The 72089-nt window shown below is 36.9% G+C and overlaps 4 protein-coding genes and 1 long non-coding RNA gene across 6 annotated transcripts; 2 read left to right on the top strand and 3 right to left on the bottom strand.

Moving 5' to 3' along the window:
- Positions 1-18667: 18667 nt before the first annotated feature.
- On the top strand, positions 18668-23134 carry LOC142161618 (phosphate transporter PHO1 homolog 9-like). Its single transcript, XM_016593499.2, has 13 exons — positions 18668-19595; positions 19823-20117; positions 20207-20255; positions 20334-20405; positions 20494-20623; positions 20744-20864; positions 20982-21240; positions 21348-21452; positions 21549-21593; positions 21690-21839; positions 21962-22240; positions 22321-22460; positions 22647-23134. The coding sequence occupies exons 1-13, from the start codon at positions 19040-19042 to the stop codon at positions 22738-22740; spliced, it is 2295 nt and encodes a 764-aa protein (XP_016448985.1). The 5' UTR covers positions 18668-19039; the 3' UTR covers positions 22741-23134.
- LOC107774063 (uncharacterized) lies at positions 21096-24270 on the bottom strand. The gene is made up of 5 exons (XR_001645430.2): positions 24136-24270; positions 23698-24061; positions 22595-22715; positions 22305-22490; positions 21096-21231 (listed from the first exon to the last, which is right to left on the bottom strand). It is a non-coding gene; the product is annotated as an uncharacterized LOC107774063 (long non-coding RNA).
- A 2636-nt stretch (positions 24271-26906) lies between these two features.
- Positions 26907-31404, top strand: LOC107774037 (phosphate transporter PHO1 homolog 9). Its single transcript, XM_075234708.1, has 13 exons — positions 26907-27699; positions 28081-28393; positions 28484-28532; positions 28614-28685; positions 28781-28910; positions 29229-29349; positions 29471-29729; positions 29818-29922; positions 30018-30062; positions 30194-30343; positions 30449-30727; positions 30806-30945; positions 31163-31404. The coding sequence occupies exons 1-13, from the start codon at positions 27150-27152 to the stop codon at positions 31254-31256; spliced, it is 2307 nt and encodes a 768-aa protein (XP_075090809.1). The 5' UTR covers positions 26907-27149; the 3' UTR covers positions 31257-31404.
- Positions 31405-31588: 184 nt separating this feature from the next.
- On the bottom strand, positions 31589-37647 carry LOC107774053 (SPX domain-containing protein 4). 2 transcript variants are annotated; one of them, XM_016593517.2, is made up of 3 exons: positions 37218-37647; positions 32507-32672; positions 31589-32318 (listed from the first exon to the last, which is right to left on the bottom strand). In XM_016593517.2, exons 1-3 carry the CDS (start codon positions 37500-37502, stop codon positions 31837-31839), a joined length of 933 nt encoding a protein of 310 aa, XP_016449003.2. In that variant the 5' UTR covers positions 37503-37647; the 3' UTR covers positions 31589-31836. The 2 variants fall into 2 exon arrangements, with proteins under 2 accessions (XP_016449003.2, XP_016449012.2); XM_016593526.2 differs by having other exon boundaries at positions 31589-32219.
- Positions 37648-40440: 2793 nt separating this feature from the next.
- On the bottom strand, positions 40441-45535 carry LOC107774020 (cystathionine gamma-synthase 1, chloroplastic-like). The gene is given in 11 exon segments (NM_001325175.1): positions 40441-40645; positions 40926-41044; positions 41144-41239; positions 42190-42297; positions 42512-42598; positions 42689-42892; positions 42984-43043; positions 44239-44407; positions 44518-44591; positions 44853-44956; positions 45067-45535. Coding segments are annotated over 11 exon segments (1614 nt in total). The 3' UTR covers positions 40441-40521.
- Positions 45536-72089: the final 26554 nt, after the last annotated feature.

Raw genomic sequence — 72089 nt, 5'->3', positions numbered from 1 at the left:
CCGGTATACGTTAATGATTTCGCCTACAGAGGTCGAGATGATATGATGGGATGCCCTCAGAGGCTTGATGAAGTTATGTACGCATATACTTATGCATGATATGACATTTATACGAATATGCATGATATTATAAATGTTTCATGATTTACAGAGTTATTCAGACTTAAAGGTTGAGTTCTTTACTCTATGTTTCTCTCATGTCTTTTATATACTACTTTTTACTCCTTACATACTCGGTACTTTATTTGTACTGACGTCCCTTTTACTTAGGAACGCTATGTTTCATGCCCGCAGGTCCCGATAGACAGGTTGACAGTCCTCCTAATAGGCTATCAGCTCAGCGGAAGGTGTTGGTGCACTCCACTTACTCCGGAGTTGCCTATTTGGTCGGTATGATTTGGACATGTATTGATTGGTATGACGGGGCCCTGTCCCGGCCTTTATGACGTTTATGTACTCTTAGAGGCTTGTAGATAGAGGTCATGTATATGGATACTTGTATGGCCTTGTCGGCCTATGGTTTGTGTGTACAAATGATCATGTCAGCCTTATAGGCCTGTATGTCACATGTATAAGTTTGTATATCATGTTGGGTCGTTTTATGTCGAGTATTCCCTTATATTTTATTTTGTTTATCTCATGACGGCCTTTCTGGCTCACTTACCCATGATAGTATGATAAGAAAGATACGTTACGTTGGTACTCGGTTGAGTAAGGCACTGGGTGCCCGTCATGGCCCATTGGTTTGGGCCGTGACAGAAAGGATAAGCGTAGAGGGCACAGTACCCGGGACGGTGAACCTGTACCCCATCTCCCACAACGAGAATCAACTCGACATGAGCGGCAAGACCGAATTTGGCCTTAAGCTCCGCTAACTCCTGTATCGTCATCACTGATTGAAAATCACCAGGTACGGCCTCAGGGGCTTTGGTGAAATTGGATCTGGAATCAGGGTTGCGTGGTACTATTTCCTCCACCGACGAGAAATTTTTATCCTCAACGGTGGTAGAAATACTCTCCCCACGAGAAGGGAACACCATTGCTAAGGGGGCAACGTGATTCCCCTTGCCGTCCTCAGAAGGTACGTAGACATGATCCAAAATAGTGAAAGAAAGTAACAAGCAAGAGGGAATGAGGAATAAGGTGAATCGCAGAAATAAAGAGTAGAGAGGACTCTGCAAAGAGGATGAAGGGGAAGCTAGTGCTTAAAGATGAGAAAAGGTTTGGAAAAGTCTCAAAATCAACAAACCCTCTCCTATTTATAAGGTTTGGGAGGCATCAAGATCGAAACGACGGGTCATGATTAGCACGGGAAACGAAACGACATAGCCAACCAGGGGTCACACCTGAATCGATGCAATACATCGGGAAACGATGTCATTATGACGCATGATGTTATGACGTCACCTTCACTCTTGGATCAGATGGCTTCAACAGACTTCCCGAGTAATTCAAGGAATTCAAAATATGCGGACCTCAAAAGGCCACGTAGCCTTATCTCGATGACCACGACCCCAAACAACTCCATAAAGTTGTATCACAAACGACATTACTCGCTCATCGACTTCGTTAGCAGGAACGACCTCGATAAGCGGAGGGACTAACTGTATGGGCCAAAATTCATCTTTAGTCGAAATGATATCGGTAAAGTATTCTTGGGGCACCACGCCGAAGTAATATGATTATCAGGAAAGGTCGTGGTCGATGAGTCAGCAAGACTGAAGTCGAGGAGACGTCATCAAGGACGAAGTCGAGCATGTTTGACAGAGTTATAACGGCTAGTGTTAAGATAGAACTTAATGGAGAATATTCTAATGGATATTCTCTACACTTGTACTATTAGGGTTTCTAGGAACATGTTCCCTATAAATAGAAAGAGACATAGTTATATGGGACATGTGATATTCATTTGTAAAAATACACTTTGACTTGAGAAAGAGAATCTGATCTCATTGCTAAGATACAAACATCACATTTTTCACTGAGATTCTTGTCTACACTTTTTCACTAGATCCGAGAATAATTCAAATATTCAAGGGATTGTCCATCATTCATCATTGTCAGAAAAAATATTCACTTATTCCATCTTTTTTTGGGTAACTCATTCATTCTACTTACTTAAATGTCATTTATTGCTATTCCTTGTTATTGAATGCTACATTATTGCCTTTGATTTCTGAAATATTTATTTCATGCTACCGCCACTATCCGACTATATCTACATAGTATTTGTTGCTTTTTAAGAACTCCATCTTAGGGATATTATTGTTAGCTAAGATTAACCTCATTTATATAAATTTAATTATTTGAACCAAAATCTATATTTTTGGTCAAATAGTAATATGCTGAAACTTCATATATAAAAATTCGAATTCCGGCATATTATGCTAAAAATTTTCTCGATTTTATTTTGATATGAAAAAGTAACTAAATTTTGATTAATTTTAAAATTATAACTAATTTTTAATTAACAATTATAAATCAAGTTAATTCTGAATTTTTATCGGTTTAGACAAATATTTGGCCGCAACGTCGGATTTTCAATCAAACTCGATTGATTGGGTCAGTGCTGACCTGTTTTCATTTTCCATCGTATTAAAGAGAAATTTAGACACGCTTCCGACTCAGGAGCCGCAACTTTGTGGTCCTTAAATTTAATTTTTGTCATAATCATCATTGTTCGTAGATCTAGTTGACCGTCCATCATTTACAATAATAACCCAATAAAATCTGACAAGTGAGTCTGGGGAGGAAAGTGTATATGCAGATCTTACCTTTATCTATGAAAATATAGAGGCTATTTTCAAAATATCATCGGCTCAGTTTAATAATATGTGACGTTTTGATTGGTTAGGAAAATCCACTTGATGAAGAATTGATTAATAATATGTGAATTTTCTCGCCAAACAAACAATTAAAATAAAGTTTATATAAACTTTGCCTTTTACCGTTTAGGAAGACCAAAATTATCTCTTCTGCTTTTCTTTTAGTCGTACCAATAGATACAAACTCTTTAACTTGAGTAGCCATAAGTTCGCACGTCACTGTTTCCACGTTTATTAGGTACGACCGTATAATATTTAATGTGAACGAACAACACACGAAAAATAGAAAAGGAAATTAAAGTTACTACATACTAGAAACTTTTTTTTTTTTTTTAAAGTAGTGTAGTTTTTTAGCTGTATAATGTAAACACAAATAAATAAAATAAAGTATGAACGACGCAAGCTCTTCACTTTATACAATTTTCTGCAAGAACACAAGATTTGAATTGAATATTCTTTTCTCTCTATAAATACATTTAAACCAAATCAAACGACAAATTACGCGCTTGGTTTGTTGCTTTGTTCTTTTCTTCAGTATCATTCTTTTGTAAAGTAGGCCACCAAAACCATGGACCCAAGGAAGGAAATTATTTGTTTATGACCCCCCCTCTCTCTCTCTCTCTCGTATGAAAGATTAGAAGGAGTAGTTCTCAAGGGCGGCCATAGTTCTTTCAATCCAGCTGATTTTTTTTTACTGATATTGAATTATTCAGAAAAGAGAGGGCTATTTGGGTTAATTCTTCGAAAGAAAAAGGAAAATGGGAATTAGATCTTCGGTCACTATGACAATAGAGGCATGATGTCAGTGGCGCTTTTGCGCCGGAGTTTTACCGGAACCTACTCCCTCCGTTTCAATTTATGTGAGTCTATTTCCTTTTTAGTCCGTGTCAAAAAGAATGACTCCTTTCCTTATTTGGAAACAATTTACCTTTATGCAATGATTTAGCAACACAAAATATATGTGTATTATTTTACACCACAAGTTCAAAAGTCTTCTCTCTTTTCTTAAATTTCGTGCCCAGTCAAATAATTTCACATAAAATGAAACGGAGGGAATAATATTTTTGACACAACTTCCGATGTATATATGAAAAATTACCAAATAAATATAAAATTTTAAAAGTATAATAAATTCAATACTAATAATTTGAGCGTTGAACTGATTAGATTTTAAATCCTTTATCAGTATAAAGAAATGACAAATGGGGGGAGGGGGAGGTCGTGGTCTATGCCAGAGTTTTTTTATTTTTTATTTTTAAATAGAATAAATGAAAAAGGGGTGTTGCATGAGTTAGCAACGAAATGTGGTGGGAGAAAAGGTCAACTGGCGTGACCGTACCTAATGAATAGTATAATGTATTCTTGAATATAGTTAAGAGAAAAGTATATGTTGGTAAAGCATGGATTTTACAAAAACAAGGAGGGTTTAGAAGAGATATAAAGGTATAATTATATTCCCTAAGTTTCTCATACCAATTAGATTAGGTGAATGGAAAGAAAATAAAGAAAGTGAACAAGAAAAGTAAATATATATCACACTATATTAAAAGCACGAAGATCCTTAACAAAATGTCGTTTGCCTTTTTTACCCTTTAAAAACAGATTTCACATTGGACAAAATTATCATTTAATTATTCTTCCTACAATTTAGGAGTTTAAAATTAACTAAAATTATGGCCATTAAATATTTTCCTATTTGAAATGTGTAGGACTTCCTAATATTTAGGAGTTCAAAATCAATTATATTTTTCCTATATAAATTCTTCCTTATTTGAACTATATAATATAATTATATTTTTATATTGTTTAAAACTTTGACATCAAATAAAATTTTAATTAATAAAAAAGATGCATTTACAAAATTACAAAACTTTGAAGAAGTCCGTAATTTAATTTACCTGTTAGAATACAATTCCTTCAATATATTCTGTTATTAGAATACATTTAGTTGGCGCCGAGGAAAAAATTGTTTATCTTTTTTGGTTAATTTTGGATGCTCTTCTTTTAATTTTTTGTTACCTTTGTAGTGTGTGTATATATATATATATCACATGTTTACTCTATATTGAAGTCATAGATATGTAAATATTTTAATACTAAGCTCAGCAATTAGAATAATAAAGAAAATATTTGACAATATAAATGAGAAAGAGAGTGAGAGAAAAGTGGTCCACGAACCTTAAATAGCACTAATATTCAACAAGCATGAAGATACAAAAATAAAATAGTCATTGATTCTTTACTATTTTAAAATAAACTTTTATTTAAAAATAAAATTTTGTAATGCATTTGATAAAAGTGTAACTACAATTAAAATTTCAAATTTGGGACGAGCTATATATCTTAAACTTTTTATTTTATATCTCACACTTAGATTATATCAAAGTAAAACATTCGCCAGTTAAAAATTCGTAATCTATTTATCTACATTAACATATCTTACACTTTTATTTTATAACTCAAGCACAATTTTTGATATAATATTAATGCGATCTTATTTCTTAAAAAATAATCATTGTGACAGGATACACGCGCAACGCGCGTACACTAAACCTAGTTCCGATAAAAGTTTTGGGTAGTAATTGGGTGAGGTGAAGTGAAAGAAAGAAGAAGAGTGAAGAAGAAAGGTAAATGTACAAGTCTCTTAGAAATAAGTATCAATTGAGAAAGGTGAATGCATAAGAAAAAAGAGAAGTGAAAAAGAAAAGAAAAAGATTCAAAATTCTCTAAGTTGACGTACCAATTCGGTGAAGGTGAATAGAACGAAAGTAAAGAAAATATGTAAGGGGTAGTTTGGTACACGTGATAAGGTGGTATAAAGTGTAATACTAAATTTACATCATATTTGGTTAACAATATATATTTATTTGGATAAATTTGTACCGTCAACCAAATATGGTATAAACTTAGTCTCATACTTATTCTTGAATATTTATCATATCCCACCTTACCTCATAAAACTTGATATTATATTATCTCATCTCTCAGATGGAATAAATTAGTTTAGGTATTATAATCAGTGTTTTAAAAGGCATTTTTGGGGCTCGTCCCAAGGCGGGGCACTTGCAAAACGCCCTGGGGCTCATGTATGGGACTTAGTTCTGTGAGGCTTACGTCCCAAGCGCCCGACCGTGCGCCCTAAACACGCTTAACGCCCAACGCTCGGGGCTCACCTAACAGTTCTAACACAAATCACGTGTCGAATTTCCTAATTAATATCGTTGACCTTCAAAATTCTTTAACAAATTAATGATAAAAGTTCTATTCATCGATAGAAATATGAAGATTGAGCATAACTCTAATAATGAGACATAGTATTGCGAATTTATATCTTCGCTTGTTATTGGTCGTGTCTTAGTTCCTTTGTCCCTCCTTATTATACACTTTTATTAATTTGATATCTTAAACTAATTTGTATTTATTCATGAAGGAGTAATATTTTAATTATCGTACTAATAAGAGTTTATTAATTATTTACTTTTAGGAGTGAAATTTGATCATTTTTTTAAAAAAATGTAAGTTTTTAATTATTTGAAAGTTAAAAACGTTATACGTTATTTGTATGCATTAGTTATACTTAAGAATCATGTTTAGATATTTTTTTTTTCTATGAGTCCCTTTAATTTTCTTTTAATTTTTAACTTTTAATTTATATTTTATATTTTTTTGTGTTATTATGTTATTTTATTAATTTATAAATTAAAATTTTTAAAGATCCATGGGGCTTACGCTCCCCCCCTCCCCCCGCCTCTAGGCTTAGGCATCGCCCCATATCAAGTAAAACGCCCCGCCTCATGCCCCCGCCTTTTAAAACATCTTGTAAGTAGCGTATAATAGATTGTTTGACTAGTTTTTTGTGGGGATGGATCTCTCTCTCTCTCTCACACACACACACACGTATAATAGATTGTTTGACTAGTTTTTTGTGGGGATGGAGCATATATATTTCACATATTTATAGTTTTCTTCAATTTTTATGTAATTTTACCTGTTTATAAATATTTATTGTCATTATATTATTTTATAAAATATTAAAAATTCAAATTCTATGGGGCTTACGCCCCGTGCCTCGGGGCTTACGCCTCGCTGAGGCATATGTAAAACGCCTCATCTTACGCTCACGCCTTTTAAAACACTGATTATAATCTCATGACTATAATCCAGGATAAGTGTACATCAAATGTTAATAAGAAGGTTTCTATGCGACGGATGGTTAAAAAGAAAGAAGAAATACTGAAATTTGACAAGGTGGGTTGCTCTGATGGTAAGCACCCTTCACTTCCAACTAAGAGGTTGTGAGTTCGAGTTACCCCAAGAGCAAGGTGGGGAGTTCTTGGAGGGAAGGATGCCGAGGATCTATTGGAAACAGCCTCTCTACCCCAGGGTAGGGGTAAGGTCTGCGTACGTACTACCCTCCCCACACCCTACTAGTGAGATTATACTGGGTTGTTGTTGTTGTTGTTGTTGCCAAGGAAGACAGTCTAAAGTAAGTTTCATTGATGACCGTGCAACAAATGTACTCATTTAAAAGCCAAAGTTGACCGATGGTCTTTGCCTCGAACTTGTAGCTTATGATATGTCACGACCCAAAACTAACCCCTGTCGTGATGGTGCCTATCATGGAACTAGGCAAGCCGACTTATTTCCAAAACAAAACGATATTTTCATTTCAAAGATAATTTCAAAGTTATTTAACATAAAACCTCCAATAAAAGAGTTCAAATCAAAGAAAAATAGAAGTGCGGAAAAGAAAAAGCCCGATATCGGGGTGTCACTAGTCATGAGCATCTACTATAATCTATCGAACAATATCAAGGCTAACTCAGCCTAGAAAAATAGCTAAATACTACTAGAGGAAGATAAGAGGGAGAAGAGCAGGGGCTGCGATCGCCAAACAGCTACCTTGCCATCTCCAAGAAAATCTACAACCAGAACACTCAATAACCGCTACCGGGTCCAGCTACACCTGAATCTGCACACAAGGTGCAGGGAGTAACATGAGTACGCCAACTCAGTAAGTAACAACAATAAATAAAGACTGAGCAGTAGTGACGAGAAATAAAGCATATAACGTTCATATCAGAAAAATCTCAATAAAATACCACATGCTTTTAAAAATCAAGATTTGAATCAAACATCTCGTTTAAACCCAGTTCCAGTAAAAATCATTCAAAGACATTTTTCCAACAGTTTTTCAAACAAAGGCTCAATGCAAAGGTGAGCAAAAATGATGAAATCATAAACAGCCCCTCGGACAAACCTCACAGTCACTCGTATCACTCGGGCATACCTCACAATCACTCTTGCCACTCGGGCATACCTCACAATCACTCTTGCCTCCCAGTCACTCAGCACTCGGCACTCGGCACTCGGCACTCGCACTCAGTAGGTACCTGCGCTCACTGGGGGTGTGTACAGACTCCGGAGGGGCTCCTTCAGCCCAAGCACTATAATCTGCACGGACAATCACGTGCGATAATAATAAAGTATGCTGCAGGCGGGCAGCCCCGATCCACACTCATCCTCACCAATCAGGCCCTCGGCCTCACTCAATCACAAGTATGCTGCATGCGGGCAGCCCCGATCCACACTCATCCTCACCAATCAGGCCCTCGGCCTCACTCAGTCATAAGTATGCTGCAGGCGGGCAGCCCTGATCCACACTCACCCTCACAAATCAAGCCACTCGGGCATTTCAGTAAAATAGAGCATTCGGCCCAAAATATTTATATGCATCAAAATAGAGTAATAAAACTGAGTTATGCAGTAACCAAGTATAAATATGACTGAGTATAGATTTTCAATCGAAAACAATGAAAGGATGATACGAAATAGCCCCTAAGGGTCCAAACAGCATTGGCGCAAGACCCAAACATGGCATTCAGCCCAATTTACATAAAAATCTTTCTAAATCATAAAAGTATCAATGGTTTCAACAAAGTATGCAACTTTACAGTTGCTACGGGGCGGACCAAGTCACAAATTCCCAACAGTGCACGCCCACACGCCCGTCACCTAGCATGTGCGTCACTTCAAAATAATAGAAAGATACGAAATCCTAGATTTACAATCGTTACTTACCTTAACAACGCTAAAATCCTACTCTGGGATGCCCTCGTCTATGGACTCGGTCTCCAAAAGCCCCGAATCTATCCATAATCAGTATAATAGTATCAACATAGGCTAAAGAATCGAATTCCAACGGAAAAACTACATAAATAGGCCAAAAATTTAAAATCGGCCAAAATCCGGCCCCTGGGCCCACATCTCGAAGCTAGTCAAAAATGGCAGAATAATAATCCTCGTTCTCTCCCGAGTCTAACCATATAAAATTCATCAAATCCCGATATCAACTCGACCCACAAATCTTCAATTAAAGTCTTGAAGATTTCTACCATTTTCAACCCAATCTATACCCATTTGAACTCAACAATCTTTCCATAAACCTTATTGATATGTATAAATGATACTATTACACCCAAGAATCATACTCTTAATCACCCATCTTTACCCAAACTCGAAATTGAAGACTAGGGGTTAGAACCTTACCTCTTGGGTGAAGATCTTGTGATATTTCCTTGTTGGACTTCAAAGCTTGAACAAGATCTTGATGAATAAAGTACTTGAGCTTCTTCCTCTCTCTAGAACACTCTCCCTTCTCACTAAAAATATCAGATTTTTGCTCCAAAATGAGCTTCAAGGCTTATTTATCGAAGTTGGGTCGGGTTGTAACAATAAAAAAATGGATACTCCAAATATTCCGGACCAGGCGACAGGCCTGGCCTCGCCAGGCTAAAGCCTTGTATTACACTTGGCCTCGCCAGGCTAAAGCCTGGTATTACACCTGGCCTCGCCAGGCTAAAGCCTGGTCTTAAACCCGGCCTCGCGAGCTCTGTAGCGAGCTACAGGACAGCCTTTGTGTGTTTGATCATAACTTCTTGTAGGAATATCCGAATGACGAACGGGTTGAAACGTTAGAAACTAGACTCAAGGGGATTTAATTTGATAGGTAGATCACCTCATAAGTCATTATAGTTTGGTAGCAGCATACGTTTTAAGTAGGATCTTGTGCGAACTCACTTGAAACTTTAGCCTTATGAAATTTCCAACTTCCAAACTTCTCGATACCCATCAGAAATCATCCCGAGCCCCTCGGGACCTCAACCAATAATTCAAACAAGTCATATATCAACATACAAACTTAGTTGAACCTTCGAATCACTCAAAATAACATCCAAACACCAAATCATCCTCAGATTCAAGCCTAAGAACTTCTAAATTTCCAATTTCGTCAATTCAAGCCTAATTCTACCACGGACCTCCAAATCATATTCCGGACACGTTCCTAATTCCAAAATCACCATACGGAGCTATTGAAATCATCAAAATTCAAATCCAAGGTCGTTTACATATAGGTCCATATCCGGTCCACTTTTCTAACTTAAAATTTTCAATTATGAGACTAAGTGTCTCATTTCACCTCGAGTCCCTTCCGGACTCGAACCAACTAACCCGATATAAAATAATATAGCTGAATAACACAAAAAGAAGTAGGAATGGGGAAAACAGGGTTATAACTCTCGAAACGACTGGTCGGGTCGTTACATCCTCCCCCTCTTAAACATCCGTTCGTCCTTGAACGGGTCTAGAAATATACCTGGAGTCTCGAATAGGCTTGGATATCTGCTCCGCATCTCCCGCTCGGTCTCCCAAGTGGCCTCCTCCATAGGCTGACCTCTCTATTGCACCTTCACTGAAGCTATATCCTTTGACCTCAACCTTCGAAGCTGCCGATCCAAAATAGCCACCGGCTCCATATCATAAGTCATATCACCCTCTAACTGAACCGTGCTGAAATCCAAAACATGGGACGGATCTCCAATATACTTCCGGAGTATGGAAACATGAAACACTGGATGCACACTCGACAAGCTGGGTGGCAAGGCAAGCTTATAAGCCACCCCTCCTATCCTCTGAAGCACCTCAAAAGGCCCAATGAACCGGGGGCTCAACTTGCCCCTCTTCCCAAACCTCATAACACCCTTCATGGGTGATACCTTCAGTAAAACCTTCTCCCCAACCATAAAAGACACATCACGGACCTTCCTATCCGCGTAGCTCTTGTGCCTAGACTGCGCCGTGCGAAGCCGCTGCTGAATCAATTTTACCTTATCTAATGCGTCCTGGACCAAGTCTGTACCTAAGAGCCTAGCATCATCCGGTTCAAACCATCCAATCGGAGATCTACACCTCCTCCCAATTATACCACAATCAAATCTGATAGCATCCATTCTAGGCCCAATGACCTCGTCTCATCCAACACGACCACTCTAATGACATGACACATCAATACAATCTAAAGCCACAACCCGTGCAATCTGTGCACCAGATAGCAACATTCCAAATGTACCCAATCGTAACAATGACCCAAACAGGAGAACCGTTCTGCAAGCTCGACGAGTACCACCCCGACGCAATGCTAAGAACCCAGCACACACCGCAGGACCATAACATACGAATCTTACACGAGGGATCATATTTCCACATAATTCTGCTGCAATACGCGACCCTATCCAAATATTGGTCCATATAAAACACCTCAAGTCACCCTACTAAAAATCAATAACCATGCGCAATTCGACATCAAGTACCCAAAGTGCATTACCATAACCACAGAGAAGCAAACGACAACATGCCACATAAAACCCGAAAGAACACAACTAATACGTCATCAACTAAGAAATATCCAATGCTATTCTCGCTCAAATTCCGCTATAAGGCCATAATAGAATCGCACCATATGTGCATATAACCACGAATCCCAACTCCTCGTAGCCTAGAAGAGTAACTCACCGATCATTTCAGAGCACGAATAAGCTTCACATCAATCGAATGGCACATCCTTCAACAATAGTAGTATGGAACCAATCAATCCAGTTCGGTGTAGAATACACATCCTAATTGGGCCTACCAATGGGCCCCGAATCAACTATGGTCAGCCACCAATAGATAAACAACCTCTGAAAGTCCACAATGACGGAATCATAACACCTTCTATCATCTGGCTAGCTCCGGCCACAACTTCACAGTCCACCACCATGAAACAATCTGCTCATGAGAACTCCCAATCTTCAATTCCATAGAACACATGAATCACCCAATTTGATTCCACCTCCACCGCCCGAATGCCTAACACCTCTCTCATACACAATCCTCCCACGAGAAATACTTTGAAACTTCTTCCGTGCCACCTGGAAAAAATTTGAATATCAACAATCGATCAACCAGGAGAGTGCCGCAATACCAGCGAAGTACCCATAAATCAAAACACACTGCCCCTTCTGAAATGTACACTCTCATCAAGCTATACCAGATAGTATTATCATTTACCTAGTCATCGGAAATCGTTCATGCTGCCTAAGAATTTATGTCCTTCCCTTCAGAACTGAACTGTGACCTGGTACATGTAAATTCTATTCCCGCACAACACACCACATCTATTATGCCATCATATGACAAACATAAGTATTCCATTATCAACTCTGAGTCACTAGCAATTACATACCTTATTAGTCAGAAACCTCTTTCTTGCTTCTTTCTAGGAGAAAATCATAACACACAACCCGCTCCATACATCGGTAGAAATTATCCGGTTTAAACCATGGTAGAACCCATCATGGACACTTTAAAATCCATTTGCACATAATCAAGCTATCTGAACCGAATTCCTCTAACTTCACCAAGCCACACAGGTTGCCAAATCCGGGAGCATTGCCACGAAGCACCTGTAGATACTAGCCACGTCATAAGTACACAAATAACCGATCATACCCATTACTGTGCTAACCCAACCTACTACCAAGTTGTCCTATTTCTCCAAGTTCTTGCTAAATTGCCTTCAAATTGCTACTTTTTCCTTGTTAGAACACTACTATCCTTAACTAAAACTCACCCCACGAACTCTAGCATAGAATCACGCTGCCCTAAAGCTTATAAGCCGCCGAATTCCCTTTTTATGTATTCCAAAGGCTCCACAACCAAAAATGCTTACTCCGAAGAGATTTTATGTGAACCTAAAACTGTTTCCTTCACCTTCTTGATACTGAAATGCATAATTCACAATGATATAAGATGCCACGAGTCTCAACATCGTTCAATGCAACTCCCAGTTTTCTAGTCATATTTATAAATCTTGAATCCATTATACCCATTCTTGAGAGTCATCCACTCTACTCAAATCTCGAATTAACCGACCAAACGGACCGAAATGACCCGTGCCCCGTTAGCACACCAACATCCAAGGGAAATAAAGAGTAACCCACATTCCTACGCAACCGAGCAAATTCCCGCTCCATGTACACTACATTCTTCGTGAATAACCATTCAATTATTTTATGGTCCTTCTATAACCATAGAGTGTAATACAACTTGTGTCCAAAAATTCTTTTACCTGAGTCATCCTCGATCTCGACCTCTGCAAGTCATAACTGATTCACCGGTATACCCCGAACCGAAACTAATACGACCCATAATCCTACAATCAACTCGTCGATAGCAGACTCCCCCACTTAACCTTAAGCTGCAATTATATAAATTAGAACCTGTAAGGATTTCTCCTTCTCAATTACCAAGATCTCGCACCGTTAACCCACCAGACTTCTCGAAGTCTTTTATTAAGCCTTTCATGAACATTCTGAATCTCCAGCCAAAATCACACACGCGACCTCCTACCGGGTAACAAGTAATATTCCTCGCAAAGCTTCATCAACATCACGCTACCGCTAGCTGCACACAGGAGATAACCCACATATGGAATTCCTTACCGACATCTACCAATGACACTGCACTGAGTGCAACGACCACTAAATCCGTAAATTCTCCTGAGTTCATCCTTGCCCACCATTTGTATAAGTCTGCACTTTCCCTATTGACTTCAACTATACGTCAACAATACCTTCCGAACTCAAGTCATATTGCACCTAACACGATAATCAGATCTCCACGCCTATATTCATTTCAAACACACTCCTTTCTGCCGTATTAAATTTTTCCTTTGTACACTAACCATCACTCCAAATAGAGTCTGCAGGCCGATTCACATACTAACATGATTCCAAACCATTCTACACTTTCTCAAGGCACACGACTACCCTACTAGTGAATTCATATGCTAATATGTCACTCTTACTTCGGTTAAATCATCTCCTTTAAGAAACTTCTCAACCTCTACTTCTCCTACTTGACCTGCTAGTACTTCAACCACCGCGAAACACTTCCCGTCATGTCTTCCCTCATACTTTTCTACCCAACCGCTGCATCAAATCGAAATGTATCTCTGTCGCACCTGAACCAATAAAATGTTACCGACTCTAAGTCTCTTCAAAGATTATCTTTCCCGAGCCATCAACATCAAAATACCCATTCGCAACCACCATTACTACACAACCATTTACTCTTCTTGAGTTCAAACTCATTGACAGACATGAGAATTTAATTTGCCCCAAAATTTAACAACGTGAAAGATCCTTCAAAACATTCACACTCGAGATGGTACGTCGCATCAAAATGAAAATCCAAGCACCCAATGGCCTTCCTTTACATTCAAAGAAAACACTTCTCGTCACATTCACATAGTCTTAACACTTCCAGCAGTTACGTCATACTCACCACAAAGCCATTCCACTGCTCATCGAGCCACAATTCAACTCGTAGGGACATTATCGGACATATGAGTCCAAATGTATAGGTTACAACTGAAGCTACCGAGCCTAAGCTGCGGTTTAACCATGGCCTCAAGTCCTCCAGACTGGCTCACCACCATAACACAGAATACACAACTCAACCTTGTTTATAGAATCACAAGTCGGTGATGCACATCTGATACCGAGCGCTCATGTGCGCATACGAGATGCGTGGAAGGATTTCAAAGAGTTATGTCTCAAGCTGAATCAATTTCGCACGACAAGAATTCAAGAATATGGAGTTTCCTAAAGGTTCTGCAGCCTCCTGAAGATAAGTACAGACGCCTCTGTACCGATCTGCAAGACTGTACTAAACCGCTCATGACTCGTGAGACCTATGTAACCTAGGCTCTGATACCAATCTGTCACGACCCAAAACTAACCCCTGTGGCGCCTATCATGGAACTAGGCAAGCCGACTCATTTCCAAAACAAAATGATATTTTCATTTCAAAGATAATTTCAAGGTTATTTAACATAAAACCTCCACTAAAAGAGTTCAAATCAAAGAAAAATAGAAGTGCGGAAAAGAAAAACCCCGATATCGGGGTATCACTAGTCATGAGCATCTACTATAATCTGTCTAACAATATCAAGGCTAACTCAGCCTGGAAAAATAGCTAAATACTACTAGAGGAAGATAAGAGGGAGAAGAGCAGGGGCTACGATCGCCAAACAACTACCTTGCCATCTCCAAGAAAATCTGCAACCAGAACACTCAATAACCGCTACCGGGTCCAACTACATCTGAATTTGCACACAAGGTGCAGGGAGTAACATAAGTACGCCAACTCAGTAAGTAACAACAATAAATAAAGACTGAGCAGTAGTGACGAGAAATAAAGCATATAACGTTCATATCAAAAAAATCTCAGTAAAATACCACATGTTTTTAAAAATCAGGATTTGAATCAAACATCTCGTTTAAACCCAGTTCCAGTAAAAATCATTCAAAGACATTTTTCCAACAGTTTTTCAAACAAAGGCTCAATGCAAAGGTGAGCAAAAATGATGAAATCATAAACAGCCCCTCGGGCAAACCTCACAGTCACTCGTGCCACTCGGGCATACCTCACAATCACTCTTGCCACTCGGACATACCTCACAATCACTCTTGCCACTCGGGCATACCTCACAATCACTCTTGCCTCCCAGTCACTCAGCACTCGGCACTTGGCACTCGCACTCAGTAGGTACCTGCGCTCACTGGGGGTGTGTACAGACTCTGGAGGGGCTCCTTCAGCCCAAGCGCTATAATCTGCACGGACAACTCACATGCGATAATAATAAAGTATGCTGCAGGCGGGCAGCCCCGATCCACACTCATCCTCACCAATCAGGCCCTCGGCCTCACTCAGTCACAAGTATGCTGCAGGCGGGCAGCCCCGATCCACACTCATCCTCACCAATCAGGCCCTCGGCCTCACTCAGTCATAAGTATGCTGCAGGGGGCAGCCCCGATCCACACTCATCCTCACAAATCAAGCCACTCGGGCATTTCAGTAAAATAGGGCATTCGGCCCAAAACATTTATATGCATCAAAATAGAGTCATAAAACTGAGTTATGCAGTAACCAAGTATAAACATGACTGAGTATAGATTTTCAATCGAAAACAATGAGAGGATGATACGAAATACCCCCTAAGGGTCCAAACAGCATTGGCGCAAGGCCCAAATATGGTATTCAGCCCAATTTAAATAAAAATCTTTCTAAATCATATAAGTATCAATGGTTTCAACAAAGTATGCAACTTTACAGTTGCTACGGGACGGACCAAGTCACAAATTCCCAACAGTACACGCCCACACGCCCGTCACCTAGCATGTGCGTCACTTCAAAATAATAGAATGATACGAAATCCGGGGTTTCATACCCTCAGGACTAGATTTACAATCGTTACTTACCTTAACAACGCTAAAATCCTACTCCGGGATGCCCTCGTCTATGGACTCGGTCTCCAAAAGCTCCGAATCTATCCATAATCAGAATAATACTATCAACATAGGCTAAAGAATCGAATTCCAACGGAAAAACTACATAAATAGGCCAAAAATCCGAAATCGGCCAAAATCCGGCCCCTGGGCCCACATCTCGAAGGCAGTCAAAAATGGCAGAATAATAATCCTCGTTCTCTCCCGAGTCTAACCATATAAAATTCATCAAATTTCGACATCAACTCGAACCTCAAATCTTCAATTAAAGTCTTGAAGATTTCTACCATTTTCAATCCAATCTACCCATTTGAACTCAACAATCTTTCCATAAACCTTATTGATATGTATAAATGATACTATTACACCCAAAAATCATACTCTTAATCATCCATCTTTACCCAAACTCGAAATTGAAGACTAGGGGTTAGAACCTTACCTCTTAGGTGAAGATCTTGTGATATTTCCTTGTTGGCCTTCAAAGCTTGAACAAGATCTTGATGAACAAAGTGCTTGAGCTTCTTCCTCTCTCTAGAACACTCTCCCTTCTCACTAAAAATATCAGATTTTTGCTCCAAAATGAGCTTCAAGGCTTATTTATCGAAGTTGGGTCGGGTTATAACAATAAAAGAATGGATACTCCAAAACTTCCGGACCAAGCGACAGGCCTGGCCTCGCCAGGATAAAGCCTGGTTATACCTGGCTTTTGGCTGGCCTCGCGAGGCTAAAGCCTGGTATTACACCTGGCCTCACCAGGCTAAAGCCTGGTATTACACCTGGCCTCGCCAGGCTAAAGCCTGGTCTTAGACCCGGCCTCGCGAGCTCTGTAGCGAGCCACAGGACAGCCTTTGTGTATTTGATCATAACTTCTTGTAGGAATATCCGAATGACGAACGGTTTGAAGCGTTAGAAACTAGACTCAATGGGATTTAATTTGATAGGTAGATTACCTCATAAGTCGTTATACTTTGGTAGAAGCATACGTTTTAAGTAGGATCTTGTGCGAACTCACTTGAAACTTTAGCCTTATGAAATTTCCAACTTCCAAACTTCTCGATACCCATCAGAAATCATCCCGAGCCCCTCGGGACCTCAACCAATAATTCAAACAAGTCATATATCAACATACAAACTTAGTTGAACCTTCGAATCACTCAAAACAACATCCAAACACCAAATCATCCTCAGATTCAAGCCTAAGAACTTCTAAATTTCCAATTTCGCCAATTCAAGCCTAATTCTACCACGGACCTCCAAATCATATTCCGGACACGCTCCTAATTTCAAAATCACCATACGGAGCTATTGGAATCATCAAAATTCAAATCCGAGGTCGTTTACATATAGGTCCATATCCGATCCACTTTTCTAACTTAAAATTTTCAAATATGAGACTAAGTGTCTCATTTCACCCCGAGTCCCTTCCGGACTCGAACCAACTAACCTGATATAACATAATATAACTGAATAACACAAAAAGAAGTAGGAATGGAGAAAACATGGTTATAACTCTCGAAACGACTGGCCGGGTCGTTACATGATAGTATTAACATTAAGATGGCAGAGAAAAAAAAAAGGTCAAGATTAAGAAGCAAATTAGATCATGGATTTTATTGTATGTATTTATTAGTAATATTTTAAATATATTTCTGAAAGGACTTCTAGAAAATAAAAGGTTAAAAGGTTAATTGAACACATTATTGCATTTCTTGACACAGATTTATTTTAATCGAGCATTTTGCTTAATCAATAAGTATTTTACAATGAAACACAATCTTTTTTTTTTGGGTTCAATACACAATCTTTCGGCAGTCGATACGCTTTTGTTTTCAACGATAATGACGGTTTATGTCATCATTTGGTGCTACCACTAAACTCCAAGATGATTAACAATTTAAAAACTAGACTTTTTATGTTCAACTGTGTGGCCTGACAGTCAAGTTGTAAAAAAAATCACGAAAGCATAAATTTTATATTCTTGCAGAGATTTTAAAATAAATATAATATAATCTCTTATTATCTGTCTAAGTCTTTAGCGATAAAACATAAACACAAATAAGTACCATTGAATAGTCAAGTGCGCGGGCCCAAACACCACAATTATAAAAGAAGAAATCGCTATTTGATGCTGCCATATTCCTTTAACTGCCACAGCCCCACTTATCTTACATGCAATTTATTAGTATTAAGAGAGGTAGTTGAAATATTGATTGAAGGAACAGTGATATTTCTGGGTTGGTCCTGCCATTTTTATTAGGGGGAAGAAATTTTCCTTGAGTCCTAAACTATCTGGAGAAAATAGAACACGTTGATTTTATCAAGACGTTCAAAAAGTTTGTACTTTTTCTTAGACATTCTAGGAAACTAAAAAGTTTTGGCTACCCTTTTAACAACTTCTTGTTGACCATTTCTCCAATCACGACTAGAAGCCAAAACCAACTTTCTTATTTAAAGACCAATCTTTTCATTCTGGATTTGGTAAAACAAATAAAGTCCATTTTTTCATCAAGAAAAAGCATAGAGTAACCAGCATTGATAAAGATGAAATTTGGGAAAGAATTTGCATCTCAAATGGTCCAAGAATGGCAAGAAGCTTATATGGATTACAATTATTTAAAAGGTGTATTGAAAGATATCTTGAATTTCAAGAAGAGGAATGCACCTATAGCAGAAGTTGCAGCCACCCCAAAAGGTTCTTTAAAAAGAAGGTTATCTATGTACAGAGCATTTAGTGGATTACAAAGTAGATACAACAGTTTCAAAAGTTCACCTTTGAGTAATAATAATGACAAAGATGATGAAGTTATATTAGTGAATTCAGTACAACAAGAAGGATCAGAAGGCCATTATCAAACTGTGTTTCTTATGTCATCTGAACATGGTGGAGAATATGAAATGGTTTTCTTTAGAAGATTGGATGATGAATTTAATAAAGTGTTAACTTTTTACAAGAAAAAAGTAGGGGAAGTTAAGGCTGAAGCTGATGAGTTGAGTAAACAAATGGATGCACTTATTGCTCTAAGAATTATGGTTGATAAACCTTCAATTGAAATGGAAAGTGCCCAAGTCAATGATCCTATTCATTTTAGAAGTCCAAGTAAGTCCAATCTCAGCTGCTGCTGGCACTTGCTTTGTTTCTACATTCCATGATTTGCCATTTTATTTGTTTGAATTCTTGATTTTACACTACCGGAAACATCATCTCTGCCTTTTTAAAGGTAGGGATAAAGTATTCATACACACTACCCCAGACCCCACTTGTTGGAATACACTGTGTTTTTTTTTGTTGTTGTTGTTGTAATTCTTGATTTTACACAAATATAGGTAGGTTACATATGGAGGCAATTCAAGAAGTAGAGCTGACAAGTGAAGAAAGTCTGGAAAAGGAAGCAACAGCAAAGATGAATCCAACAGAATTTAGGCCTGCTCCACTAGAGATTTTGGACCATGTAAAAATCAATGTGGAACCCGAAACACCTGTTTCGACTTTAAGAAATGTTATCAGGAGTTCAAACTCGAACTTATCATTCAGCAAAGAGGAGCTCAGAAAAGCTGAAGAACAAATAAGAAAGGCTTTTGTTGAGTTTTATCAAAAGCTTCGACTTCTAAAAAGCTACTGGTAATGGAACATTTTTTTCCCTCAAATGAAGAATTATAGTATTGTTTTTGTCTTCAGCTCAACTCATACTTAACTACTTAATGTGCCAGTTTCTTAAATATGTTGGCATTTTCCAAGATCATGAAGAAGTATGATAAGGTATTATATTGAAGATTTGGCAATAGAAAGTACTCATATAAAGTTTGGCCTTTTTAACCTTGCAATTAATTTATACAGGTAACCTCAAGGAAAGCTTCTAAATCATACTTAGAGATGGTTGATAAATCTTATCTTGGTAGCTCAGATGAGGTATATTTTCCTTCAGTTTCAGAAACTGCATATTTTCCTCTCAGTTGCAACTATAGTTTGAACTTCGCGTTGATCTTTGCTATCGTAGGTTTCTAAGCTCATAGAAAGAGTGGAGGCCACGTTCATAAAGCATTTTGTCAATGGAAATCGAAGGAAAGGAATGAAAACTTTAAGACCACAAGCTAAAAGAGAAACACATAGAGTAACATTTTTCATGGGTAAGCATGCATCCTAACTATTAGCATTAACTGAATCCATTGCATTCAGTTCGAACTATGTAATACATATGCAAAACAACAATGTTCAGTTTTAGTAACTGATATACTCTTCACCTATAGGTTTGTTCTCTGGCTGCTCAATAGCATTAGTGGCAGCTATTGTTGTATCGATACGTGCAGGAAACCTTCTAGAGCACAAGGGTCGTGGGCAGTATATGGATAACATATTTCCACTCTACAGGTGAACTAACCATCAGTTTTTTACAAAGTCGTATTGATTCTTGCTCCTTGTCTTTCTACATTAAGCGAAACCATGTTTTGAGCAATACATATGAGTAATAAAGCTGTATCGTTGCAGCCTATTCGGATTCATTGTCCTGCATATGCTCATGTACGCGGGGAACATATACTACTGGAGGCGTTTTCGGGTCAATTATCCCTTCATATTTGGCTTTAAGCAAGGAACAGAACTAGGTTACAGACAAGTTCTTCTCCTTGCTTCTGGTCTTGCAGTACTTGCATTGTCTGCAGCATTGGCCAACCTGGATATGGAGATGGATCCAAAAACACGAAGTTTTGGGACAGTGACTGAGCTAATCCCACTTGCCCTGGTGATTGTAAGTCTAGAAAAATATTAGTTCTTCTTCTACTTCATTCTACAACTGATCTACAAAAAGGTTTTCAAAAATTTTCATACCCCCTAATGATCTTAAAAATATTTCAGGTTCTGCTTCTAATAACATTTTGTCCTCTGAACATAATATATCGTTCAAGTCGTTTCTTCCTTATAAGATGTGCCTGGCACTGTCTATGTGCTCCTCTTTATAAGGTAACAGCAGCTTATTTGATGGATATACAAATTTACGCACATTAGTAATATCACAGGAATTACATAGATACTAAAATATCTCACATCATTTTGTAGGTTACTCTACCAGATTTCATCTTGGCAGATCAAATTACCAGCCAGGTTTGACACTAAGCCTTTTCTTTTTAAATGGATAATTCAGCCAATGCAGTGTGCAATACTTATCAGAAAGAACTATAATGTGCTCTTGCATTTCAGGTTCAGGCAATTAGAAGTTTGCAATTCTATGTTTGCTACTATGTGTGGGGCAACTTCAGAACAAGATCAAATAAATGTCAAGAAAGCAGTGTTTACCAAATCTTATACATAGTCGTCGCAATTATTCCCTTTTGGTCTCGGTTTATTCAGGTGAAGATTTTTGCACACAAATAATTTTTGCACACAACAAATCATCATATTCCCATTTCCCACTATATATATCTTGACAATTATTTAATATGGTGCATTGTATGATTTCATGATATATACAGTGCCTTCGCCGCTTATTTGAAGAGAAAGATTCGATGCAGGGGCTTAATAGCCTCAAATATTTCTCAACCATTGTTGCTCTTGTAATGAGGACACTTTATGATCAGAAGAGAGGAACTTTTTGGAAAGTAATGGCTGCATCAACTTCAGGAATTACTACAGTTGCAAACACTTATTGGGATATTGTCATAGATTGGGGTCTACTGCAAAGGAACTCAAAAAACCGTTGGTTGAGAGACAAACTACTTGTTCCACACAAGATTGTCTACTTTGTTGCCATTGTAAGTGCAGACACAGGTTTGAAAAATAAATTACAAAACACTTGCAGTGAAAGTTTTTGATTACCTGAGTGTAAATGCAGGTTCTTGACATTATTCTGAGACTAGTATGGATGCAGTTGGTTCTTGATATTCAAGAACTTCCATTTCTGCACAAGAAAGCATTTGTTGCAGTTGTTGCTAGTTTGGAAATCCTTCGCCGAGGCATGTGGAACTTTTTCAGGTCAGATGCATTATTTATCAAGTTTTACTTCTATGCACCAACAATATGATAGATTACATTTTCAGGTCACCTAAAAAGATAACTACCGTCTAAAAAAAAGTGGGATTAATAACCTGAAAAATAATACATGTTACCTGTTACAACATATTTGTATCTGACAGTAGTTGTGCTGTTTTCATTGTTCAGGTTGGAAAATGAGCACTTGAATAACGTTGGGAAATACCGTGCCTTCAAGTCCGTACCGCTGCCTTTTAACTACGATGAAGACAAGAGTCTATAAGTATGTTTAGTTAGCTGATAAAAGGAAGTCAAAGGAATCCAGAGAACTCAAGACTCAAAATGATTTTCTTTTTTCTTGTACAATTTCTTTGAATCATTCGTCAATGGTGTTTATATATAGTTTTGTTCATGAAATTAAACGGTGAAGGTATATATAGGACAAAAAGAAAGCTGATTCTAGCCTCTTGATTAAGGATTCCATACGTATTAAAACTGAAAAATGACAACAGTACAGATCTACTGCGATACTCTAGAAGAAAAATCCTTAATCAAGAGGCTGAAATGTTCTTTACGTTTTTTTGCTTCAGATTTATACGTTCTACAAATTGTTGTCTCTGAACTTAATGCACCAAAAACTGGTTTAGATCCAAAAGATACATTCTTTAAGTCTTAAATACACTTGCTCATGAATAGTCTCAATGGATAATTGGTTGACTCTCTCCACCAAGACATGCTACAACCAATGCAGCTTTTCATGAAAATTCTTATCGTTTTCATAGGCTCATGATTGATGCATGAAATTAACATAACCACGCGAAAGCAATAGCTGAAGAATACAGCTGACAATATACACGAGTCCAAGTTTCTTTAACAAAGCAATGAATGTGTGAGGTCCCATATCTTTTCAAAATACACATTAATCAGTAAAGACGGCCAACATAATACCCTTGTTCTATACGGATAAAGTTTTTACTTGTCCCATCTACTTTCAATAGATGTATTGGATTATATATAAACCTACTGTTACACATTTGAACATATTTACTCATCATTGTTAAGAGACTCGGACCCACGGATAAAAAGGACATGAGGAGGGCCAATACGCATTTTAAAATATATCTCTGCATTTTATATAAACATATGAACAATTTTTCAGAAGGAAGATGGAGTTGAAAGAGTGAGGGAGATAATGCAATCAGAGACAATGACTCTTTGGGATGGTTTGAAGTTGCCATACCAAATTAGAACCTTTGCGGTATTGCAAGACCTGATTTTGTGGTTCTTTGATTAAAGTAGTGAGCTTTCTCGAAGCAAACCAAACATTAAAGAAAGAGTTTCAAGATTATATGGGTCGATTGGAACTGAGAGAAGCAGCCAGTAAATTCTGCCACTCCTCAACCCAATTTCTCACCATCTTCTCCAAATCATACCATCTTGGTAATTGCGTCAAACACCTAATATGCACTCTTTTCCTACCCACAAAATCCTCACTTTTCACCACCCTTTTTCCATCACAGAAGTAGCTAAATCCTCCCTCATTTAACCAACTCCAACCCGAAAGCCTCAAAACCATCAGAATCATTAAAATCCATTTGAGGAATCTGAAATTAATAAGAAAATTCAGGTAAAGAAACTGAACGTATAATCATGAGAAAAACCCAAAACAAATTTGAACCTTTTGATAACAGAAAAAGGAAGTCTTTTAGCTCTTGTGAGCCTCAGTAGCTTCACTTATCTTTCCGCTAACTCTTTACAGTAATGTGAAAAGATTAAGAATAAGGGTCTCATCCGTTGGTTTTTTAAAAGATGGGCAGCAAAAATATTTAAAAATATGAAAATATACACCATATTTATTATAAATCAAAATTATTTTAAAATATTATTTTCTATAACTACATTTTATATTTTATAGCAAAATAAGTATTGTATGTTATATACTATCATTGAGGCATGAAATAAGGCATGAAATACGCTATTTATGTTTTTCCTCTCTTAGACAGCTAAACATACATAATTTTAAGGGATTGTCGTTACTGTATTCATGAATACATGACGCGAATATATGTGAATACATGCGCGTACAACTATATTCATGAATACAGCAGCGAGAATACATGTGAATACATGCGCGTACAGCTGGACTGCCCTGATTTTAGGCATTTTTTGTTGTTGTATTCATGAATACATGGCGCGAATACATGTGAATACATGCGCGTACAGCTGGACAGCCCTGATTTTAGGCACTTTTTGTTATTGTATTCATGAATACAAAGCGCGAATACATATGAATACACTATCGTAACAATTGAATAGCAGTTATAGAACGTAATTATGTATATGGTAGCTATACGAAGTTAATAGCCACTAAACAATAGTAGTTTCTGAAAATTTCTCTAAAAATATTGATTGAAAATGTCTCTCCTTTTTTATTAAATATAGAGGGTTTTAAATAGCCAACTTGAGAATATAATCTGTAGAAAAATATTCATAAGAAGAATTTAAAATTTTCAAAATATCTCAACAAACCCAAAAAATCTAACAGAAATTTAAATTTTAAAAAGTAGATTTATCCTAAAACCAAGCAAACTTATTATGCTAAAAAGATGCAACAGTATATGAAGCAAATCATCAACACTACTCCTTTGATTCGGTTGCTCTAAAACAATTGCTCCTCCTCAATTACTTTCTGTTGTTTGTGCTTGAGGACTGTGTTGAGCGTCTTTGAATTTACACACTTTTGTAACATGGCCTGTTTATTTGCAAATACTACATATTGCATTATGTCTCCACCAACAAAAATTTTCTAGATGTGTTTTTTTTTTGTGTAGTATTTGCAAAGAGGATAATTGACCTTTTCTTTTTTGTTTTGTGCATAAAAAGCACCTTCAGTAACCATTTCTTGTCTAAATACTCTTCTTTGTTCTTGTACTTGAAGAGCACTTATTAATTCTGCAACAGAGATGGTAGATAGATCTTTAGACTCTTCTAGAGAAGAAATTTTGGACTCGAATCTCTCTAGAACCGTCACAAGAATTTTTTTAACTATTCTGTCATCTTTGAAATCCTCGCCAAGCAACCTGATTCTATTAACAATAGAAGAAATCATGTCAGATACCTAGTGATAGTTACGTCTTCCTGCATTTTAAGAGATTCAAAATTCCTTTTCAAATTTAAAATATGCATTTGTGTGACTCGATCACTTCCTCGATACTCCTTTTTAAGCTTTTTCCAAACTTCTTTTGTTGTCTCACATTCAATGATTTTAGAAAAAATTGAATCTTCAACTGAATTTTGAATCACAGTATTGACTTTGTATTTTTTGGTTTTCTATTCTGAATGGTTTTTAATTTGGGCAAGAGTAGGATTTGCAGGGAGTGGTTGTAATGGTCTATCTTCCATTAGAATTTTCAATAAATCATAAGCTTCAAGATATGATTTCATTTTCACTGACCAAATATAATAGTTTTCACTAGAGTGAAAGCATGTGGGGCATTCAAAGAGAATCTGTTGCTTGCCATATTTGAAAATGGGTTTTAAAAATTGATGTTAGTTAAAAATAATTTGAAAATGGCTATTTGAAAGAACTCACAAATCCCGTAAGACCAATGAAGCTTTTGATACCATTGTTGGTTTTTTAAAAGATGGGACAACAAAAATATTAAAAATATTGATTGAAAATGTCTCTACTATTTTATTAAACATAGAGGGCTTTAAATAGCCAACTTGAGAACATAATCTGCAGAAAAATCTGCATAATAAGAATTTAAAAATTTCAAAATATCTCAACAAACCTAAAAAAATCTAACAGAAATTTAAATTTAAAAAAGTAGATTTATCCTAAAACTAAGCTAACTTATTATGTTAAAAAAATGCAACAGTAATTGAAGCAAATCATCAACATCATTAATATAAAGATGGTGCAAATTTGGAGTGAGCTTTCCCGAAATGTTCTGAAAACAAGAGGGGTAATTTTGAATGAATTTGAGGGCGGTAGATTGAGTTGGGCTTAGAGAGGGGAAATGGTGGGAATATTTATTTAAACGTGCATTTTGCTTAATCAATATTTTACAATGAAACACAAACTTTCTACAGTTGGTATGCTCTTTTTTTCAACGATAAAAGACGGTTTATGTCATCATTGGTGTTACCACTAAACTCCACAAAGATTATCAAGGTAAAATCTAGAGAGCTTTCCTGTTAAGTGGCGTGGCTTAACTGTAAGTGAAGTCGGCCCTGCATTCAATAAAGTAGGTAAAAATCATGAAAGCTCAAAGTTTAAATCTTTGCACAGACGAAAAAAACTAATGTGATTTTTTCTCATATTGTCTAAATCTTGATAGATAGAATTATCCGATATTTTTGATAGTAAGAGATAAGCATGTACCCACTGAATAGTCGCTGGGACCAAACATCAGCATATAAAACAAGTTGTCATTTGTTGGAACGTTGGGTGCCTTTAAGTGCAGTTCAAAGTAGGCCACCTTTGTAGTTCTGTGCATGAGAGAACAAAACCAGCTAAGACATAGTGCCTTTTAACAACTTGATTGCTGACCATATTCTCTAATGATGGCTAGAAGCCAAATCCAATTTAAAAGACCAATCTTTTCATTTTTGGATTTGGTAAAACAAATAAAGTCCCATTTTTTCTCTCAAGAAAAGGCATAGAGTAATGAATCAGCTTTGATAGAGATGAAATTTGGGAAAGAATATGCATCCCAAATGGTCCATGAATGGCAAGAAGCTTACATGGATTATAATTCTCTTAAGAATGAGTTGAAAAAAATCTTGAAATTCAAAAAGAAGAATGCACCATTACCACAAGTTGCAGTCACCCCAAAAGGATCCTTAAGGAAAAGGCTATCTATGTACAGAGCATTTAGTGGACTACAAAACAGTTTCAAAGGTTCTCCTGGGAAAAATAATGAAGATGAAGTGACAGTAGTAGTGAATTCAGAAGGTGACTTTGAAACCACTTTCGTTGCGTCTTGTGAAGAAGGTGGAGAATGTGAGCTGGTTTTCTTTAGGAGATTGGATGATGAATTCAATAAAGTGCTAACCTTTTACCAGGAAAAAGTAAGAGAAGTGAAGGTTGAGGCTGATAAGTTGAGTATACAAATGGAAGCACTTATTGCTCTAAGAATCAAGGTTGATAAGCCTTCAATTGGAATGCAAACTGCCCAAGTGATGGATCCTTCAACCAATGATAATAGTACCTTGTCTCCAGCATCAGTGGATCCAAGTAAGTGTAGATACTATGGCTATTATGTTCCTCTTCCATCTTTTTGGAAAATAATGGTTGTGGGGATTTTGGGGGTTACCCATTTGCTATATTGAGTATCTTAATTTTTACCCCTCGTTATATTTGGGGTCATTCATACCTTTGTCGTAACAAAATCATTCCGCATTTGCTTTTGAAAATAATGGAGCTTCAACCTTTAAGTATAATGTAGAGTGACTTTAAACCGTAGATATGTAAAATCCACTCTTTTTATGCTGGAACTTTGTTAAAGTCAAGAGCAAATACGAGAAGTTTGACGTACCAGCTGTTGGCACTTGCTTTATTTCTCCATCCAATGATTGCCCTATAAATTGTTCGAATTCTTGTTTAACCCCAATGTAGATAGGCCAGAAATGGAGGCAATTCAAGAAGTTGAGATGAACAGTGAAGAAATTCTGGAAGAGGAAGCAACAACAAGGGAAAGAAATAAAACAAAGATGAATCCCATTGGTTTTAGGCCTGCTCCACTAGAGATTTTGGACTATGTAAAAATCAATGTTGAACCCGAAACACCTGTTTCGACTTTAAGAAATTGCTGCATGACTTCAAACTCAAAATTATCATTCAGCAAAGAAGAGCTCAGAAAAGCTGAAGAGCAAATGAGAAAGGCTTTTGTTGAGTTTTATCAAAAGCTTCGACTTCTAAAAAGCTACCGGTAATGGTGCAATTTTTTCTCCCAAATGAGGACTTATAGTTTAGTTTTTGTCTTCAACTCAACTCACACTTTACTACTTAATGTTCCCAGTTTCTTAAATATGTTGGCATTTTCCAAGATCATGAAGAAGTATGATAAGGTACTACTACTACACTGAAGTTATAACTATTTCACAATAGAAAGTACTTTTGCCTTTTAACCTTGCAATTTATTGATACAGATCACCTCAAGGAAAGCTTCTAAATCATACTCAGATATGATTGAAAAATCTTATCTTGGTAGCTCAGATGAGGTAAATTTTCTTTCGGTTTCAAAAGCTGTTTCCCTCTCAGCATTATTCCACTTGCAACTATAGTTTTAACTTCGCATTGATCTTCGCTTTTTTAGGTTTCTAAGCTCACTGAAAGAGTGGAGGTCACGTTCATAAATCATTTTGTCAATGGAAATCGAAGGAAAGGAATGAAAGTATTAAGACCACAAGCTAAAAGAGAAACGCATAGAGTAACATATTTCATGGGTAATTATGCATCATTATTAGCATCAACTTCCTCTTCCTATGTAATCAGAGGTCAAAAGGCAGATTTAGGGTGGATTCTGCCGGTTCAACTACTATGTAACCATATGCAAAATAAATTTGTAAATGTATATATATAATAAGATCATACTCATTTGAATCAACTAACACTAGATCCTTGATCGCCTCTATCAGAGGTTACAAAAAGTTGGCTTAGTGCATCATAACCATAGTTTTTAGAGGCATCTGGATTGACCTGTCATCTCACTTTCATCAGAACCATATGTTCATTTTAGTAGCTGATATACATTTTACCTATAGGTTTGTTCTCTGGCTGCTCAATAGCATTAGTGGCAGCTATTGCTGTATCAATACATGCAAGAAACCTTCTAGAGCACAAGGGTCGTGGGCAGTATATGGAAAACATATTTCCACTGTACAGGTGAACTAATTAACCATCTGTCTTTTAAAAAGTCGTATTGATTCTTTCCCCTTGTGTTTCTACATTAAGCGAAACCATGTTCTAAGCAATACGTACGAGTCATGAAGCCCTATTTTTGCAGTCTATTTGGATTCATTGTCCTGCATATGCTCATGTATGCGGGGAACATATACTACTGGAGGCATTTTCGGGTCAATTATCCCTTCATATTTGGCTTCAAGCAAGGAACAGAGCTCAATTACAGACAAGTCCTCCTCCTTGCTTCTGGTGTTTCAGTACTTGCATTGGCTGCTGGACTCTTCCACCTGGATATGGACATGGACCCAAAAAAACGAAGTTTTGAGACAGTGACTGAGCTGATCCCACTTGTCCTGGTGTTTGTAAGTTTTGAAAAACATTCTACAACTGATCTATACACAATGTTTCAAGTTACAAACCCCTAATGATTGTAAATCTTTTTTTTTCCAGATTCTGCTTCTAATAACTTTTTGTCCTCTGAACATCATATATCGTTCAAGCCGTTTCTTCCTTATAAGATGTTCCTGGCACTGTCTATGCGCTCCCCTTTATAAGGTACCAGCAGTTTGTTTATGAGATATACAGACGCGCATTAATATCACTTGAAGTACATACATATATACAGTAAAATGTCTCACATCATTTTGTAGGTTACTCTACCAGATTTTTTCTTGGCAGATCAACTTACCAGCCAGGTTTGACTCAAAGTTTTTTTTTTAAAATGTGAAACTTCTATATTATACCAAAAGAGGATTCAAGAAGCTGATAATTCAGTAAGTGTAATGTGCAAATTTTGCAAGAACTATAATGTGATCTTGTATTTCAGGTTCAAGCAATTAGGAGTTTGCAATTCTATGTTTGCTACTATGTGTGGGGCAACTTCAGAACAAGATCAAATAAATGTCAAGAAAGCAGTGTTTATCAAATCTTATACATAGTCGTTGCAATTATTCCCTTTTGGTCTCGGTTCATTCAGGTGTTATAATTTTTGCACACACCAAATCATCATTCCCATTTCCTATTATATATATCTTGACAATTATTTAATGTGGCGCATTGTATGATTTCATGATATTTACAGTGTCTTCGCCGCTTATTTGAAGAGAAAGATTCGATGCAGGGGCTTAATAGCCTCAAATATCTCTCAACCATTGTTGCTCTTGTAATGAGGACACTTTATGATCAGAAGAGAGGAACCTTTTGGAGAGTAATGGCAGCATCAAGTTCAGGAATTACTACAGTTGCAAACACTTACTGGGACATTGTCATAGATTGGGGTCTATTGCAAAGGAATTCAAGAAACCATTGGTTGAGAGACAAACTACTTGTGCCACACAAGATTGTCTACTTTGTTGCCATTGTAAGTGCAGAAGCAGGTTATATTATAAAGCTCTTCCGGTGAAAATCAAAGTTTTTGATGATTGAAGTCTAAATGCAGGTTCTTAACATAATTCTGAGACTAGTATGGATGCAGTTGGTTCTAGATTTTCAAGAACTACCATTTCTGCACAAGAAAGCAATGATTGCAATAGTTGCCTGTCTAGAGATCCTTCGCCGAGGCATGTGGAACTTTTTCAGGTCGGAAGCATTATCTATTTGAGTTTAACATTTACCCATGATAGTGTAAAAGAACTTTTACATTATCAAGTCATCTAAAAGATAACAATAACTAACTGTCCATAATAGTGTAGCAGATATTTGATAGAGTTAGCCAGCTACTTGTGTATTTATTTGACATCTCGTAAAAGATAGTGTGCTTCTATCTAACAATAGTTCTGCTGTTTTCATTGTTCAGGTTGGAAAATGAGCACTTGAATAACGTTGGGAAATATCGTGCCTCCAAATCCGTACCACTGCCTTTCAACTACGACGAAGACAAGAGTCTATAGCTATGTTTAGCTGATACAAGTCAAAGGAACCCAGAGTACTCGAGATAAAATTATTTTCTTTTCTTGATTTCCCTTTTCTCGTACAGTTCTTTGATCCATTCATCAATGGTGCTTATAATATAATATAGTTTAGTTTTGTTCATGAAAATGTTCTTTACGTTCTATATAAAAAACATGAAAACACACCAGATGATCCACACTTCACATCTATTGATAAAAAATTATGACACAAAGTCAGATTTACACGTAATAAAAACACAATTAATAGAAATGGTAGCACAGATAACTAGAGTGCTCGAGATGTGAAAAGACCAACTTCGATGCTAAACATCTTCCGCTGAATGTATATCTTTAAAGGTTTTGCCCTCTAAAAGTTCCAAACAAGTAAGAAGTCTAGATAATCAACAAGCTTTTGTAAATCCAAGAACTAGCAAAGTCGCGTTAGTGCTAAAGGTTACAGATGGAGCGAGCAATTTATTCCAGAACAGTCGTATACAATGAAGAAGCAAACCATTTTATCTCCCTCGGTTAACAACAAACCACTGAGCAAAGACCAATAAGCAAACTACAAAGGTGAATTCTATTCTGGTGGATGGGAATCCTCTTGATCTGTCTCTTTATCATTCTGAGAGGCAACCAACTGGTCTGAATCAGAGTTCTCTGCCGTTATAGCGCCCGTGCTATCATTATCTTGGTCACCAAAGATATATGAGAATGATAGTGGATTATATGTGGAGCTTGCCTTTTTCAGCCCCTGAATGGCTTTGATTGCAGCAAGTGTACTTCGATATATATCCACATTTTCTTCCCCAAGTGGCAATGCTGGAGAAATATTTGAAGCATAAGAAGTAGTTCCTCCTGTTGGCCCTTCTTCAGTAGCATCTGATTCAACAACTTCTGCTTCCAAAGGAAATAGGAGCTCGAGATTTTCCTCACACTCACGGACTAATCTATTTAGAGGTTCTGTTGTAAAGAAGGGTTGATCAAGAGCAAGTTGTGTGAAAGGAAGACGCAACAATCCCCCAGTTCGTTTATCAAACTTCTTCAAAATCTTAACAAGACCTAAGTGAGCAAAACAATTTGTATAAGAAGGCTGATGGAACCTACTTTAATAAAATTCAAAGAGACTCTACTTTATGTTTATTCTGCAAGAACTTAGAGCAATACGACACTTGAAACACAAAGCCCGAGCAATGGTAACTAACTGATATCAGAAATATATGCTTAAAACAGTGTAAAAGCTGCAGTACCTGCAAAATTTAGAGAGCTATAATTTTTTAGAAGAACCATCTCCCCGTGTATGGCAACAAAGTCTTTACGTATTCCCATCGTCTCATCACTAAATTCACTGTCTTTTGTGAGAACTCCATCTCTACCACTCTTCTCCTTTACTCTTTCAATTCGCTCCTTCAATTCCTGGAAGAAAAGTAGATGAAATCGGATCAATTCCCACACTAAAAATAACTACAATTGATACTCACATATTTGAATATTTATTTATTTTTCCACTTTAATTTTTGGCGTGCTTACACTTGGGCATATTTTCTCAAACCCATCCTTTCCAATCCCTAGCTCTTCACCATCAAGAGAGAGAGAGAGAAACAAAAATACTACTACCTATTTTCAGTCCCCTTCTGAAACCCCATTAGAGAGATTCAATCCAAGTCCAAAATAAAAAGAAGTCCCCTTACTAAACTCATCTACTACCACAATTTCCTTATTCCTCATCTACTACCACAATTTTTTTCAAACGGACACCGCAAGCGTCATCCTCCACAACATAACAACAAACCCAATTCCAAACTTCGAAACATCACGAAACCCCTTAAATCGACCATATTACTGCATTGCTACCTCCACAGAGAACCAGCAGTGCTATTATTGTTAGATTGGTGACCAACATGTTGTGCTGTCACAATCTAAAGCATACATGATGCAGGAACAAATAGGCAGAAGCTATTAGATAATTAAAAATTAAAAGTAATAGTATGGTTCGCCATTATTGTTCATATCGGTCACTTTAGTTGAGATCTTACAGTAATCTGTTATAGTGTTATCATAAGGGTTTTCTTTCCACTTAGCTTTTCATATTCCACCTTCTGTTAGGATTACTTTGTTCTATTTATTTCCTTTTAAGAAGCTCTTGATAGACAAAGAATTAGGACTCCTATATAATTTAGGATTTGGGTTCTCGGATTTCTCTTTGATAGAGTAGATATTGACTTTGTAGTCATTCAACCTTTGTTATTAATAACATTACGCCAGTTGGCTTTCAAGTTCTTTTCAAGAACTTCTTAACACAATTTTATTTGTGCTTTGATGGGCATAAAGGCCGGAAGAATATTAGAATCATGTTTAGGGTATTGGAAAGTAAAAGAATGAACCGTCAGCATGCTAAAAGCACACATACATGCACATGTATAAATATCATGTATCTTCTTTTTTTTGGGTACATGAATAAATATCATGTATCACACAACTCCTTAGTCCTTTCACCACCAAACAATCCAAATAAAAGCCCAAGGCAGATATCAATTTTCCACCCAAAGCGTGAAACAAATAAGATTAACTAGGGAAATCAACTCCATCCTTCCAAAATGCATCCTATTCTGATTAATACAAAGAAAAAGGAAACAACTAAGCTCATTATGACATCCCACCAAAAGTCGTTGTCCAGACAAAACATAGCCTCAGCTTGTGACAACTTGTAAAATGCTAGCATTATGGAAACTGAGCAAATTAAGGGAAAAAGGGACAGATTGACAAGCATTAGCTATAAGAGACTGCAAACAAGGACAAAGGTGATAATTCAGTGAAAAATCCGTCCCAATTAATTGATGCTCATGCAAATGATAAAAGACAGACTTCAAGTCATAAATGTCTGGCGAATAGCCCACACTTTTCACCTTGAGTTCTTTTTCTCTGCGACGAGTGCTTGAATTTTAAATTTTAAATGTTTATCTCTCACCCTACAATAGTTTTATATAAAGCATAGAAGTTGATAGATGCAGCTTTTAACTCAACAAGTTGTGCTCAACTTTAATGTATGGCAGCAAACTTGTGGATTTAAATTGCCAGTACAAGTATCCAACGACCAACTAGTGTATAAAAAAAGAATCTGCTAGACTGCAACTAGCATTGGCTCTTAGCATGACTCATCACTGACTTTTAATATGGGTTTAAGAACTGATAGTGACAAGCCATTGACAAATGTAAGCAACTTGACCATAAATTTAAGCCATCAAACCATTGATCGACTTAGCTATTAATCAACCATGGTGATTCTTAAAGTTGCTAGTATATTCATGTGTCAATTGTTTCGAGTATATTGAACTTTACAAAATAGAAGCATTGGCAACACCTAAAGAAGCAAACTTTACAATGTAGACAGCACCATCCCATTGTGATTGAATTGAATTCATAAGCAAGTTCAAAAATATATTCAATATTTAGGTGTTTATCTTGCTTAATCCACTACTTGTGCCCACCTGAGCAATATCATACAAGAGAAAATAAACCTCCAATCCCTTGCCAAACTGGGCAATATCATACAACAATGAAACTAATTGGCAGAGGCAAATCCAAGATTTGAAGTTTATGGATTCTTACAAAGACTAAATTAATACAATAATAATTGAATTCACAATCATGTATTTATAGATATTTAGTAAATTTTTTAATATATATATATATATATATATATATATATATATATATATATATAGAGAGAGAGAGAGAGAGAGAGAGAGAGAGAGAGAGAGAGAGAGAGAGAGAGAGAGAGAGAGAGAGAGAGAGAGAGAGAGAGAGAGAGGGGGGGGGGGTAGTAGTGTGAGAGCTGGGAACCATATGAGTAGCTCCATCAAGTAATTCACCGATTCATTCTTAGAATTTCGTGTCTTTGGCGTTGAATGAATACTTTAACATTTGGGACTACGGTCATTTTCTGAAAAATCTGGTCGTGCAAGTTCATAATTCCAGACTTCTTGTGGTAATTGATACTAAACCAGCGGCGAGAAAGTGATCTACCTTTTTTTTGGTTTGCCCAAAGAAATGCTGAAATGTTTTCGTAAAAGAAACTTTTGTCTCCAGAACACAAATTATTAAAAACAATTATGTGATACTGCTTCAAACTTTGTGTGCACCTTACTGCTAATCCTTCCACATTATCAAATGTAAAGCAAAAATTTTAAATGCCTTTTGGCCAAAATCGATATAACAATTTTTTCAAACATGTTACTTTAAGCTAAGTTGCTCGGACTCGGGTGCGGGTGTCCGATACGGGGCAGATCTAGAGGTCAGATCCTTCATGATCTAAATTTAAAGATTCGGGGGTACGGATCCAAGTACGGATACGGGTGCTGGGATTCGGCTAAAAATAATTCAATTATTTAAAAATAGAGTTATAAAAATATGTCTAAATTATGAGACATGTGAAAAACTTGCAAGGTATTCCGAGAAGGAGAAAATATTGAACAAGAGTCGAATTTTAGAAGGAGATAAAAGGAAAAGGACTGACATAGAAATTTATATATACAAGGTATTCCATTTTCTTCCATATCACCCTAGCTTTTGATTTGTTTTCAAAAATCATAGTATATGTTCCAAATTTCTCCGTTGATTTTGGTCAAAGTACCCAAAATCGGTTGACCAGATCCGACACGGATCCCACACCCACATCGTGTCGACACGGGTGCGGCACTGAAAGTGAAGAGTCCGAGTAACTTAGACTTTAAGCATTAGAATGATATGCACCTGAATAGAGTAGAATGATATAGATGATTCGTGAGAGAAAGGCGTTGTTGTTTGATTCGTACACCTGATTTGAGAGAAAGGCGTTGTTGTTTGATCGATGGATTGACTGGCTGATTGAATGCTTATTAACTACATAAATCAAGGTAGGTCGTGTTGATTAATCACTCAAGGATGTGCCCAAGTGGTCAAAGAAGTGAGTGAAAACTTTGGGGATCATGGTTCATATCCTAGCAAAGACCAAAAAAACTAGGTGATTTCTCCATTAACCAAACATACCTAGATGGTGGGAGATAGGTGGGAGGTAGCAGGTATTCGATAGACTTGAGGTGCGCATGGATTGCTTTGGACACCACCGTTATAACACAAAGAAAAGGTAGGTCGTGTTGACTAAGACAGGAGGAGTGTATAATTTAAGACATGTAGGGCCATTTCCTGAAAAACAGTTAAACAAATTGGAAAGGCACCTAGGTGGAATATGCCATCAATATATTCTTATGCTTCAGCTTAACTAAGAATATTCCCCAGGTAGCTCCAACGATACCTTCTCCCAACCCCACTAATTTATTTGTTTCTGCAATTATATATCTCCTCACTTGCTGCAGCTATCTATGGCAAGGAACGGACTACTAACTTCTTGCCACCCTCTTAAGCTTTTTATGATCTCATTTGCATCTATTTTTCTTTTTTCTACTTCAAATAATGTCATTAATTTTCCATAATTGCAATTGATTGATTGGCCCATGCTGCATTCAAACTTTTATCCTGTAGCAGCAGATGAAACCTAAAAGATAGTGATCCGTCCAAATTTATCAGTCTTGGACCACCTAAAACTCCATTGTAACAAGTAGTACAAGTAAACCCCTACTTGACACCTAATCATCCTTCACATTTCATGATCCATCAAAAGTTAAATTTTAAACTCAATTATGGAAACTAAAACGCAAGTTGGGATAATCAGCAGTAAAATAAACAATTCCTTCGGAGTTTAAGGTGGTCACGAGTAAATAGTAAATATCACCTAATGACAGCGATTACAGGATTAATGCCGTAAATCAAAAGGTTAAAAAAATGAATTAAATTCAAAAGAAATACTAAGAAATTGGGCCGAGTAGAGCGCAAAATAGAGTATTCATATAGCCGATCTCAATTATTAATTGATTGACATACTAACATATGTATACAGTAATTTAGAAGAAAAAGGAAATTAACCTGGAAGCGAATAATAAATTCCTCCTCTTTATCGACGTAGAAATCGTTGAATTTGTTGAGTTCCTCATTGAGAATTCTGACGAACCAGTCCTGCAAGTGCGGGGGAGGCGGAGGAGGAAGAGGAGGGGGATTGTCGCCGCCGTCGGGAAGATTATCGCCGGTAGCAGGGCTAGAACGGAGGTGGTGCTTGAGAAGCTTCTTCAAGGGCTTGTAGCACAAATACTTGTCCCTCCATTCGGGTAGGGTTTCTTCTAAATGCGTTGTAAATTCTTTCCCGAATTTCATAACAAGATTGATCACTCAGTTTTTTTTTCTCAAACACAAAACAATCAATTTCACTTAGTTGGAATTAAACAACTGATCGAATGCTTTTATTGGGAATAATCTGATGTGATCATGTGATGAAAGAACAAAAGACGTTACGAATATTTTATTGAAAGATACAAAGGGGAGAGTAGTAGTGGTAAACGCAGTGATTATATTTTTTGGCTTTTTTTGATTTGCTTTTTGGATTTTAAGAATATAATCCAATAAAGATAACTATGAATGATACCCAGATGCGAAAAATAGTAAAAAAATTGTTTATTCCTTGGGCAAGTTGCAGGCTTGCAATGGAGTTGGGAATCTTTTTTTTAGCAAACTCAAATTAGTGTTCGGAAATTTGTTTTTTTTTTTTTTAAGTAAAAAAGAAGCATCTGAGTATTCAAAAGGAAACCAAAAGGCAGAATGGCAGATGCTTCGTGTATTGGAAAGTCAACTTGGGAAATTCGTACTGTCTTTTTATGTGCATGAAAGAATATTCATTGTATTCAAATGGAGATTCAATTCAAGAACTGTCCTGGCAGTTTAGCTGTGTTTTTGTCCTCTCAAACGGGGCGACCCACGTTTCTATTTTCGCTACATCATTTATCACATTTGTCATGTCACACCAATTCAGGAGTGTCAAAAAAATTGCTGGAGTTAAAATTATTTCTATAAGTAAAACGAAAATAATGTATAGGTCATAATCTAGTTAGTAGTACAAAGTTTGTTCAATCAAAATGGTTTGAGTAGTGAGTCATAATCTAACTCACCAAACTTCCAAAAAAAAAAAAAGGATGCCAAATACATAAACAACATTTTTCATTTTATCACTCTATTTCAACTTTGTTCCATTTTGATCTTTCAACCGTATTTCTTATGTTTCGTTTTAACACAAAAGTTGAAACCAGTGCAAACAATATAACGCGTGTGTATATACAAATCTGAGATGTAATAAATATCCAATTAAATGTTGCCACCTATTTTGTTTTCATCCATGTCGAACGGGTCAATGCTAAAAGACCCGAATCCGACCGAATTTGGGTAAAATTAAAGCCGCTTCTTATTTTCTCTCTGTCACAAATCCCTACTTGACTAATAGTACCCTAAGCTCCTTCCCAAATTCATAATCGCACATGATAAACCCATCGATTATCGGTGATTTCTTCATCATTTGAAGACGAGAATCACATTTCATCAACTATTTCTTCATATTCATCAACATTCGAGATTGATTTGAAGAGCAGTTTTAATTGTTGTTGGCTTTTGGCAGCTTTGTTACTTCTGAAAGTTGCAAACTTAAGTTGTGTATTTTAAAAGAGTTAGTTTTGTGTAAAGAATGAAACTTTGGCATATGGCAGCTGAAGTATTATGCTGTTTGGTAGCTGATTTGTGCTTTATTTGAACTTTATTTAGTTCTTGCAAGAATTGGTTTTGTGTAAAGAATGGAACTTTGGCATCTGGTGTTTGAGACCTTTTTAACAATCTGAAACTTTTTGTGTTTGTTATTGTTTAAGGCATGTCAATCAGAAGCTTAAAAAGTTCATTCTTCTACAATTTACTACGTAGCGGTCCTATGAAATAAACTCACAAAAAAATTAATCAGATTAAATAAACGAACAACAAAATTGCAAAAGTTTGAAGCTTTATGGATGGCCAGGTATGAAATCGGCAGATGAAAGATTTGGAACTTTGAGAATGACAATGGGATAACAATAAATGGGAAAGGAAATAATAAAGATGAAATAATGGGGAAGGAAGTTGGGGAATTAAATATGGGGCCAATAGTAATTAGAAGGAATTTTGCCCCCAAAAAAAAATCTGCCTCACGCGCCTACCATATGAGGCAACTCACGCTATGTGACTGGTCAGCTTTTGTGTTAAAGTAAAATATAAGAAATAGGGTTGGAGGGCCAAAATGGAACAAGGTTGAGATAGAGTGCCAAAATGAAAAATGGTGCCAAGTTGAAGGGCTGTATATGTATTCAGCCAAAAAAAAATTCCATTTCTTGTCTTTCCTAACTTATGTAAGTACACTATTGTGTAGCTCCATAATTGAACAGAAACCTTAAGACTCTGATATGGACTATATATATATTTGCCTTTTCAAATTTTATTTTAATATTTAAATTTGCTTACAGTGGTTTAATTTGGAGTAGTAGTTTTAATTCAAGCTGACACAATCCTTAAATGAGTTTTGAAATGCCTACGCTACTTTAGTCCTTGAATGAATTTGGGTCAACGAACTCGTTAAGCTTTGCTGGTTTACTTTAATTTGAGGCCGGCTTTACCTGGGGAGGTTCGAATTGTGGGCAACCACATATGTTAATTATCTTTCTTTTATCTAACTTTCTTGAGCTTGTTTAGATTCCTGGCCCATAGATCTTTCGGATTCCTGGCCCATAGATCTGGCTTCATTAACTTACAGCAGATTAAAATGTGCAAAGGGAACACTTAGCGCCTGGCATCTTCTTTCATAATGTCTTGTTTAAACCACCTAGCATCAAACACTTCTTGGAATTTTGGCAAGCTTCAAACTTCCAACATCCAAGCGGCAAGCTGGTGTGGTCTTAACTTTTCAATGCTTGGCTGTATAGGGACCTTTCCTTATATATTTATTTGAGAAATTAATTCCAAAAATCAGTTTAATGGTTTTCTCGTGTTGCTAAGACAAGTACCTAAACATGTGCTTTCATAATGACTGAAGCCAACTTTAATTGGTTAATCCGATCAGTTCATCGATGGTTGGCAAGTATGATGGTTTTCCTCCTACCTAGTATTACAGCAAACTCTGGAGAATCAACAAACCAAATGACGCTAATTAAAAAACAATAAAACACATCAAATTGATTGATCACCTACCTGTTTGATGATCCTTTCATTACACTTTCAGGATTGTCCAAATAACTCAACAATAGGAGATGACACAGAAGTTCAAAGAATAAAAGCTAGAGGAGTAGAAAGAAAGCAAAAGAAAAGGGAACTGCGTTGCAGGAGAGACAGCCTATATTGAGTCCAAAGCCTGAAGAATATCAGCTTTCAAGTCATCAAAATCTTCCACACCAAAGCTGAACCTAACCAAATTGTCCATGATGCCATACTTGGCTCTATCTGACTGGCTAAGATCCCTGTTTTTCATGTGAAAGAGCACGTTATATACATTTTATTGAAGGACTGTTTGCTGTAATATAACTACTCTGTTTTGGTTCTACTTTAGCTTGCTTTCCCCAGTATATCGAATACTACATGGCAGGTAAGGTAAAAACCCCTAATTGCCACATGATGGACCTTTTAGGTGTATCAATTCTTGAATGTCACTAATTCCAAAGTCTCACTAAACATATTCAAGAACAGTACCAGGAAAGGGAAAATGAAACACAGACAACCACAGAATAAATATCAACATACCAGTAAGACATTATTGCTGGTTGGTCCACAATGCTCTCACAACCTCCAAATGATGGAGCAATATACGGAATTTTTAGAGCATCCACAAATTTTGCGGTAGTCAGCAGGTCTCCGTCAACCTAATTATTAATAGACTTTATCATGAACAAACCAGAATACAGGACTTGAGAAGATATAGTTGCCATCTAAAGGTAATAGATTATTAGTAGTATACAGACCTCAAAACTGACCACACCACCAAAACCTGTCATTTGTTTCTTTGCAATGTGATGTTCTGGATGACTTTGCAGGCCTGGATAATAGACATGTCTCACCTGCAATTCATTTTCCTTAGATATGACAGAAGTTGCAACAGCAAAAAAGATCACAATGAGACAGAAAATTCAAGACAACTGAATTCTATTTAACTACAAGAAGAAAAGCAGGAAGCATAGTGTATCATTGTTTCTGAAATCCAAAAAACCAGCAAACTGTATAGTAGATATTCATTACCAGATGTCTTAAGGATGGATAATGATTATAAGAAAAATAAAAGATATCCAATTGTAGCCAAGCAGAAATCTGACAACAGTATAGGAGCAGGAAGAGAGAGGTTCAATGACCATCCACTGACCAGCACTATCCGTATGTTTTTATATCTTCCCCTTCTCTTTCGCGTATCAACTTTTTTCTTTATGACTGTAGTGTTCGGACTAGCTTACGCACCCGTCGACTATTCCACTGGGTGCATATCGTTTTTTGTTTCTGTAAATCTTCCTAAAGTTGCAAAAATGGATGCAACATTTTAAATTTATTTATGAAAGAATCAAAAGAATTATAGTGACATCTTTCTGACCCAACAAGGACGCAACTTCTTTATCCATATTAACCAAAGAATTAAAGAACACACTATCATTACATCTTTCTGACGTCAGAAGCACATTCTCAAGGTGCATAAGAAGTGTCAGAAAGAACTGTCCAGCTTATATGGCCTAGAAAAAATTAATCACTACAAGAAAGAAAACAAGAGCCTGTGGCCTTGTTGCTTCCATGTCTTGATTATTTTCCGCATGCTTTAACGTCTAAACCAGTAAGAAATTACCAATATCTAGACCATGCTGCAGGTAATAGGCTTACCATAAGCCTTTTCAATTTTAACACAGTAAGCTGAACCACTTTATTTCTCTAGTAAATACAGAAACTCCATAGAATTAGTTTAGCTACTGCTTTGCCTCAGATGTGATTTGTAATCATGCCAGTAAAAATTATTGCAAGCTGAAACTACCTTGGGATGAGCCTCTAAAATCTCGGCCATCCTCAATGCAGTTGAGTTTTGTTGCTGTAAACGAAGATGCAGCGTCTTCATGCCTCGGATGATCAGATATGCGGCATTCTGATACATGCAAGGATTACATTAGATTTGACAAAATACAAGCTCAAACTACAAAACAAATGTCTCCATGTACTTTAGCCACCCCAAATTCCATGATTTTTCAGGAGTCCATCTTATTTTTATAAGAAAAAATATTCACTTCACCAAATTTGAGCTTTCATAAAGCATAGAACTCGAGAAAACATAGTCAAGCAAAACTTCAAAGACAACTAACCGGATTGAGAGCACCACCCAGGATGTGATGCAGGTTACGTATTACTGAAACTAACTTTACAGGACCACTAATGCAACCTGCGAGAACCTGCATAAATACAATAGCCAGTCAGTTCGATTACCTTTAGTAGGAGCATAATTGTTTGAATTGCCAAAACACCAGTTATGGTTACCATACATCATTATGCCCACCAAGGAATTTTGTTGCAGAGTGCAGAACGAGGTCAGCCCCAAGGGCAAGGGCCTTTTGATTAAGAGGAGTTGCAAACGTCCCATCTATGCAAACCAAGGCTCCTTTTTCATGACAAAGCTTTGAAACCAGCTCAATGTCTACACATCTGAGGAATGGATTTGTTGGAGACTCGGTAAAGAAAAGATTCACCTGCATGGAAGAAAGTTGTGAGTTGAGTCGTATCTTCATTATTCTGTCATTATAAGTTCAATACATAATAGACTAACAGTAGCAAACTGACTTTCTTCTGATTTAGAGCCAACTCCAGAGCTCCGACATCGGCTGGGTCAATGACCGTGGCCTGTGAAATGAATAAAGGAATGAGAAGTTATAACCACTAAGAAAACACCTTGGTATTATTTTATTTCCTTTTGACTGAATAACAAACAAGAAAAGCTCTAGCCAGAAGAAATTATCACTGCGTGTTATCTCCATCAGAATCAAAATTCATTAATATCATTCACTTTGATGAACAGAGAAACAATAGCAGACTTGCGGATCCCATTTTCTTAATATGTCAAGAAATAAAGTAATATCGGTAGATATGCAAACTAGGAGCCCGTTTGGATTTGCTGATTTGAAGTAGCTGATAAGCATTAGGTGCTGAAAAGCACTTTTAAGTGTTGAAACTGATTTAATAAATAAACAGTTACGTGTTTGGATACAAGTGCTGAAATTGATAATAAGTTGTTGCAGTATTTGATAAAAAAAAGTGTTGATAAGCTCTTTTTCTGTTAGAACGACTTAAATAACCTTATAACTGTTTACACTTATAAGAGCTTAATTTCTTCAAAATTTTAGATTCCAGATCGATTCAAATGCAAAATATTCTATTTGTCATTTTATTTTAAATACAACTTAGATAAGATAATTTTTATGATAAATATAATTTATTTTATGATAAGCATATAATCATAAGTTATAATAATTAATAAATTGACAAAAGTTTCTCAGTAAAAAATAAACCTAAATAGTACAAAATATTTGAAGAGAAACAAACATTGTCTTCATCACCACAACACATAGAAAGTAATACACCAAAAATTTTATATGTCCTCATTTATTTCATACAGTTCAAAGATTAATACACAATCATATAGATACAAATATGCAAAGAAATAGAGAATTTGCTTATCTTAAATAGTCAATGAAAATTCAAGACTTAAAGAGGCGGGGGCTTAGGTTGAAACAATACTTGAGGCACTGAGTATTGATGTAAGAGTTTTGTTCTAAAAAAGAATATTTTAAGGATAAAATAGTAAAAATCTTGGTCAAACTTAAAGTGCAAGCTAAAAATTCATAAGCTGAGGGTGACCAGCTTATGGCTTTTAGCTTATTTTTAATTTATAAGCACGTGACTTATAAGCACTTTTAACTTTACCAAAAGTGTATATAAGTCAAAAAGTGATTATAAGCTAGTTTGACCAGCTTATAAGCTTAGCCAAACCCCCTCCAGAAACGTAAGCTATCTGAAAAACTAGGATTAATGCAGTTACCGTAATCCCCATTTTAGGAAGTATAGTTTCAATAAAGATCCGGGTCTTCCTATAGCAGTCTGTGGTTGTAACAATATGGCCTCCAGCAGGAACCAGCGCCAACAGCATTACAGTACTGGCGCACATTCCAGATGCCATTAACAAGGTTGATTCAGCACCCTCCAGTGCGCTGTTGCAAAAACAAAAAACACATTATCTCTTAAGTACCTACCACAAAACACAAGTGGAGAAACAAAAAAAAATATACATAAAAACATCAAAACCAAAAACCAAACTCGCCTTATCTTCTCCTCTAAAACAACAGTAGTTGGGTTCCCATAGCGCCCATATTCAAAACTTGCACGTCTTTTCTCCTGCCAAGTTATAACAGAGAAATCAGAAACAACAATATAGATAAACCTAAAAGAAGTACTTTGCATGCTCTTTCAAATTCAGTGAAACTATACAAGCGACAACGGATGGGCAAATCACCTCGCTTCCCATAATATTATTATGTATTAGCCTTACAGTTAGGATCTTCAGTAAAAAAGACTGAGCGAATCTACATTGTAGCTCATACGCCATAAGAAAGTACTTACTCAATGGCCAGATGCAAATGTAACAATAGCAAATACCTTAAAATCAATGAGCTCAGAAGTCTTGTTGAAGAAATAAGCAGATGTGTTAACTACTGGGGTAGTAATTGCATCCGTAACAATGCCGCGTCCCAACCTTTCACCTGAAAGAAAAACAAATGAGGCCTCGGAATTCACTGAGCAATATATAAACATTCATAAGAAATCAAAATTTAGAAAATTATAGCTAAAGGTGGCAGGTTCGGAAATATACCGGCATGAATAGCGACACTCCCATCAGAATTCAAAAACGAAGCGTATTTCATACTTGGCAAACTGTCAAACTGTACATTTTGATCATTACAAGTCTCATTTTCCACCAGCGCCACGTCATCATTAACTACCGTGGTATCAACAGGAGCAATGGAAGCGGCGGCGGCATCGACGGCCTTAGCCACCGGAGTGAAATCAGGAGATGAGTTATTGTTAGACCACGAAGCCGCCACAACTTGAGCCACACCGATGTTGCTGCAGTTCCTCCGAGCCTTAATGCTCAACTGCCTAACAAAGTTCGGAGGAAACCTATAAATAAGAGAAGACAGACCGTGAATGGACGATCCGTGACTCAAAATGCTGGCCTTGCCGGAGTTAGGAATGTCGTGGCGGGGAATACCGCCAGAGAATTCGGCATCCGAACGGCATTCAAAGGATGGAAAAGCCCTAGCACAGCTTGAGACAGCCATAAGGTTCCGATGATGTGACGGCGAAGGCCTGCCTTCTCTAGAAAAAAAAAATGAAAATGAAACAGAGAAGACGGAAATTTTAGTTCAAAGAATTTGCGTCCTCTGAACTTATGATAAAGGGAATCTGTGAAAACGCGGGTTAGATTTGTCGTCTTCTGCAAGCGGGTCCACAACTTTAGAATTTGAACCATGGTTAATGACTTAATGTTTACCTCTGGTTGGATTCTTGTAGTTAACAGAAGTTCGGATTTTGTTGCCTACGTGGATGCACATCAGTATAGATAGACTGACGCCAACTCTAAGCTTGGTCCAATGCGGGGAGCAAGTAGGTATTATACTGTGTGCTTTTGGTACTTGTACTTCTTTTAGCATTCAACTTAAGGTCTTTTCTTTTCTTTTCTTTTCTTTTCTTTTCTTTTCTTTTAGTGTTACTATATTTAACTTTTGAAGAAAAAATGAAGAAATCTTCAATTGTGATTAAGAGCGTAAGAGTTTTTTTCACTTTTTTATCGAATTTTTTTAAAATTTTTCCGAAATCAATGTTTGGCCATAAAATTTCTAATTTTCACTTGAAGATGAATTTTTAAATTTTTCAAAAATTTGAAAAACTCCAAAAAGTTATTTTTTAAAATTTTCACTCAGATCACTCACAAAATTTCAAAAACAACCCAAAATTATATTTATGTCCAAACACAACTCTAATTTTCAAATACCAATTTCACTTGAATTTTTTTTAAAATTTTACAATTCTTATGTCCAAAAGCCCACTAAGATACAACGGTGTGACTTATAGTTCACATGTTCAAGCCATGAAATCAGCCATTAATATTTGCATTATGGTATGTTATCGTCATTTCCCTTAGGTTGAGGCCCTTCCTCCGACCCTGCGACTGCACTATTGCTATTAAGATGCGTAAGAAATTAAAAGGAGAGATTATTGAGATCACATCATTCTGAATTTTCATTCAGTATTTAAATTAGCAAGAGAAAGAAGTTGCTAGAACTTCAATAAAATATACACTTATCAATCAGTCTGCCAGAGGCTGGACCCCTTTTATGTTCTACTTTAAAGAAAAAAGAAAAATCACAATATATACAACAAGTTGATGCTTACCCTGAGTAGCTAGTGGCAACTAGGAGATCAACGTATTGCCACTTTGTTCTGTCCAGTTTGTTGCCAATTATATTGCCACTTTGTTCTGTCCCATTATAAGATTATGACTATTGCTATCAGTATCACTAATGCTGTTTCACTTCTTGATTTCCTCTTTGGGCATTTCCGAATTAGTAAAGTGGTTGGTGGAGAAAATGGCAAGAAAAAGGCCCAGCCTAAATGAACTTAATGATACCGACCTTAAGGGGCCGTTTGGTACATGGGATAAGAATCCCGGGATAAGGTTTGTGATTAACTTTCTCCCATGTTTGGTTTGGGGCATTAGCTAATATCGAAATAACTTTTACACTAAAATGAAGGAATTTAATTATCTCATATAAAAGATGGGATAACTAATCTCATGGGATATCTCACTATTGTACCAAACAACCCCTTAGATAAAGGTAAGAAAAGAAAAAAGGAACTCTTTAAAAATGTTTGGTATACAACATATAACCAAATTGCCTTTCGATATGTTATAAACAACACCTTGTCCTATTAAGATTGCTTTTTCCCCTGAAATTAGTATTTCTTATCTACACTTCACTTATATAATGTTGACAAATTGATACTAACTTGAACCTGTGATAACATGCGAATGATGTGCACCTTTTAAGAACTATCAAAGGTGAGCGCTTAATTAATTGGTGAACTTCATTTAACACATTACATGGCAAATAAATAACTTTATTGAACACATCATTTGGCAAAATAAATAACGGATGGATTGAATTCCTTGTCTTCTTAATATCTTGTTTGAACTTGGATGAATCCAATCCATCAAATGAATCAACAGACATGGGGGAAAAATGTAGAAGTTTCACCGCGTGCTTTATTTGGGCTTTGCCATTTTTAAGTTATTTTTTTAATTATTGGTGAACTTAAGACAAAAACGCTACTCTTTTGAGTTTGTTAGATTTATTATTATTTTGATACTTTTGGGTTTGTTATATTTATTATTATTTTGACAAATTTATTTTGGAGTTTGTTCTTTATAACATTTTGAAACTTATGTTATAAATTTGAACTCGTTTAAAGTAGATTTGGTCGTTGAATAGTACGTTTCATTATTGAAATTCGAATAATAAGTTTGTATATTTTAATAAAAAAAATTAGACTTTTGGACATAAATGCCTGAACTGACACCATGTAAAAAATGGGTGAACTTTAGTACATACAAAAATGGTACGACTGAATGTAGTGCGTGCAAAAATGGCAATAATCGCTGTACTTTACCATATATGCCTGAAGTGCATGCAAAAAATGTTTGAACTTCAGCCATGTGTGAAGTTAAGTCATGTATGTGACCTACAAATTTCTGATAAAATTTATAATTTCAGACATTGATTTTTACAAATCTTGTATATCTAAAATTATATTTCGAAGTCAGGTAAACTTGCAAAACAACAATATAGAGTTTTTTTACACACTTGGTCTTTTTTTAACTATTATTTAAAAAAATAGCATCATTTATTGTTTATTCCATAAAGAGCATTTTTTTTTATTATTAGCATATTATAAAAATTAAGCCCAACATTCATCTTCTTCACTCCATTTTTTAAACTCTGATGCATATGTGAATGCCACCTAAATTCAAGATATTTTGATTTATACTTCTTTTATACTTTGTATATCAAGTATCACTTTAATTCAAAATGTATTTTTATGTATATAATTTTTGTATATTTATTTGTGAAGTGCAATCTTATTTTAAGATGTATTTTGATGTATATTTCAAATATATTTTATATGTCAAGTGTCATTTTAATTCAGGATATATTTTTTTATATATATATTTTTTGTATATTTATATGCCATCTTAATTAAATTTAAGATATATTTTTTATGTATATTTCACATGTCTAAGTGTCATCTTAATTGAAGATGTATTTTTTATGTATATTTTTTGTATATTTTATATGTGTTAATTCAATATATATTTTTTTTATATACGTTTTATATATATTAACGTATATTATTATCGAAGTAAGATCTCTATGTTAAGAAAGGAAGAAAGAAGGAAGAGAAAAACTTAAGAACAACAACAACAACAACAACAACAACACAGTATAATCCCACTAGTGGGGTCTGGGGAGGGTAGTGTGTACGCAGACCTTATCCCTCCCCTAGGGTAGAGAGGTTGTTTCCAATAGACCCTCGGCATCCTTCCGTCCAAGAACTCCCACCTTGCTCTTGGGGTGACTCGAACTCACAACCTCTTGGTTGGAATTGAAGGGCGCTAACCATCAAAGCAACTCACTTTGTCAAGAGAAAAACTTAAGAAAGATAATAAAAAAGAAAACGAATGAAATAAATTTAGAAAATATATTGGGTTCGGCAGAAAATAAAATTAAGAAGATGTAGAAAAAGAAGGAAAGCTAATAGATAAAGAGAAAAAAAGGCATGATTTTTGTACAAAGAATTATTGATTTTCCATTCAAATTGCTTATGTTTAGAGATTAATAATTAATATTCCCATTTTAATGGAACTATGTGCTACAAATATAAATATTTTTCTGCCACAACTATAATATTAGATTTTATGCTACGAATTTGTTATATTTCTTTTAAATTGTGACAGTTACGTAAAGTTCCCAAAAATATAAACATTGGCTACAACTTAAGCAACGGTCCCAAAATCGGTTATTTGTGCACTTCGGTCAGAATAAACATTATGTTAATTGATCATTCAGGCCCAATTTCTTTTACGGTAAATGGAATTGGCACATCCAGCCCAACCAAGAGACCCTGAACTCTATAAATAGCGAGAAGGGTTTAAGAGCAAGGAATTAGGGTTTGTGCTCTCCATAGGAATACGAGAGCTGCAGTATTGGCAGGAGGATGGGTTCTGGAGTTAATTCTTTGCCTTTTTTTTTTTTTTTTATCTGAATTTGATTATTCGTAATACATTGCTTTGTAGAAAACTGCACCTGGAAATAGGATCTGTGGCAGCAGAAACATATGCCCAGACGCCTAATATATTGAAAGTGCATATACTGAATTAAAGGGCTCCGCTTTGCAGCTAGGAATAATCTCATGTCTATGCTGCCTGTATTGCCCTTACATCCTCCATGTCTATCTGCGATTTACAATAAGCTTTCTAAGTCCATTTCTGCTTTTGAACTTTCAGTGCTCCGAAGTTAGACTGTTCTATGTCTATTTTGCTTCCTTTGGTCCTAAAATAATGATCAAATTATTGACTAATACGTCCATATTTGAGCCAGTAATATATTCAGTAGCAAAAAAGAATGCCACTTAATGTCACTTCTGTATTCAACGTTCATCGAGGGAAACTCTTTTGCTGTCAAACTTAGAGTCATTCCTTATTTTATTTACTTTTTAGACTGTTAAAATAGCAATGATTTGATCCAAATTCTTCTTGTTCTAATGGTCTTAATATTGTTTTACAGAAGACTTGATTGGTGGGCTTGTTGCTCTGCGTCCTAAAGACGTTAATTTCACCAATCTTTTCCCCATCTCTCAAAATTGTATTTTTTCCGATACACTTTAATTGAATTTTTGATTGATTTGACATATATTAAAGAATTTACTTTTTTACATTAATTAATAATAAAATTGACTATATTTACATTAATTTGTTTATTAAAAATATAACAAATACTCCAAGACAACTTTGAAAAATAGAAGTTAACTTCTTAATATTTGAAAAAATTAAATATTATGAATTATAAAAAAATTTAAAAAATTAATTAAAGTAGATACGAGAGCTTATTTTTAATAAGCTTGTTATTGTTTACCCTATGTGTAGACTTTCAAAATTGTTTGGCTTGGTAAAGTTGTTGAATGGGCATGACTTGGTTGGGATTTGAAAAAAGTAATATTTGAATTTGAAGTTGTAAAAAGATACTTGGGAGGTGTATGTGGTCATGAAAACAAATACTTTCAAGTTTGAAGTTAAAATAATATGCCAATTTTAATAAACGAATACTTATTTGAAATAATCTTCAAATATTATTTCAAATCTTTGAGACAAAATTTTTGGAAGTCACATTCGTTTAATGGTTAAATGGTTTGACAAAGCTTATTCACTAACTACAGTTTTAACAAAAAAGCTTAATCATTAGGCTGATAGGATGGACTTGTAAAACTTGAAGGAATCATTTAAAAGTTTTGCTTAATGCAGATAGACTAATAGATCCTATCTTTATCTTTTTATATATATATTTTTTTGAAATTAAATATTATGAATTACAAAAATAAATCAAAAATTAATTAAAGTGGACACGAGATTTAAAAATATATATTTTTAATTTCAACATTGTAATTTTTTTATACATGAGAGATTTACTTTTATACATAAGAGATAAAAATATATATTTTTAATTTCAACACGGTAAATGGACATGAAAGCTCGTTCACTTATTCTATTACTTAGTACTTGTCATGCGTTATGTAATTCTCCTTTCGGAATCACGTCACATGTTTTCACACCTTGATAAGTGTTCCTTGTATGTTTTAAATTGACAAAAAAAAAAAAAAAAAAACTCAGTGCAATCCTCAAGTGTGGTCTGGAGAGGGTAATGTGTACGTAGACCTTACCTCTACCTTATAAGGGAAGAGAGGTTGTTTTCGATAGACCCTCGGCTCAAGAACAGTAAAAAAGATACAATAAACAAATATTAACAATGGTAAGGAAATAAGTTAACAGAAACAAATAGCACAACCTGTAATAGCAAGTGAACTAGGAATATAAAGCTATAAGAGAAGTGCGAAAACAACCGACAATAATGTCACACCGTCTAACAACAAGAAACTCGGAATAAGAGAATACAATACTAGTACTACTACTAGTAGTTTTAGTACTACTAGAAGAGACTCGACTATCTGTCAACTCACAACCCTAATCTTCGACTTTCACACCTCCCTATAGAGGGTCATGTGTTCGGTCAGCTGAAGTAGTGTCATGTCCTGCCTAATCACCTCTCCCCAATACTTCCTAGGCATCACTCTACCTCTTCTCTGACCCGCAATGGTGAACCTCTCGCATCTCCTCACCGGGCCATTGATGTTTCTCCTCTTCACATACTCGAACAATCTCAGCCTCGATTCTCGCAACTTATCTTCCACATGGGCCACACTCACCTTGTCCTTAATAACTTCATTCCTAATCCGGTCTTTTCTGGTATGCCCACACATCCATCTTAACATCCTCATCTCTGCCATTTTCATCTTCTGGACATGAGATTTCTTGATTGGCCAGCACTCGGCTTCATACAATATAGTTGACCTCACTATCACTTAGTAGAACTTGCCCTTAAGTCTTGGAGGCACATTCCTATCACATAAAACACCAGATGCAAGCCTCTATTTCAACCACCTCGCTCCAACACGATGCAACATCCCCATCAATCTCCCCGTTCCCCTGAATAACATATACAAGATATTTGAAACTATCTCTCTTAGGGATGACTTGTATATTAAGCTACACCTTCACTTCTGTTTCCCACGTTCCCACACTTAACTTGCACTCCAAGTATTTAGTTTTTGTCCTACTCAACTTGAAACCTTTAAACTCGAGAGTCTACCTCCATAGCTCCAGCCGATCGTTAACCCTGCAACACGTCTTATCGATTAGTACTATATCATGTGCAAATAACATACACCATGGCACCACCCCTGAATGTGGCGCGTCAGCATGTCCATCGCCACGGCAAATAAAAATGGGTTAAGAGCTTAACCCTGATATAACCCCATCATCACAGGAAAATAGTCTGCGTCTCCTCCCACAGTCCTCACCCAAGTCTTCGCTCCATCTTATATATCCTTAATCACCACAATGTATGCTGCCAGAACACCACTAACCTCCAGACATATCCATAGAACCTCCCTTGGGACTTTATCGTAAGCTTTTTCAAAATCGATGAACACCATATGCAGGTCCTTCTTCCTCTACCGATACTTCTCCACCAACCTCCTCACAAGATGAATGACTTCTGTGGTCGAACGTCCCGGCATGAAACCGAACCGATTCTCTGAAATAGACGCATTCCTCTCCACCACCCTCCTCTCCACCACTCTCTCCCACACTTTCATAGTGTGACTTAGTAGCTTAATACCCATGTAGTTGTTAGAATTTTTAATATCACCCTTGTTCTTGTACAACGGGACCATCAAACTCCACCTCCATTCTTCGGGCATCTCTTAGTCCTAAAAATAACATTAAACAATCCAGTAAGTCACTCCAAGCCTACCCATCCCACAACCTTCCATTATTCTACCGGGATCTCGTCTGGCCCAGTCGCCCTGCCTCTACTCATCTTCCGCATTACCTACTCAACCTCAATACGCCTACAAAACCTAAAATCACGTTGGTTCTCTGAGTTCTCCAACTCGCCAACCATAAAGTTCTTGTTCCCATTCTTGTTCAAGAGTTTGTGGAAGTATGACTGCCACTTACGCCTAATACATGCCTCTTCCACCAATACCTTGCTATCCTCGTCTTTGATGCACCTCACTTGGTCCAGGTCCCGAGCCTTCCTTTCTCAACCCTTGGCTAACCTGAACATTCTCTTGTCACTGCCTCTGCCCCCAAGTTCCACATACAGGCATTCAAATGCTGCGGTCTTAGCCGCCGTGACCGCTAACTTTGCCTCTTTCTTAGCCTTCTTATAACACTCCCTAAACGTCCTTCTCTCTTCCTCGTCGGCATTCTCCACTAGCTTCATATACACCACTTTATTGGCTTCTACTTTACCTTGGACCTCTCCATTCTACCACCAGTCACCTTTGTGGCCCCTGGAGAAACCCTTCGTGAGCCCTAACATTGCTCTAGCACTTCCCTAATGTAGTTCGCTGTTGAGGTCCACATACTACTCGCGTTCTTACAACTCCTCCAAGCCTCCATATCTAACAACTTCTCCCTAATTCCTGAGCTTTGTCCTCATTCAAGGTTCCCACTTGATCTTAGGTTGACCAAACACCACTCTCTTCTTCTTCTCCCTCTTAATCTCCATGTCCAATAACCAAGAGCCTATGTTGGGTCGAAAGCCACTCACTCGGAATAACATTGCAATCAATATATAAGCCTCTATCCCTCTTCTTGCAGAGTAAGTAATCAATTTCAGCCTTGGCCACCGCGCTCCGGAACGTGACCAAATGGTCCTCCTTCTTCTGAAAACACGAGTTAGCTAGTGCCAAATCAAAGGCTCTAGCAAACTCTAGCAACAAAGTACCACATTCATTCCTAACCCCAAAAACGAACCCGCCATGCACATCATCATAACCCCTAGTCGTCTCCCCAATATGACCATTAAAATCACCTCCTATGAAAATTTTGTCGGATTGCGGAATACCATGCACCGCCTCATCTAAATCCTCTCATAATTGCCTCTTGACCTCCTCTCCCAATCCCGATTGCAGTGCGTATGCACTAACCACGCTTAAAGTGAGCCCACCAACCATTAGCTTAATAGCCATCAATCTATCGTTTATCCTCTTAACATTAACCACCAGCTCCTTGAGATCCCTGTCTACTAAGATACCTACCCCGTTCTTGCCCCTAGTACCCCCAACACCCCCTAAGTATCACAGTTTATACCCGTTAACAGTACCCACCCATCTAATCTCTTGGACACACGCTATATTGATCATCATCTTCTGGAGAATCTTCCCTAGTTCTATAGACTTCCCTGTCAATGTCTGTATATTCCAGGACCCAACATGCAGCCTAGCGGAGCCCTTACCCCTCTTACTATACTTGCCCCCCGCCCGAGGATGTGACCTCATTCTGCTATCACTCACACCTGCCACTCTAAACTAACGGACACTATGCTAGCACCACTACAACCCCCGGCAAGATAAACTACACAAGAAATAAAGTCTACTATATAAGACCCTAGTTACATAAAAGGAAATTAAAGCAAGTCCAAATGTAAACAACCACAACTAAAGAATGGCAAGTCAAATTGGAAACAAAAGTCTAAGGCAAAATAATGGAATAGCAGGCAAAACTAGCAAAAACAAATATGAATTACCAAAGGCAAGAACAATAGATCCTGGATTAGTGCCGAAGATGCCAAGAAACTGGCGAATGGGGTGAAGACATGTGTTGCCATAGCCAATAAAATCGCCGGAAGTACATATCAGAGAGACTGCCGGGTTGCTGCTTAACTCACGCTCGCAGAAGAGAAAAAAGAGAAAAAAGAAGAAGAAAGGGGGGGGGGGAGGGAGAGATCGAGAATGAAAGAGAAACTAAAAGAAAGGAAAAAGTAAAGAATGAGGCACTGGAAGTGGCGTAAGAGAAGAAAGAGCGGAAGAAAAGGATCGATTGGGGTAGATGACGCCTGGCCGGAGGCCCGACGACGTCGATCGCTACTAGAAAAATGGGGGGGGGGGGGGAGAGGAGACGGGTAGAGAAAGAAAGAAAATGGACGAAAAGGAAGGAAGAAGGAAAGAAAGATAAGGAGCAAGAGGACTTACCTGTGTACGATGACGACTCGACGACGATGACGACGACGACGAGGAAGGTGAGGCGCTGGCGGAGTTAGATTTTGGGCTTTGACCGTTAGATTTAGATAATTTATTTATGCTATTATAAAAGCAGAAAGGTACATATTGATCGACTTTTTTAATCTCTAAAAATATATTTTATACTCCATTCGTTTCAATTTATGTGAACTTGTTTGACTGGGCACGAAATTTAAGAAAAAATAAAGACTTTTGGAATTTATGGTCCTAAACAAGTCAAAAAGAAGTCCAGAGTATTTGTGTGGTTAGAAAAGCTTCTCATTAAGGATAAAATTGAAAGTTTAAGCTAAATTGTTTTCAAATTTAGAAAGCGGTCATTCTTTTTGGAACGAACCAAAAAAGAAATAGGTTCACATAAACTGGAACAAAGAGAGTATTAGATAAACTGATATTTAATTATTTTCCTAGTAATTTTTAGGATTTTAAAATAAATAAAAACTTTGATTATTTACTTTTTTCTTATATGAACAGTATAGGTGCGAATTGTAAAAGACAACATTGATGTTGCTTCCGATAGGAGGGGAAAAATAATTTTCACCTGTCCTAGCCTTCCATCACTATCAGATTCGACAGATTTTGTCTAAATAAGTAACCAGAAACTGATTTAAAATTATTTTTACTTAATAACCTCGCACCAAAACTGACCCTACTTATTATCTAATCCTAACCTAATCGATAGAACTAGTAAATGCAACTAAAGCTTGATAGTTACGAGTAAATAAAATATCTACTTCGAAACACTAGTATTTTGCGCCTTTGGTTAATATGAAAAATATAAAAAGAAAGAAACAAAAAAATATCTCTAGTAAAAAAAAAAAAGACAAAAGATAATCAGAAATTTTTCCAAAATATGTACTTTTTAGCTAATGTTTTTTTTACTAGTGTGTAGTTTTTGGGTGTGTCAAAAAATATTCAAATGCATATGTTAATTGTGATTTAAACACTGATAGACATGTGTAATCAGCAATGGACAGTGTTAAAAGATCCAACTAACATTTACTACATGAATTTTAATTATATATAAAAACAATTTTTGTATTTAAGTTTATTTTAACTTGTTGTATCAAATGATTTGTTTTATTTTTCATGTCAGAGAATTTATTTTTAATGAATACACAAGTCGCATTATTTTATGTGATGTATAAGTCGCATTTCAGTTACGCGATTTTTTAGCTGAAATCTCCCCATCTTCTTACCGACCAGGTTCTCTTTCCTGATCAAAAACCTTAACCGCCCCCCTTCGACGTAGTTCGCCATTACCGGCGGCTTCACATTGCTCTCTCTTTATCCGATATTATCTGTAAATTAAACCTCAACCTCATCCCAGTCTTTGCTGCATTGTCTTTGTCCGAGAAAAATTTGAGGTCTATCCCATAAATTAAGTAAGTAAAGTGTTATGAACATGTCCTTTATCAATTATACTATTGGGCTGGTATTTGGATCTGTTGTTAAAATGAGGAAATACCAAAATGTGATGTGAGATTCGGGTTGAGAAAATCTATTAAAATATTAGAGTGCCGAAGAACATAAAGAAAATATAAATAACAGGAGAGTGTAGTTGTGACTTGTGAGGCCAAGCTAGAATTTGATCTTTTCTTTTCATTAGCTATTTTGTAATAGCAATCCGGAACTTCCCTTTTCTTATTTTCTATTTTTTTGTTCCATGAATCCGTTGTAATTGCTCAGTTTGGTTTAATATCGGATTATCGTTACATTTAGTAAATATGTGCTCTCGTTGTTCTTACTCCATGCCTCTCTACCCTTCTACCATGCCCAATGCTCAGTTCAACAACCTCTTCGAATCGGTGAAGGCGCTGCAAGAATTGGTGACAGTGTTGCAAGAAAGTAATTCTCGTATGATCTCTTCCATTCGCCGTATACAATCACTGGTGCAGGAAGAACTGCAATTGGACTCCACGGCTTTGGACGATGCAAAAATAGAGGAGGTCTCTGTGGAAGATACAAGGGACGGTGCTGGGATAGTCGGTGTCGGCGACAGTGATTCTGATTTGATCGCTGAAAACTCAGGCTTGCTGGATAATTCCAAGGTATCTCCTGAGATGTTAGAAAATCCCGTAGCAGATTGGCTTCTGGGGTACTCTGCAAGTCCTGGACACCAAGTGTTCGACATAATGTCCAACAGAAGCTACTGATCCAAGTTGTGGGAAGTTGTTTATAATGAGAATGGAATTGATTCCACCAGCCGATTCAATGGTGATTATGCTCTCCAGCTTGAGAGAATCACTCTCCATTCCTATGACATCAGGGGTGTTAATGAGGTACAAGATGAACTGAAGGGAATTGTCCACTACCTACGAGACCCCAAGCGTTGCACTCGTCTTAGACCGCTTGGAAATGTAGTGTTATTTGTTGATTTCCTTGAAACTTGTAATAATATGTTGGCTAGAACCATGCTATTTCATTTTCCATTTGATCCAGGTTCAGATTATGGTCACCCACGAGACGTCGCCAAGATGTTTGATGACATGCCTCACTGCCTCTCCATGGTATTTGCTGCTCAACAAACCACCCGCACGTCCGGAAAATTAGAGTCTGATTTGGACGATAATCACTACCCATATGTTCAATGAAATGTCCCATAGCTGCTACTCCAAGGTCATCAATGATGTGCAGTCGAATTCGCAAATCATGGCCCCTGCGATAGCAACTGATTTTGATGTGGGTAAATTAGAGATACTGATTTCTAATGTCGCTCGGGTGTTTGATGAAAGCTCCAGCTGTACTCCTAATATCGAATATGATTCAGAAGATGAAGCCTCAACAAATTTGAACCAGGTGCGTGCTAAAATTTCTGAACGAGAGATGCGCATCGAGTTCAATCAAATTTCCACCTCACCTTTCGTACAACAATGTGATAAGCGATCAGAATGCAAAAACGAGACCATTGCACTAAAGAGGTTTGATGATATGTCGGGCAGGTATATATATGCATATTCTTTTGATCTTGGCTCAACTAGGTGCATTGAATATGGGGGTGACATCTTAATTATGGCTGGAATCAGATTGATGCACAAGATTAAATGGTTACAATGTCCGTTTGATCCTGGTGTATATGTTGCGCATGATGTTCGATGGGGTGGAAGTTCTCTGAGGCATGTAGACTCCACATTTGGTGCAATTGGCGACTTCATTATAGATACCACAAAGCTTTCATTTAAAAGTCCAAATATGAGAGAACTCTTTAAAGAGCCACTGAAACACAACATAATGAAAGAGTATATTCGAGTCAATGGGTGGCTTGTGATATATGTCTCCTCGTGTGCCTATTGATATATCCAAACTCATCAAGCAATGACCTCTTTCACTTAATTGCAACTAAATTTGGAGTGACTGATTCATCTGCATCGCTTGAACTGAAATCCAAATGGGATACTGAACCGTCCAACAAGAAGGCTAGAAATATTCTGCAACCTACATTGAGCATGCTTGCCATATCTAGCCCTGCATTTTCAGAAGCTTTATCGTTTGCTGCTTTGCTCTTGGAAACAATGTCAACGCTTGATATTGTTATTGAGGTGGACTACATTCCAGGAGATATCCCAAGAGCCACAAGTTACGTGATGGGATATGATAGTACTTATCAAAGACAAGTTGGCCATAATGCTTACTTTTTTGTCTTTGTCATGAATGATCCTATTTTTGTCAATTGTTGTGGAGTCTATACCACCTGGTTTAGCAGAAAATCGAGTCTTCATAATTTCCTCATTTGTGTCATTTTCTGTGTGTTGCTACCTACAAGCTCAACAGGTTGGGTTACTGTGTAAATTGAGTGAAGATCAACAATATCTTGATGATTGGATGAGTTGCTGCTGTGGTGGAACTAATAAGGAAAATATGCAGAGTTATGGACAAGAGCTGAATTTCTTTGATACTTCTACATCACCTTGGAAATGGGCTTTCATGCAAGGTTTTACAATGCTCCTTCAGAACAGATATCAAAGGCAAACAATTTATATTCATATTACATTACGCAAGGCCAAGGGAATGAATGTTGTGTGGGAAGAGCCTGTTGAAGTAAATGCCCAATTATTGATGTTCTTCCTTGTACTATTTCTCTTACAGGGATTAAAAGCATATGTTGGAGTCTTGTTGCTTCAAACTATATTTACTGGTTTTACAAATGACAGACAGAAGCTTGCTTTGAATCTGGAAGGCACGGGAGATATGTATTTCACTATAAAAGGCTTAATCTTGCCTTACAGTCAAATTATTGCAGATGGTGCTTTTAGGCATCCTTGGAGTGAATTGAATTCTAATGATATATTGCCTATGCACAATGAAGCAAAGACAATTCTTGAGGGCAAATTCCCTAGCTCGAACCTTGAGGACAAGGTTCTTATTGAGGGTGAGAGTATTGTTATGAACATGCCCTTTACCAATTATACTATTGGGCCGGTATTTGGGCCAGTTGTTAAAATGAGGAAATACCAATATGTGATGTGGGATCCGGGTTGAGAAAATCTATTAAAATATTAGAGTGCCGAAGGAAATAAAGAAAATATAAATAGCAAGAGTGTGTAGTTGTGAGGCTAAGCTAGAATTTGGTCTTTTCTTTTCATTAGCTATTTTGTAATAGCAATCTCGAACCTCCCTTTTCTTATTTTTCATTTTTTTGTTCCATGAATCAGTTGTAATTTCTCAGTTTGGTTTAATATCGGATTATCGTAACATTTAGTAAATATGGATCCATTACAAAAAGTTTCTTCCTTTGATTGGCAACCATCTTCTCTTTTGAATTGTCAAAAATGGTAGGCTGCAGAAGGAAAATGTCAAATTGTTAGGCGGAAGAAAGAAAAAATTTGCATTGCAAATTTTCAACCAATCCTTCATTCTGGTTGGTTGAATAGGTAGGCTATTTCTCCTATAAAAGGAGAGCTTCGGCTTCTTCATTTCATCACACAGAAAGAGAAGCAGCACAATAGTTGCAGAGAGTATTTCTCAGGCATTGTGAGAAATAGACTGTGTAGAGGAAAAATAGAGAGTGAGCGATATTAAAGTGAGGTGGGAATATCAAAAGAGGGTTATTTCTTTTGAGTGTTATAGTGGTCTTTGGAGTATTTTACTCGGACCTACAAAGTGTAAAATTCCTTGCTATAGTGATATTAGTTGCTCGTCTCGGGGCCGCGGTGTTTTTCCTTATTCAAAAGGGTTTTTCACGTAAAAATTTTGGTGTCGTTGTCACTCTTTTATTATTGTTAATTACCGTATCTCGGTGCTACATTAGTGATATTAGTTGCTCGTCTCGAACCTTGAGGGCAAGGTTCTTATTGAGGGTGAGAGTATTGTTATGAACATGCCCTTTACCAATTATACTATTGGGCTGGTATTTGGGCCAGTTGTTAAAATGAGGAAATACCAATATGTGATGTGGGATCCGGGTTGAGAAAATCTATTAAAATATTAGAGTGCCGAAGGAAATAAAGAAAATATAAATAGCAAGAGTGTGTAGTTGTGAGGCTAAGCTAGAATTTGGTCTTTTCTTTTCATTAGCTATTTTGTAATAGCAATCTCGAACCTCCCTTTTCTTATTTTACAATTTTTTGTTCCATGAATCAGTTGTAATTTCTCAGTTTGGTTTAATATCGGATTATCGTTACATTTAGTAAATATGGATCCATTACAAAAAGTTTCTTCCTTTGATTGGCAACCATCTTCTCTTTTGAATTGTCAAAAATGGTAGACTGCAGAAGGAAAATGTCAAATTGTTAGGCGGAAGAAAGAAAAAATTTGCATTGCAAATTTTCAACCAATCCTTCATTCTGGTTGGTTGAATAGGTAGGCTATTTCTCCTATAAAAGGAGAGCTTCGGCTTCTTCATTTCATCACACAGAAAGAGAAGCAACACAATAGTTGCAGAGAGTATTTCTCAGGCATTGTGAGAAATAGACTGTGTAGAGGAAAAATAGAGAGTGAGCGATATTGTAGTGAGGTGGGAATATCAAAAGAGGGTTATTTCTTTTGAGTGTTATAGTGGTCTTTGGAGTATTTTACTCGGACCTACAAAGTATAAAATTCCTTGCTATAGTGATATTAGTTGCTCGTCTCGGGGCCGCGGTGTTTTTCCTTATTCAAAAGGGTTTTTCACATAAAAATTTTGGTGTCGTTGTCACTCTTTTATTATTGTTAATTACCGTATCTCGGTGCTACATTAGTGATATTAGTTGCTCGTCTCGAACCTTGAGGGCAAGGTTCTTATTGAGGGTGAGAGTATTGTTATGAACATGCCCTTTACCAATTATACTATTGGGCTGGTATTTGGGCCAGTTGTTAAAATGAGGAAATACCAATATGTGATGTGGGATCCGGGTTGAGAAAATCTATTAAAATATTAGAGTGCCGAAGGAAATAAAGAAAATATAAATAGCAAGAGTGTGTAGTTGTGAGGCTAAGCTAGAATTTGGTCTTTTCTTTTCATTAGCTATTTTGTAATAGCAATCTCGAACCTCCCTTTTCTTATTTTTTATTTTTTTGTTCCATGAATCAGTTGTAATTCCTCAGTTTGGTTTAATATCGGATTATCGTTACATTTAGTAAATATGGATCCATTACAAAAAGTTTCTTCCTTTGATTGGCAACCATCTTCTCTTTTGAATTGTCAAAAATGGTAGGCTGCAGAAGGAAAATGTCAAATTGTTAGGCGGAAGAAAGAAAAAATTTGCATTGCAAATTTTCAACCAATCCTTCATTCTGGTTGGTTGAAGAGGTAGGCTATTTCTCCTATAAAAGGAGAGCTTCGGCTTCTTTATTTCATCACACAGAAAGAGAAGCAACACAATAGTTGCAGAGAGTATTTCTCAGGCATTGTGAGAAATAGACTGTATAGAGGAAAAATAGAGAGTGAGCGATATTGTAGTGAGGTTGGAATATCAAAAGAGGGTTATTTCTTTTGAGTGTTATAGTGGTATTTGGAGTATTTTACTCGGACCTACAAAGTATAAAATTCCTTGCTATAGTGATATTAGTTGCTCGTCTCGGGGCCGCGGTTTTTTTCCTTATTCAAAAGGGTTTTTCACGTAAAAATCTTGGTGTCGTTGTCACTCTTTTATTCTTGTTAATTACCGTATCTCGGTGCTACATTAGTGATATTAGTTGCTCGTCTCGAACCTTGAGGACAAGGTTCTTATTGAGGGTGAGAGTATTGTTATTAACATGCCCTTTACCAATTATACTATTGGGCTGGTATTTGGGCCAGTTGTTAAAATAAGGAAATACCAATATGTGATGTGGGATTCGGGTTGAGAAAATCTGTTAAAATATTAGAGTGCCGAAGGAAATAAAGAAAATATAAATAGCAAGAGTGTGTAGTTGTGAGGCTAAGCTAGAATTTGGTCTTTTCTTTTCATTAGCTATTTTGTAATAGCAATCTGGAACCTCCCTTTTCTTATTTTTCAATTTTTTGTTCCATGAATCAGTTGTAATTCCTCAGTTTGGTTTAATATCGGATTATCGTTATATTTAGTAAATATGGATCCATTACAAAAAGTTTCTTTCTTTGATTGGCAACCATCTTCTCTTTTGAATTGTCAAAAATGGTAGGCTGCAGAAGGAAAATGTCAAATTGTTAGGCGGAAGAAAGAAAAAATTTGCATTGCAAATTTTCAACCAATCCTTCATTCTGGTTGGTTGAAGAGGTAGGCTATTTCTCCTATAAAAGGAGAGCTTCGGCTTCTTCATTTCATCACACAGAAAGAGAAGCAACACAATAGTTGCAGAGAGTATTTCTTAGGCATTGTGAGAAATAGACTGTGTAGAGAAAAAATAGAGAGTGAGCGATATTGTAGTGAGGTGGAAATATCAAAAGAGAGTTATTTCTTTTGAGTGTTATAGTGGTATTTGGAGTATTTTACTCGGACCTACAAAGTATAAAATTCCTTGCTATAGTGATATTAGTTGCTCGTCTCGGGGCCGCGATTTTTTCCCTTATTCAAAAGGGTTTTTCACGTAAAAATCTTGGTGTCGTTGTCACTCTTTTATTATTGTTAATTACCGTATCTCGCTGCTATATTATTATTCCGCTTTTAGTACCGTGAATATTATTTCTATGGGGGTTTATTCCCAACAACTGATATCAGAGCACAGGTTCTGCTCGTTCACAGAAATACCATTCACTGTCGGTAGTACTATACTCTGTGAAAAATAAAAATGTCCGGAGTAAAGTACGAGGTAGCAAAATTTAACGCAGATAGGGGTTTCTCAACATGGCAAAGAAGGATGTGAGATCTACTCATCCAACAAGGATTACACAAGGTACTAGATGCTGATGCCAAAATGCATGATACCATGAAAGCTGAGGATTTGGCTGACTTGGATGAAATGGTTGCTAGTGCAATCAGGTTGCACTTATCAGATGATGTGGTAAATAACATCATTGATGAAGACACCGCATGTGGCATTTGGGCAAGGTTGGAAAGCCTATACATGTCCAAAATGCTAACAAATAAATTATACCTGAAGAAGCAGCTATACACCCTACACATGGGTGAAGGTACACATTTTTTGTCATATTTAAATGTGTTTAATGGACTAATCACACAACTCGCCAATCTCAGAGTGAAAATCGAGGAAGAACATAAAGCCATCTTGCTGTTGAACTCGTTGCCATCTTCATACGATAATCTGGCAAAAATCATCCTGCACGGTAAGACTACCATTGAGTTGAAAGATGTCACATCTGCTCTTTTACTCAATGAGAAGATGAGAAAGAAGCCTGAAAATCAAGGACATGCTCTCATCACAGAAGGTAGAGGCAGGAGTTATCAAATGAGCTCAAGCAACTATGGTAGATCCGGAGCTCGTGGGAAGTCTAAGAACCGATCCAAATCAAGAGCTAGAAATTGCTACAATTGTGATCAACCAGGTCACTTCAAAAGAGATTGCCCAAATCCAAGGAAGGGCAAAGGTGAAACTAGTGGCCAGAAGAATGACGACAACACAACCGCCATGGTGCAAAACAATGATAATGTTGTCCTCTGTATAAACGAGGAAGGGGAATGCATGCACTTATCAGGTCCAGTATCGGAATGGGTGGTTGATACAACAGCATCTTACCATGCCACACCGGTAAGAGATCTTTTTTGCAGATATGTAGAAGGTGATTTCGGCCTTGTGAGAATGGGTAACACAAGTTACTCAAAGATTGCGGGAATTGGTGACATTTGTATCAAGACAAATGTCGGATGCACATTGGTTCTGAAGGACATGCGACATGTACCTGATTTGTAGATGAACTTGATCTCGGGAATTGCTTTAGACTGAGATGGATACGAGAACTATTTTGCAAATCAAAAGTGGAGACTCACCAAGGGATCATTGGTGATTGCAAAGAGAGTTGCTCATGGCACGTTGTACAAGACAAATGCAGAAATATGCCAAGGTGAATTGAACGCGGCACAAGATGAGATTTTTGCAGATTTGTGGCACAAAAGAATGGGTCATATGAGCGAGAAGGGATTGTAGATTCTTGCGAAGAAATCACTCATTTCTTATGCCAAAGGTACAACGGTAAAACCGTGTGACTACTATTTATTTGGTAAGCAGCATAGAGTCTCATTTGAGACATCGTCTGAAAGAAAATTAAATATACTTGATTTGGTATATTCTGATGTTTGTGGTCCAATAGAAATTGAATCGATGGGCGGTAACAAATATTTTGTTACTTTTATTGATGATGTTTCACGAAAATTATGGGTTCATATTTTGAAAACCAAAGATCAGGTGTTTCAAGTTTTTCAGAAGTTTCATGCTATGGTGGAAAAGTAGACAGGCCAAAAGCTAAAGCGTCTCCGAAGTGATAATGGAGGTGAGTACACTTCAAGGGAATTTGAAGAGTACTGTTCTAACCATGGGATCAGACATGAAAAGACAGTTCCTGGAACTCCACAACACAATGGCGTAGCCGAAAGGATGAATCGCACCATTGTGGAGAAGGTGAGAAGCATGCTCGGAATGGCTAAACTGCCTAAGTCGTTCTGGGGTGAAGCAGTTCAGATAGCCTGTTACCTGATCAATATGAGTCCATCAGTTCCGTTGGCGTTTGACATCCCATAGAGAGTTTGGACCAACAAGGAGGTGTCCTACTCGCATGTGAAGATGTTCGGTTGCAAAGCTTTTTCACATGTACCAAAGGAGCAAAGAACAAAGCTGGATGATAAATCTATTCCTTACATATTCATCGTATATGGAGATGAGGAATTCGGATACAAATTGTGGGATCCCGTAAAGAAGAAGGTCATCAGAAGCAGAGATGTAGTCTTCCGAGAAAGTGAAGTTGGAACTGCTGATGATATGCCAGAGAAGGCCAAAAATGGTATTATTCCTAACCTTGTTACTATTCCTTCTACTTCTAACAATCCCACACATGCATAAAGTACGACCGACGAGGTTGTCGAGCAGGGGGAACAACCTGGTGAGGTTATTGAGCAGGGGGAGCAACTTGATGATGATGTCGAGCAAGCGGATCACCCCACTCAGGGAGAAAAACAACCTCAACCTATAAGAAGATCAGAAAGGTCAAGGGTAGAGTCATGCAGGTACCCTTCCACGGAGTATGTCCTTATCAGTGATGAGAGGGAGCCAGAAAGTCTTAAGGAGGTGATGGACCATCCAGAAAAGAACCAGTGGATGAAAGCCATGCAAGAGGAGATGGAATCTTTGCAGAAAAATGGCACGTACAAGCTGGTTGAACTTCAAAAGGTGTAAAAGACCACTCAAATGTAGGCGGGTCTTTAAACTCAAAAAAGATGGAAATGGCAAGCTGGTCAAATACAAAGCTCGATTGGTGGTAAAAGGCTTCGAGCAGAAGAAAGTTATTGATTTTGATGAAATATTCTCACATGTTGTCAAAATAACTTTTATTCGAACAATCTTGAGCTTAGCAGCTAGCCTAGATGTTGAAGTGGAGCAATTGGACGTGAAAACTGTATTTCTTCACGGAGATTTGGAAGAGGAGATCTTTATAGAGCAACCAGAAGGATTTGAAGTAGCTGAAAAGAAACACATGGTGTGCAAACTGAATAAGAGTCTTTATGGGTTGAAGCAAGCACCAAGGCAGTGGTACAAGAAGTTTGACTCATTCATGAAAAGTCAAACTTACATAGAGACATATTCTGATCCATGTGTATACTTCAAAAGATTTTCTGAAAACAAGTTTATTATATTGTTGTTGTATGTGGATGACATGTTAATTATAGGAAAAGACAAGGGGCTGATCGTAAAGTTGAAGGGAGATTTGTCCAAGTCATTTGATATGAAGGACTTGGGCCCAACACAATAAATTCTGGGTATGAAGATAGTTCGAGAGCGAAACAAGCAGAAAGTTGTGGCTGTCTCAGAAGAAGTACATTGAACGTGTACTGGAACGCTTCAACATGAAGAATGCTAAGCCAGTCAGCACACCTCTTGCTAGTTATCTAAAGTTGAGCAAGAAGATATGTCCTACAAGTGTGGAGGAGAAAGGAAACATGGCTAGAGTTCCTTATTCTTCGGCAGTCGGAAGCTTGATATATGTAATGGTATGCACCAGACCTGATAATGCTCATGCAGTTGGTGTTGTTAGCAGATTCCTTGAAAATCCTGGAAAGGAACATTGGGAAGCAGTCAAGTAGATACTCAGGTACCTGAGAGGTACCACGGGAGATTGTTTGTTCTTTGGAGGATCTCATCCAATCTTGAAAAGCTATACAGATGCTGATATGGTAGGTGACATTGATAACAGAAAATCCACAAATACTTTGACCATTCAATCTAGTGATGCTTCTTCCTTGCTTTTCCTCCCCCACCGACCCGTCCACTATTTTTCCTCATAAAAGCAATTTATTCATCGCAAGCGTCTAAAAGCGCCCCAGGGCTTTGGTCTAGTGGTACAAAAGCCTGATATTTAAGCGGAGAAGGATTGAGGGAAGGGCTCATTATCTACCGAGTTTCGAACTTTGCACCACTTGGCCCCCGGGGATTTCTTGGCTATCCTTAAAAAGTAAGGGCCTAAAATCATAAGGCACCCTGTAGAGGATCTCTTAATACAACCAGAAATGGTTCGACCCTATTTTGGAAATGGAAGCCGTTCATTCACCACCAAGAGTCAATATGGCTGCATCCATTTTAATTCTGACATCTCTTCGAATTCAGAACTCTCGAACCGTAACTCATTTCTCACCTCCTACATTCCAACTTTATATGCCTGGAACTTGTTTCTTCAGTTGCATTTTGCTTGCTGGTGTTTTCTTGTGGTGTTCATTTCTTTTTCTGCTCTAGCATCAAGTATTAAATACTTGAACATTATTCTTCATCTTATTCAATTATATTTTCACTTTTATGGTTACTTTCAAGAAATGCTTGTCCCCCTAAAACTGTTTTTAGACTTGCACGTGATACAGTTACTTTTCTAGATGTATTCTATAGTCTCTGGTGGTCTTTTTCCTTTTTAGATTTGATACCAGAATGCTTGTATAACTTATCAACGAAACTGTCGTGGTAAAAATTACTAAATTAATATTCTTTTTTTATTTTTGTGCATTGAGAAGTTGCTGATAAGCCTTTTCTGCCCCTTCTAATACAGTTACATGCCACTATAATGAATGCGCAACACAAAAAAAGGTGCCATTTTTAATTCTCTCATTTCATATTCTTTTTTATTTGTCGGCTCAAAGTCTCTATTATCATTCAACGTTTCTACCAGTTGCATAACTGTCGTTGTTGTTAAAGGTTGCCACTGACTTACTGTTCTCTAATTGGTAGCAAAAAAGGATTAGGAAAAACTGACCCCTTTGATGCACGAGCAATTTTTGGTCAGTATGGCTCGGAAGAATAGGGAGAGTGTCTTATACATGAAGCTCATCTTTCACAAAGGTTTGTGTATGATGACAATGGCTACTACCATTGCTGTGAATCCATCCCATTTCCTGAAGGGATGTAGCCATGTAGGGTGTGTTTGGTACTAAGAAAAATATTTTAAAAAAATGTTTTCTATGGGAAAATGAGTGAGTTTGTCTCATATTTTCTAGTGTTTGGTAAGCAAGCATGTATACTAGTTGGTGAAGACATTATATATGATTTCTCATTAATCTGCTATTTTAGTAACAATTTTAGTTGTTACTAAAATTGTATTGTATTGTTAAATTCGTTGGTATGTAATAACGAAAAGACCCATTTTATGTAACATACTCATTTGGTGTGATTCGATTGTTACGTTCTTTTTTCCCCCAGTTATGTTACTTATTAGGGATTTTTTCATTCTTATACAATATATGAAACTTTATTACCAAAAATGTCCATGTTTACTTAATTACCCGGCCTGAACACGTTTTGTCTACAAATTCTATACAATTATTTAAACTAGAACCCTTTCTGCAGTAGCATTTCTTTTTTAGAAGCGGAGTTTTGGGATAACGTAGGATTCTACTGGTATTTTTGCAACGCAATAATCGTAATGAATTAAGCTTGCAATTAAGTCATTTTTCTCACTATTTCGATTCTCTGCTTTTTCGATACTCTGTTTTTCTCTGTCTATTCTGGTTTCACAACCATAAACGAAGCAATTATCTACAATTGTACTGAATTATGCGAAATAATATCGACAATAGCTATTATGCTTCAGCTAAATGCTAATTGGGATAGCTTTGGGAGATACAGAGATTTTAATATTGACAGAATTGTAGTCAGTGAAGATTCTAATTATAGTCAATTGAATTCTGCAATCGCAGAGCATCTAATGATCGATACATCAGAAAAAATCATCGAAATCAAATACATTATCAACGAACATTGTCCTCCAATAAAAATTCGGAACGATATGGAAGTTCGAGTATAGATGGAGACGAAAAAGGAAAACAAAAGCTTAGGAATATATCCGCTATGTATAACAGTCCGTGATTTTGATTTGGAATGGAGTATCTCTAATTCGAACACAATTGCAGGTTTGCTCTGTTATATCAGTGTTGATGTTTGTTTATATTTCATGCGTTCTTCATTTTTCAAAATTTTTGTTGACCATCGACATGCTATAGTCTATTTCATTCAACGGCCAAGATGTTTTTTGGCTACTTATTGGAGTTAGCCTTATCTTCTACAACAGAAGTTTGCCTCTGTGCATCATTCCAGCAAAGGTAAGTTTGTTCTGTTTGCTTCCTTCAGTTCAAATAATGATACTAGCTAGCTTCATCCTTAAAGGATTAATTACGTTGTTCAGATTCTTAGTTTTCTATTTGCTTCTTTTGTTGCACTGCTTCCTTAGTAATATAAGCCTGATTTAGAGCTGAATGCATAGAGGATTCATATTTCCTATCCCAGCTAATTTGGGATTGAAGCGTAGTTGATGGATTGACATCCATTACTTAACTATTCATCATCTCATGGTGTATGACAAATATCAGACCATCAACTCGACGATCTAATGTTGTATGACAACTATCAGACCATAGACATATATAAAATCAGAAAAGAATCCTAACCCCCTTGTGGCTTTTAATGCTTCTAGTATTGATCATTGAAGGAAAATGGATTCTTTTGAACATGGATCCTTAATTATTATTTTGTTGAATATTGCTCCTTAATGGTTATTTTTACATTAAATTTGTTATGCTGACTCTTCACTATCCTGCTTTTGTAGGTGCAATCCATCAAATGGATCAACAGACTGGGAAAAAATTGGTAAACATTATGTTAGTTGATCATTCAGGCCCATTATCTTTTTTGGTAAATGAAATTAGCCATCTGACTCAACAAGAGTAGTCGATAAATAGGACGAAAGGTTCAAGATCTGGGAATTAGGATTCCCTTTTCTTCATAGGAATATGAGAGTTGCAACGTTCATAGGAAGTTGGATTTTGGAGTGAATTCCTTGCATCTTTTCATCTGAACTTGGTTATTTGTATACTTTGTTATGTAGAAAATGTAGAAAATTGCACCAGGAAATAGGATCTGTTGCAGCAGATGCATATGCATACTTCCGTGATATAGCCATTCCCCATTCATGTGGGGGATTGTTGAGGTTTTGTTTTTAAGATGAAATATTCTTAAAATGAGGGTGAAAGGGAAATGGAGGGAAAATAAAATTTTGAGTAAAATTTTAAGTTTCCCCTCTTGACAATGAGACATTGTCCCATATTGGAAGAGGAAGACATTTTTGGTGGGTATATATATAATTGCTCTTCTTGTAGCTCTTAAAGAGTTAAGAAGAAAGCAAGCCTCGCGCCGTCGTCGTCATCGCTCGCTCGGCTCGGCTTCGGCTTCGGCCTCGGCTTCGGCTTCGGATAAGTGCTTGCTCCACCATGGAGGATGGACGTTTGGTCTTCTTCAACACTAGCTGCTATATATATGTGCAGCAGATGTTGAAGAAAGACACACAACACACAATTCGCTCAACAAATTGGCTATACATTGCACTCCTTCCTCTCAGCATTTTCATACGATTTTCTGAGTTTATACTCCTTCGTTCTGCATTGTTTTTAACTTCAAACAAAGCAACTGTAAGTGTGATTTGCTACCGAACTTTGTGTTCGCTGAAACACTGGGGTTTGAAGTACCGCTATACCAGTGTGTTATTCGTTCTATCCTGGGAGGAAATAATTCATTACCTTGGGTACTAGGAGGGGATTAAATTCCTTAAGGAAACACTGTGAATTCAGTGGGCTCGAATTTATTATTGTTTCATTACGTTAACTTATATTTTGCAGAATTATTATTTACAAATACAACAATATTGGTGGGAATAACAATCTTAAGGAATTTAATATTTATTTCTGTATTTGTGTTATTCTTATTATTCTGCAAACTAAAACCTTTGTGGTTTGTGTACTCCCGTTTTGGAGAGTTAAGCCTTCGTGGCGTTTTGTTGGATATTAAAATCTACGTGATTTTTACTCCAGTTTGAAAACGTGTATTAAACGTTTGTTTGTGTCATTCTTTTACAGAAAAAATGATGACTGAAAGCGAAAACCAAGCTGTTCCGATGGTAACTGCCAACGCATCGACAAGCCGAACACTGGCGTTGGCACCGACAGAAAAACCCGAAAAATTTTTCGGGATTGATTTCAAGCGCTGGCAGCAGAAGATGTTCTTCTATCTAACTACGTTATGTCTACAGAAGTTCATCAAGGAAGATGTTCCTGATCTGCCAGATAAAACTCCAGAGAATGAACACTTTCTCGTGATTGAAGCGTGGAAGCATTCTGATTTTTTATGCAAGAATTATATTCTTAGCGGACTGGATGATAATCTGTATAATGTATACAGTAGCATGGAGACGTCAAAAGAATTGTGGAATGCGCTTGAAAAGAAATATAAAACTGAAGATGCCGGGATGAAGAAATTTGTTGCCGCAAAATTTTTGGACTAAAAAATGGTAGATAGCAAGTCTGTTATTACCCAAGTCCAGGAATTGCAAGTGATTATTCATGATCTACTTGCTGAAGGTCTTGTCATCAACGAAGCATTCCAAGTAGCAGCAATGATTGAGAAGTTGCCTCCGTTGTGGAAGGACTTCAAAAATTATTTGAAACACAAACGAAAGGAAATGTCCCTTGAAGATCTCATTGTTCGGTTGAGAATCGAAGAGGACAATAAAGCTGCTGAAAGGAGAGGCCGTGGAAATTCAACAATAATGGGAGCAAATATTGTTGAAGCTAACAAAAAGAGGAAGAAGGCTTCTGGTCCGAAATACAACCCAAGCAAGAAGCGGTTCAGTGGAAACTGCTACAACTGTGGAAAAACTGGACACAAGTCTACGGAGTGTCGTGCTCCGAAGAAAGACAAGAAAAGAGGTCAAGCAAACATGGTAGTAAACCATGATGATGTTGATAACTTGTGTGCCATGCTTTCTGAATGTAACTTGGTGGGAAATCCTAAACTGTGGTGGTTTGATTCAGGAGCCACTCGCCATGTTTGTGCAGTTAGAGAGGC

Source organism: Nicotiana tabacum, chromosome 17, assembly GCF_000715075.1.
Source record: "Nicotiana tabacum cultivar K326 chromosome 17, ASM71507v2, whole genome shotgun sequence".
Classification (NCBI taxonomy): Eukaryota; Viridiplantae; Streptophyta; class Magnoliopsida; order Solanales; family Solanaceae; genus Nicotiana; species Nicotiana tabacum.
The sequence above is the reverse complement of the archived record's forward strand: the minus strand, read 5'-3'. Positions and strand labels throughout refer to the sequence as shown.

Coding starts and splice junctions, on each gene's coding strand:
- LOC142161618 (XM_016593499.2), top strand. CDS start 19,040: ATGAAATTTGGGAAAGAATTTGCATCTCAAATGGTCCAAGAATGGCAA. Junction 20,406..20,493: donor ATCTTGGTAGCTCAGATGAG/GTATATTTTCCT, acceptor TTGCTATCGTAG/GTTTCTAAGCTCATAGAAAG. Junction 22,241..22,320: donor TTGTCTACTTTGTTGCCATT/GTAAGTGCAGAC, acceptor GTGTAAATGCAG/GTTCTTGACATTATTCTGAG.
- LOC107774037 (XM_075234708.1), top strand. CDS start 27,150: ATGAAATTTGGGAAAGAATATGCATCCCAAATGGTCCATGAATGGCAA. Junction 28,394..28,483: donor CGACTTCTAAAAAGCTACCG/GTAATGGTGCAA, acceptor TAATGTTCCCAG/TTTCTTAAATATGTTGGCAT. Junction 28,533..28,613: donor TCATGAAGAAGTATGATAAG/GTACTACTACTA, acceptor TTATTGATACAG/ATCACCTCAAGGAAAGCTTC.
- LOC107774053 (XM_016593517.2), bottom strand. CDS start 37,502: ATGAAATTCGGGAAAGAATTTACAACGCATTTAGAAGAAACCCTACCC. Junction 32,673..37,217: donor AATTTATTATTCGCTTCCAG/GTTAATTTCCTT, acceptor CTTTTCTTCCAG/GAATTGAAGGAGCGAATTGA. Junction 32,319..32,506: donor TAGCTCTCTAAATTTTGCAG/GTACTGCAGCTT, acceptor TTGCTCACTTAG/GTCTTGTTAAGATTTTGAAG.